Source organism: Dasypus novemcinctus, chromosome X (assembly GCF_030445035.2).
Source record: "Dasypus novemcinctus isolate mDasNov1 chromosome X, mDasNov1.1.hap2, whole genome shotgun sequence".
Classification (NCBI taxonomy): Eukaryota; Metazoa; Chordata; class Mammalia; order Cingulata; family Dasypodidae; genus Dasypus; species Dasypus novemcinctus.
This window is the reverse complement of record NC_080704.1, coordinates 42,171,521-42,243,609: the sequence shown is the minus strand read 5'-3', so window position 1 is coordinate 42,243,609 and position 72,089 is coordinate 42,171,521. Positions and strand designations below refer to the sequence as shown.

The window sequence follows — 72,089 nt, the reverse complement described above, 5'->3', positions numbered from 1 at the left end:
AACACAAATGAATTTATTCAGAGTTAATTTTAGGAATAATATAGCTTTGAAAAAGTTACAGTTTGATGTCTGTGGATGACTCCTGGGGAGCCGTGGATAAACCACTGGATTCAGACCTTGCCTTAAGTTGGAATTCCAGCTGCCATCAAATATAAGCCTTTAACTTCAGCTCCTACACTCTGATTTATTGGACTTACCCCACTCAGCTAACATGGAGTTGAAGAAGGTCAACCACCATACCATGGAGCCTGGAGTGCCTACAACAGAAAGCAGGAGGAGTGCATCCAGTATCCATGTGGAATCTAAGCCCCCTCTTGACATAGATGTGGAATGGACACAACCAAGCCAAGGTCCACAGGAAGGAGGAATACAGTAAGAACTAGAGTGGACTTAATGATATTCTATTCATGAACTATTGTGGTTAATAATTGAGAAAATGTGGCATTGGTGTGGAAAAAGTGGCCATGGTGGCTGCTGGATGCGGGGAATGGGAGGAAGAGATGAGATGTGGAGGCATTTTCGGGACTTGGAGTTGTCCTGGGTGGTGCTGCAGGGACAATTACCGGACATTGTATGTCCTCCCATGGCCCACTGGATGGAACGTGGGAGAGTGTGGGCTATGGTGTGGATCACTGGCCATGGGGTGCAGCGATGCCCAGAGATGTACGTCCCAGATGCAGTGGATGTGTCATGATGATGGGGGAGAGTGTTACTGTGAGGGGAGTGGTGGGGTGGGGGCGGTGGGGGTGAATGGGGACCTTATATTTTTTGAATGTAATATTTTTTAAAAAAATGAATAAATAAAATAAAATTTAAAAAAAGAAATTAAGCTAAAGAAGAAAAATTGTAGATATGCTCTCTTAAAGAAATAAAGTAAATGTCTTTGGTTAAGAATTGTAAAAAAATATATATAAGCCTTTAGGTAAGTCTTTTAAACTGCATTACAAATAATAATAATAATAATAATAATAATAATAATAATAAAAACCACAGGGAACCGATGTGGCTCAGAGGTTGAGTACCGCCTTCCCAAACACGAGGTCCTGGGTTCAATCCCCAGCCCTGGTACCTCAAACAAACAAACAGAAAAAACAAAAATCAAAGGAAAAACTGCATTACTTTGAGAAACAATTTCTCAATGTAACATAAGGATAATAATATTTGATATTATGATTGTGAAGGCAAATTAAGCTTTGAAGCACCAATATTTTGTACAGCTGTTATGTAATAATATTAATAGTAATTGTCCCAATTCCTGCATACTGTGATTTCTGATATAAGTCAAAAGTAAAGGTATACTCCTCAGTAGATGACTTACTTCTTTTCAGCAAAGTAGCAGTTAATTCCTCAAATCTGAATCACTGCAGAGCCTGACTCAGTTATTAAAATGACTGATCTGAATCAAGGTGTCATCTTGCTAGTTATTGCTTTCATCTTAACAAGCAATTAAGACCATTTATGTTGCCATCTATCTGATTGTTTGACAACTGGGACTTTCTGTAACTAAAATAATAGCCTCAGCTGTGTTTTTGGTCAATTCTGTCATATTATGTAAACCCCAAAATAATTTTAATGATTTTTTTCTTCTGAAGGGAGTTAAAATGTACATGATTGAAATAATAACAACAAAAGGTAGGCAAAGGGCTTATACTGCATTCTACAATGTGGGTCCTGAGGGAATATAAAAGTGATTTTATATCCACAAGTATATTATAAAAGCATAAATTAATCATCGAATGATGCAGAGGTTGTTCAAAAGCAGGAACAATATACTATTTTAGTAAGCAATCAAGATCAAGCAAAGCCACAAACAAACCTAGGAGTTGATTATGGATATAAGCTAAAGTGAAGAATTGAAGGTGTTAATGAAGAGTCAGAATTCAAAATGAGATCTGTGAAACTGACATTAAATACAACTAATTTTTTTATATTGTGTGATATTCATAATAATTATTGTGTGCTGTAAAAGTTTGGTTTCAGCAAAATCTGTGGCACAAATGAAGGTCTTCTTCGGCCTCCACTACTTCTCTTTCATAAACCCTATATTCCTTTGTGCCATCTTCAAATCCCCTTCACAGGGAATTCTGGCTTCCCATGGTAGGTTAAGGCCTTAGGTTATGATCTATCACTCTCTGTCTTTCTAGTTTTGGGAACTACTTATTTATTTTACTTGTTTATTATGAAGAATTTTGAACATGCACAAATGTAGACAGACTAGCATAATACACATTCAAATATCTATCCCCCAATCTTAAGAACCATCACCCATGTCAAATCCTGCCCTGTCTATATCCCATCTACTTCTGTTCCCTTAGGTAAATGCTTCAGTTTACACATCTAAAAGATATACTTTAAAAAACCACAAAACTATTTTTGCGCCTAAAATAAGTTATTTGTTTATGTCATCAAATACCCAGTTGGTGTTCAAAATTACAATGGCCTCATACATCATCTTTTTTTCTTTTAACATTTTGTTTAATCAAGATCTAAATAATACTGGTATATTATAATGATTGAAATGCCTTTCATGCTCCTTTAATCTATATGCTTCCCCTTCATCTTTTTCTCCCATTCCTCCTACCATTTCATAATAATAGAGTACTGACTAAGTGCCAAGTCTTTGGGAAAGCACTACATGCATGGCTTCTAATCCTTACAAAATCACTGCAAGTTGGACATTGATAGCCTCATTTTCTCTTGCCCGGCATTGTGTTTTAAACAGAGGGGCATCTGACTACAAAGCCTTCTTTCTTTCTAAAGCAGACAAATGAAGAAGCTAATGCTTTTTTAAAAAGTAAACTAATCCCTGTCAAGGGCTTTAATGAGAACTTAGACGTGGGGTGATAGTCACCAAGCAACATTATGAATTAATAACATTCAAGTCAAACTCACCTCATTTCATTCTTTTGACAGGGCTTATCCTTTACTACACTGGTGGGTGAAGGGAAGAGCACAAAGAGATGGTGTAGGAGCCTCAGTAAGACATTTATGAAACCTCTCACAAATCCTTGTGGAAGAAATGGAAAATCAGGGATTATATGTTAGTCAAATTTTCTAGATTCAAAGAACAAGGATCAATTAAAACAAAAATATATGACAGGTGAATACTCAATATAAAGACAGTACTAAATATTCAGGCAGGTTTGAGAAGCTGAAAGAGAAAAAGACACTAGGGCTGTGTCAAAGTTTAAACAGAGAGGTTTTTTTTTTTCCTTTTTTTAAAAATTAAAGTTACTAGATCACAAGGAATGTTACATTAAAAATCATAAAAAAACGAAAAACATAAGAGGTTCCCATATAACCCTCTCCCCACCCCCTACCACATCATTTTTGTAAAATTTTTTGAAGATATATACATCACAAAAAAAATGTTACACTAAAAAATATAAGAGTTTCCTGTATACTCCCCAACTCCCACCCCACTCCTCCCACACCAACAACCTCCCTCATCATTGTGGCACCCTCATTGCACTTGGTGAACACATTTTGGGGCACTGCTGCACTACACAGATAATAGTTGACCCTGTAGTTCGCACTCTCCTCCAGTACATTCAGTGGATTATGGCAGGATATATAAAGTACAGCATCTGACCCTCCAATATCATTAAGCACAACTCAAAAGAGGTTTTGAATGATACAAGACCCAAACCAAAACCTCACATCCATTGTGGTGTGGCTGCTGACTTCTCCTCACATTCTCTACATGTACTGTTCTTAAGGCCTCCCTGACTGGTTGTACAGTGGATGAATTATTCACAGCTTCATTAGCTTGGTGGGGGAGACACTTTGAGGAAGAACTTTCTTTAAGTAGTAAGGGCCTGTCATTTTGTATATTACATGAGATAATAATTTGAAATACCAGCATATTATGTAATAGCATATTGAAATAATAACCTCTAGAGGTAGTACAGCAGCGTGGGTCAGGCAATACGATTATAGTCATGTTACCTAGGTACAAATCTCATCTCTGCTACTCATTAGCTGTGTGATCTTGGCCAAGATACGTCACCTCTCCATCACAGTGTACTAATCTGTGAAATGGGGAGGATAATACCAGTGCCTACCTCTTAGGGTTGTGGGGATGATCCAATGAGTTAATACAGGTAAAAGTGTTAATAACAATCCTAGCACATAGCAAACACAACATAAATGTAGGTGATTATTACTATTACCATCCAGGAGAAATGGAAAATGTGGATATTTCTGTTGGGAGACAATTCTCCATGGGTCTCTGAGGTTTCTATATATCTTGCAGTCAGAGGCACTGACTGCTTTAGTTTAGGAATATCATTTCAAGGATGTTTGCAAAGTGACATCCTTGGAAGATAGACATAATGTCTCTTGCCTGCCAAAGGGCCTGCAGTTTTATTGCCCATCATATTATTTTTCTATTTCTGTGTAACATGTTATCACAAATTCAGCAGCTTAATATAACACTTATTTATTAACTCAGAATTCTGTAGGTCCTAAATCCAGTATGGCATGGCTGGCTTACTGCTCAGAATATCTTAAGGCTGAAACTAAGTGTTGGCTATACTGGGTTCTGGTTTGGAAACTGGGGAAAAATCCACTTCCAAGTTCAATCAAGTTTTTGAGATCCATTCAAGTTGCTGAATCAATCCCACACCACATTTAGTGTGTGTCAATAGTTCATTCCTTTTTACTACTGAGTAGTAATCGATGGTCTGGATGTGTAACAGTTTAACTGGAGAATGCTGCCTAGTTTTCTGCCTTTGATTAGCCATGAGAAGTAACAATAATTTTTCTGTCTGAAAAACTGGGTTGGTGAGAGAAAAGAAATCATGGTGTACGAAAGTTTGTTGTTTTTTGGGGGGGTGAAGGGAAGGCACTCTTAATTAAGCTAGAGTACTTTGAGCATTAGAAGTACAAGGAACTATAATGTGCTGCTTTCTGATAAATTCCAAGTAGACAAATACTTTTTATTTCAAGCCTCAGAAGAAATGAATCCTACTGGAAAAAATAGGCATTTTTTTGTACGAGCAGTGATTTTTTTTAAAAAAATAAGATTTATACAGCATAATAAGATTATGGTAAACTAAGAGTAATTAATACCAGCTTTAAGTATAGTTAGGAATTTTAAAATTTATACTAGGTTTTAAAAATTTTTTATACATATTCATGATTTCCAAAGACATTAATTGAGGTTTATTTTTGGTGCTAACACTATGTTAAGCTCTGCTAATGAAATGGTAAACAGAAATAGATGTGGTCCTCATTACCTCAAAACTGAAGTTTTGAATATGATGGGGAAGATGAATACGTATTAGATAATCGTACAAATAAATATAAATTACTCATTTTAGAGAAGGTGTCTGGTAAGGCTTTTTGAAGGAGTCCCAAATGACTCGAGCCCCACAGGACTAAATGACTGTTAAATGCATCAACAGCAGAGGATATGTTACCTCTTTTTCAGGTAGAGAGAACAATACAAAAAATGCCCTTCAGTGAGAGGAGTGAGTGACCTTGGAAAAACTGAAAGAAAAAAAGAGAGGCTGAAACAAAAACAGTGAAGGAAAATATGGTGTCAGTTGAGGCTGACGAGGTGGGTGGGGTCAAAATCTCTGGATTTATTAGTCCATGGTGAGATATGGGCCTTTATTGTAATGTAAATAATGAACGGATTTAGGCAATGGGATAACATGACACAGTATGCATTTCAAAATTTTCACTGTGAAAAGATTTGCTGGAAGATGGGTAGATTAATGGAAGATGGAAGATTAATGAAAGGCCATGAGGTAGTCCAAGGGAGATTAATAATATGTATTCAATATGTCAAAAAATAGTTTAATTTCAGAGAAAAAAAGCATAACTGATTGAATTATGTTCCAGTCAATGCTCTTTGTCATGTGAATCTATGGAAATCTTAGTTTATTGGTCCATCAATCTGTAATCAGCGGCATAATTTCCAGTCAGCTCCTTAATCTTCTAAGTATGCCTGGAAGTAAAGAAACCACTTCTGAAGTGTGAACTGCACAAACTCAGGCCTACACATAGATGGCAAATGCACCCAGCGGTTTATTAAAGGTACAAAAGAGCCAAAGCAAATATCATTCAGAGAGGACAGAGAAATGCATGCTCTTTCTTTTGATTTTACAGAGAATTTAAGGAAGGATGGGGAAGCGGATTTGGCTCACCTGATAGAGCATCTGCCTACCACATGGGAGGTCCAGGGTTCAAACCCAGGGCCTCCTGACCCATGTGGTGAGCTGGCCCATGTGAAGTGCTGATGTGTGCAAGGAGTGCCATTCCACACAGGGGTGTCCCCCACATAGGGGAGCCCCACGCACGAGGAGTGCACCCCATAAGGAGATCCACCCAGCGCGAAAAAAGTACAGTCTGCCCAGGAGTGGCGTCGCACACACAGAGAGCTGACGCAGCAAGATGATGCAGCAAAAAAGACACAATTTCCCAGTGCCGCTGACAAGAATACAAGCGGACACAGAGGAACACACAGTGAATGAATACAGAGAGTAGACAACTGGTGGGGGTGGGGGGAAGGGGAGAGTCATAAATAAAATAAACCTTTAAAAATATATATATATATAAAGGAAGGACATTCTCTTGAAAATTCCCTTTAGTTTATTTTCCAGAAGATCTTAGATTAAATTAGCAAACACAGGAAGGAAATTATAGTCTTAGAAACTGCCACATTAAATAATTCCTTCTGAAAAGACTGGTGGTTCCTTTTGGATACAGTTAAGTGCCAAAGCTATAATTTTCCATTTACGGTCCTTTGTCAATGTATATGTAGTGTATTTACACCAATTTTATGCCATTTACCCTTTGTCAGAGGAAGTCTTCCTACAAAACCACAGTTCTCCTAAAACACATTATAGAAGTGTTCCTGTCACTCTTCTTTTGATACTGGCAATTTCCTCATACAGAGCTTAGCCATCAAATGATTAGAGGCCTGTGTAATTCAGCTTTAATGGAATGTATGAAGCAAGGCTATTTTAAACTGCTCTAGTTTAAAATACCTTTCCCCAAACAGCCCACATATGAGAAAGTAAGCACTTTTCAAATAGAAAAGAACAAGTTCCAATGTCATTGCTGCTGAATATTTATTGTGACAACTTTGGATTTATGTTTTTTGGGGGGTTGGGGAGAGGAAGTTTAATTTAAACATAGATATATAAAGTCACAGGTGAGCTGGAGTTCCAGGCTGTGAGCAACTGGATATTTGGGCAGGTCAGCAGCAGTTTAGGCTGTGTAGGTTTTTCTCAGACCAGTTCAGCTTTGACCTACTCTATATTAACTTATTTAAATACATTTTTTAAAAATGTAAACCTAATGCCTAAAGATTGTTCTATTTCCTGGAGAGAGATGGCTATACCTTCACTACAACACTATTTTGGAAGTAGCTTTTGTTTAATGCATAACTTATTGTAGTTGTTTCTTCTCAAAGGGCCTGATTATTTTATTCCAAATATTAACACACACATCTTGAATAAATAAGCAACAAAGCCCTTTACCATCATTTTGTTCTTTTTTCAAAATACTGATTAGTAGGAACCCAGCATGACCGTATGCCTTTCCTTTGCCATGTGAGTCTGCATGAAGCGGATGGTCTTATTAGAAAGGTGGTGTACAGGTGCTCTTGGCCCTTGGAGGTCTTCCTCAGCCTGTTAGCACAAGGTAGATGTGCCCACATGCTACTCACACCTGATGGCTATTTGAACTGTTCTACTGGCCTGAGTGGTGAGTCCTCTCTCCAGCACTGATCGGTGCTTAGAATCCCCAAAGCTGCATAAGGTAGGAAATTACTGGGAAGTAAGAGGTATGGAATTTGTGTTCTGAATGTGACCAACGTAATCAACACACTGTAGAGACTTTGCTCCCTTTTCATAGCTGTGGGAGGAGGGGCACCCGGCTTGCCTCAGTGGCAAACAGTGCGGCAAGAGGTGACACCGCCTCTGCCCACTGGGCCTAGACAAGGTGACCACGCCTGACTAGGCCTTTGCTGCTAACGGCTAGCCGGCACCGCCCTCCCCCTTCCTATCTCCCGCCTAGCCCAGCTCTCACTTCCCCTCCCCCCTCCCTTAAACCTAATCTCTTAGTATGCTGTTTGCCCAGCAACAGCTTACAACCACCTATCAGCTTAGTAACAGTGTCAGCCTATCAAGAGTTAGCACATACTCTACTGGCCAATCACTAGCCCAATGCCAGAACATTGCCTTATATGGAAACAGCATTTGCCCTAGCCAATCAGAACCCGCCACACCACTCCCCAATCCTATAAATCTGCATCCCCCTCCGCAATAGACTAGACTTGTGCCATCAGCCTGTCTCCGCGACTTCTTCCTGGGTCGTGCACCCTCCACGCCTTCGGAGCCCCCAAGGGAAGCCTCAGTGGCCGTACGAGGCTTTCTTCCCCACGCCAGGGACCCCTGTCGTCCCACAATGGGACCCCACTCGTCCCTTAACAGGGACCCCGCTCGTCCCACAACGGGACCCCACTCGTCCCACAACAGGGACCCCGCTCGTCCCTTAACAGGGACCCCGTTTCGTCCCTCAATAGCTATTTGTCAAATGGCTGGGCGTACTTCCTCCTCTCCAAATATCTCAATTCAAAGGAAAACGACAACATTTCACTCTCATTCGTATTTATTTCCCAAGTTCAATTAGAATTCCCTCTTTATATTTAGAAAGGAAAGCCAGTTGGAAATATGACCTATAATGGGGTAGGAATTGCATGAATTTAGGGAATTTGCAAAACTAGGATGCTTTTAGAATCAGAATAGCTTTTAGTATATTTATTTCTTATGAAAACATTTGACTGCTTCCAGCTAACAAGAAATAATTCACAGTAGAGCATCTTTTCTTGACAACCTATGGTCACTTGACCATAAGTCCCTTTGGGATGAGCACAGGGTAGGATTTATATTGGTGCTAGGCATATAAATATTCAAGAATTATTTACTAAATAGATGCAAGAGTATTAAAGTTGCCTGTCTAGCAGTGTAACAAAAGGCACTTTCACATGTTTTTAGGTAGAGGAAACACATTTGGCTCTTCAATGGAAATAGTGAGAGAGGACATAGCTGGATAGTGGCAGAAAGTCGTGATATAGTCATCATGGGAGACTTTGCTGGATGACATTTTCTGCTAAATCAGATGTGACCTGCAAATGAGAGTGAATTGTGATTGTATCTATTCCAGAGCTTCTCGTGAGGAGTGAGTTAAAATTTTACATCTCATTCTAAAAATGTCTGTGATCTTTCCAATATCATCCAATATGAAGAGGAAGTCACATATATCAGAACTTCATGGATTAACCTTGAAGAAGACATGTTGAGTGAAATAACCAGAAGCAAAAGGACAAATACTATATGATATCACTGATATGAAATAATTAGAATAAGCAAATTTATAAAGTCAGAAACTAGAACATACATTACCAGGAGCCAGGGTGGAGGTTGGGAATGGGGAGTTAATGCTTCAATTATACAGTTTCTATTTGAGTTGGTGGAAAACTTTTGGTAATGGGTGGTAGTAATGTTAGTGCAACATTGTGAATATAATTAATACCATTGAATTATATATCTGAATGTGGTTAAAGGGGAAATTTTAGGTGTTTATATGTTACTAAATAAAAATTTAAAAAGACAAAAAACATAGGACTGTACAAGAAAAACAGTGAACCCTAATGTAAACAATGGTCTATAGTTAATAGCACAATTATAAAAATGCTCTTTCATGAATTATAGTAAAGGTACCACACTGTTGAAAGACTAATTGGAGCTGAATTTGCAAACTACAGCATTTTTTTCGGGACACCAAAGTTTTGTTGTAGCAAAGGAAGCCAGATCACATTTTTAAAATATACTTTTTAATTTTTTAAAAAAGATACTTAGATTACATAAATGTTGCATAAAAAATGTAGGGAATTCTTATATGCCCCACTCCCTCTCCCTCCCACATGAATAGCCTTCATTAGTGAGATACATTCATTACAACTTATTAACACATTTTGGAGCATTGCTACTAAGCACAGATTTATAGTTTACATTGTAGTTTACATTCTATCCCTCAGAAAGGGAAGTAGCTTTTGGGTAGCAAATGATTTTTATTTCATGAAAAGGAAGTTAGCTTGACTCCTATTGATTGGGTGAGGGATTGTCTATCTTATAGGGGCAGGATTAGGGCCCTAGTTCATTGGGTCAAACATAATGAACTAGGGGCTTGATTGATTATGTGGGTTAGCAGCCTTGGTGGGGATTTCAAATTAGGAAAGATGTAGAGAGGGAGTTCAAAAAGAAGTAGAGCATGGGGATGTTGGCTTTTTCTATATAATCTTATCAACACTACTGTGAGGTGTTAATAATAGGATGGTATATGGAAACTGTTTTATGCATGGTTTTTCTGTAAAGCTACAACTTCTCTAATTAAAAAAAGAGGAAATCAGAGTAGACACAGCTTTTCACTCATTGTGGTTAAAAAAGCTTGCTCTTAGCAACACTCACACATACATGTGACCATGGAACAGTTACTAGGGCCCCTCCTAAGGCCTTGGAAGGGTCCAGCTAAGCAAGTGTCCCTGAGGCTAAGGCTTCATTAACTTCATGATAAATCTTCCTGTGAACCTCAGTGTGTGTGTTGGGGGATGACAGGAGAGGAGATATATTCCAGAAGGCTTATAGATTTCCTCCAAATTTTTGATATTTTAATATATAAATTTGTATGGTTTCAGTGTTACTCATAGGAGGAGTGATATAATACCTGTACTTAAAAGAGGTCTTTGTTCACATATCCAAGGCAAATAAAATAGTGTAAAATTGGACATTTATCTTTGAGATCAGATTGAATATTTTAAAAACCACCAAAAGCTTGACCCATGTTTGTCACTAGATACTAAGGCTTTTGTCCAGGGTTCATTAACATCCTGCCAAGTATTTTACTCTAAATATGTTTTCCCCAAACAGAAATGGTATCATAAACAGGAAGGATTCTTGCAGTATCCATTCACTCTGGTTAACGGTGATACAGAAGAGGTAGTTAGGAAAAGTTGTGATATCTGGAGAAAACGTGTACACTTGTGAATGCCAATGTGAAAAAGGAAACCGGGCAAACGCCAGAACATGCATCTGAAGACATGAAGAAAGCAGAGAATGGCAGCTGCTTAATTGACTGCTCTTCCCCAGTTCATATAGATACCACCCCCCAAACAACATTCCAGACATACATATATTTCACACGTGTGTTTTGGATACTACTGTGTTTTGGATACTTATTGGTTATAATCCAATAAGAAAGTTGACTATGGAAAAGGAACAAGTAGAGAAAAGAGGTACAGAGGGGCCCACATTGGGAACACTTAAAACATTTTTTACAGATGGCAAATGAAGGTCAAGAAAGCATCAGGAAAAAGGTTTCCTGGTGCTATTTGATCAAAATGCACTCACTCTACACATATTCATCCCACAGCAATTTGTTTATCCACTAGTGATTCTTTAAAGTCACCACTCCCAAGGAAACACATAAAATGGTCTATCCATCCAACCATCCATCCGTCTATCCATCCATCCACCCATCCATCCATCATCCACATATGTGTCTTCTCATTGGCAGTGTTAAATTTGAAAATGTAAGCAATAGGAGGTGTCAAATTAGTTAAGTGCTTACATGTGGTTCAACAAAATAATGTCAACATATAGTCAATTTCATGAATACTAATGAGTGGTCATTCAAATATTCATATTAAGAAATTATACAACTATTTCAATAATGATTTAATGATTTTTCATTTAATCTTGCTTCTTGTATCTCTGCTTTTAGGACTGCTTGCAGAGTCTTTCTGATCAGTTTGTGGCCATACTCTTAGGCAAAGAAAAAAAAAAGATAAAAACAAGAACAACAAACTGTAATTTTGGGCCTTCAGTCACTTTTTCACCAGGTATAACTCAAAATATCAAATTTTATTTCCAAATATAAAAGTCTCTCTCCCCCAACATTTTGATGGTATTTCATCATTCAGGAAAGTGTAATGAGGGAATGCAAGCACAAGAGCAAGTTTAAAAGAAGACTTCTTAACTGTTTTGAATACTGGCAAATGTTTATATGATAACTTGGATGGAAAATACTCATTTCCAAGTGAGATGTTAGATATGCTCATGGAAACTATGTATTCATACAGTTCACAGTAAAATACTGTCCACAAGCTGGGGAGGATACTTAAAATTTCTAGTGTTTTTTGAATGCTACTATATTTCACAATGAAAATGTGTTCTGCATGAATTGTTTTAAATATATATATATAACATTCACCATTTTAAACATTTTAAAGAGTACAACTAAGTAGAATTATTACATTAACAATATTTGTTCAACCACACCGCTATCCAGTTCAAGAACATTTTCATCACCCCCCAAAAGAAATCCCTCCCACATCTCAACCTTGTCCCATCCTACTTCCCCCTACTTCAGTCTGCTATAGCCATACTTCTTTCTGGAACATACCAAGTTATTCTCTCCTCAGGGCCTTGGCTTGTATGGCTTCTCTTCTTGGGATGCTCTTCCCTGAGTCATTCTCCTACTGAAACTTATTTAAATTACTGAGTTAATTCTCATAACGTAAAATATACCATTTTTAAAAGGACAATTTGGTGACAATAAGTTCATTCACAATGCTGTGCAACCACCACCTGAATCTAGTTTCAAAATATTTTCATCAATCCAGAAAGAAGCCCCTTACCCTTTAAGCAATCCTTCCCCATGCCTTGATGCTGTGGACTCCTAAGACTATGGCATGAAATGCTGTGTGAGGAGGGCCTGGGCCTAAGCCTAAGCAGAGCCTTCTAAAATATGGAGCCAGGATTAGAACCTTTTACGGCCAGGTCTAATGTCTGTATTGGCCGTATACCAGAAAAAGTGAAGGAGAAGAGGGGAGAAATATGAGAAAGGAGGTAGAGGGAGTACCTTTTACTGGTTTTGTTCATATTTTTTCACTCCATTCACTTTAGCGTGGTTTCATACCAGGTTTCCACAACTTACATTTTTGAAAAGAAGCTAAGTGAGTCTCATCACAGAAGTAGTCATGGTCCAGGTAGAAAACAAAGAACACAGAGGAAAAGACCATATTACCAGTTTTTCCAACCACCAGATATATATCTTATAATATGGCATGGTGTATGTCCATCTAGTTCTGTATTAGTCAGGCAAAGGGGTGCTAATGCAAAATACCAGAAATCTGTTGGCTTTTGTAAAGGATATTTATTTGGAGTAGAAGCTTACAGTCGTGAGGCCATAAAGAGTAAGTTACTTCCCTCACCAAAGTCTTTTGCCACGTGTTGGAGCAACATGACTGCCAGTCTCTGTAAGGGTTCAGCCTTCCTTTTCCTCCTAAGGCTCCGTGGTCCCAACCTCTTCCAATTTCAGCTGTCAGCTAGCATAAGGCTCTTCTCTCTCCCCACAGCTTGTTTCTTTCTGTGCTTTCTTGGCTGTTCAGGGCTCTGGTCTCTTCAGCTGCAGACTATCAGGTGAACATCTCAGGTCTTTCCCCAGGGCTCCAGCATCCAAAACTTAACTTTCTGTGTTCTCTTTCTCTGTGTATTTATGTCCCTGTCTTTGATTGAACATCCTTTCATATAGCCCACAAGGGGGGGGGGGGGCTGGGCAGAGCTCAAACCAAGTCACCTTAATGACATGGTCAAATAAAAGCCCTAATTTTATCTAAACAAGTAAAAGTGAAACCTCTGAATCTAACACAATCTAATACGCCCAGAGGAACAGACCAATTTACAAACACAAACCAATATCTATTTTTGGAATTCATAAACAATACCAAACTGCCACAATTTCTCTCCAAATATGTCTACAAACACATTCACACACACACACACAAACTCTCATATCTGTTTACAAACACAGTCACAATCATTTCCTAAAATGAGATTATTCACTAATATTTATTTCACTTGTTTACCATTTTCCCATGTCAATCATTAACAATGACTCATCTCTAGCTACCATTCTCCCAGACATCTCAGAAGACCTTATATGCAAAATGTAACATCTTTCCTCCTCTAGAAATTGAGATCTGCTCTCAGGCTCCTGATTCCTACTGTTCCCTCCTTCATTATTCTGTCTTCTTCTCAGTCTTTCCTATTCCCATCTGGGTATTTAACCAACTGAGTTGAAAACATATGTCCATACAAAAACCTGTGGATGAATGGTTGTGGGGCTTGAGAGGGCTTTCAAGAGAGATGACTAGGTGGAGTACGGGATATTTTTAAGGAAGTGAAATTATTCTAAACGTGACAGCAATGGTGGATATGTGATATTATGCATTTGCCAAAACCCATAGAACTGTGCAATACTGAATGGCTAATGTAAATGCCTATTCTCCCTCTTCCTCCTTCCTGTTAATTAGACCTGAGGGAAGGATCAGGCTGAACTACAGCATCCTGGTACTTGAAGATAAGAGCAAGGATGTGGTGAGAATGTTTTGAGAATCGCATGTACAAGCATATTTTTGTAGCACTTCTGTAGCTGTTCCAGGCACTGTCCCTTTCCCTCTCTGCTATAATGCCTTTATAAACCCCTACCCTCCGATGAGTGGCACGGTATCTCCCAACCAGCTGCCATCGGGTCTTGTAAGTATTAAAGGCATGTGGACTTCCTGTGTTAAAAGTGGCATAGTTGGAATAATATTCCAGAGACTTCTAACAGTAGCAGTGCCACAGACAACATAACATGTCCACTACAGGGAATTCTGTGGGGGAAATCTCGAATTCTGTAGGGGGAGTCCAGGGTGGCCCTGTTCCTCTATGTGGTATGAGCTGGCTTGGCTTGTGGATGAATGGGGCCCCATTTGAGAATTGGGGGATGTCCCATATGTGCTCATGGGACTTGTTCAGCTGGAAAAGAACATTAATGTTCTCTATTTTGTTCCCAACTTAATTCTAAATGGGCCTGGATAATCACATTGATAAAATTAGTGCTGTTAAAGCTTAGTAACTACTGAACCAGATAAATATAGAAGAGAAAAAGGAAAAAAAAATAGAAAAAACGGTATCAGCTTTGTAAGCCTGCCATTAAATCATAGCATAGTTCTGATAGCAACAAGAATCCCCTGCCAACTTGCCTCCAAAAAACTTTCTTGTGTTGAATGCTACTAGGTATTTGAAATAAAGAAAAGTTATGTTTGCATATAATCAAATTGAATCATTATTCTGTCAAGTTTTTTTTAGTGTTAATGATAATTGTATGTTGTAAGAAGTTTGCTTGGAGACAGTTTTCAAAATCACTTTCGTAACTTATGTATGAAAGGTATATAGAATGCACTTTTATTATTAAGGGAAAGGACAGTAATTTTGTCCTAAGATAAAATGACTATTAAAAAAGAGGAAAATGTGGGACAAAAGCTGAATGGATACAGAACATGCAGAAGGTTTATGGAAAAGGAAGATTTGTGGTTAAAGTTGAGTGAGATTTAATGGATCTACCTATAAAGTTTTAAAAGCCTTCATATCAAATAGTATAATGATGCAAAACTAACATTTTGTTCTTTCTCTGTTAATGTGACACAGTTTCTTAAGTCAGTCTATTTTAATAGAAGTTTATAAGGAGTTTTTTTCCTTAAAATCAGTATACAAAGGAAAAAGTTTGTTTTATCAAAATAACTTCTTGTACTTTAACCTTATCATGTCCTTGGTGGTTTAAAAAGACTCTTCTCACTTTTAAAAGAACATAATTTTCAAACCGAACAACCGACAACTTTTACCATTATGCTTTCTCAAAGTCAGATCCTGAAAAGTATCTTTTTATTTCAAGGTGTTGCAAAAAAATTGTTATTTCATTTTGAAAAAAACGAAGTACTAAAATAGTTAAATTCATTTAATATGTTATAAGTTGCATAAGAAAATGTTCATATAAAGATCATATAAAATTCCTAGAAATTTAACAATGTTTTCTGCATAACAGTAAATGAAAGTATCATGTTGTTAATCATAGTTTTAATTATTGTGAAGATATTATATTATTGTGGCAGAGAGAAGTCAGGTGAACACGGTATTGAAGGCCAGGATGCGAGAATCTGAGAAGGAAGATTTAGTAATAGCTGGCTGGGCTCGGCACACTTCTGTCTTAATAAAAACCGAGGCCCGGGTGGGATTTTTGGGTTGCTTTTATACAGAGGATGTAGGAGTGGGGAATCAAACAATGCTTTTATGCAAAAGGACTTTCTTTGTTAGTTTCTTAGAGTTTTAAGTGTTTTATCTGAGTACCAGATAGGTCTTGAATTGATACATATCCCCCACATTCCAGGTAAGCTTGAATTAACACATTTAGTCTGCATCCTCCCTGAATATTCAAAGCCTGTAGAGCCTATATCACTTAATTGGCTTTCTGGAAACTAGGCATACTTGGATATAGAATAAGTTTGAATTTATGCACAGGCCATATTAATATGTCACAGAAACAACCTCTCAGCCTGGGAATTGAGAAGTGGATGTTTTGGCTTCTATTATCTGGTTTGTGCCACCTCTGCTGAACAAGTAGCTCTATGGCTACATAAAGAGAGTAGTCATTGAGGGCTGCCAGGGGTGGCACATAACAGTAGATTATCTTAAATTAGAATAACACCACTACTGTATGCAGCATTCCCAAATATTGCTAGTTTACTTATGTCACTATCACTTTGTTTTAGATCTTGGCTAACTGCTTTCTTTAGTATCTCCTTAGGCAAGTGAAGCCATCTTGCATTCACCTTCATGTTGAAAAACCAACAATGGACTTTTACAGTGCTTCCCCAAGGCTATATGTATTGCCCAACTGTTCGGCCTGGCCTGGTGGCAAAGGATCTGGCTGCATGGCAAAAACTTGTGGCTGTAACCCTATTTCATTGTATTGATAGTATTATGTTAACCAGTAATTCTCTTTCAAAATTAAAAGAAGCATCATAGGCAATGGTATGTTATCTTGAAAGCCTAGGATAGGCAATCAATTGGGACAATTATCAAATTTTTAAGTGTTGTTTGGTCAGGTAAGACAAAAACTATGTCCTCTGCTATAATTGATAAAGTACCATGTTTTCCCACACCACAAACTCCAAAACAATTAATGGCCTTTCTGGGGTTGTTGGGGAAGTGGAGATCCTTCATCCCTCATTTAGCTGAGATATTAAAACCATTGCATGTGTTAATCAGAAAAGATCATGCATGGGAATGGGAGGACCCCCAGCAGGTTGCTTTTAAGGAATCAAAAGGGCAATAGCACAGGCTCAAACAATAAGGCTGGTGGACTCTAACTTGCCCTGTGAATTGAAAACATGGCCACTACCAATATTGGCTTTGGGTGGGGTTTGTGGCAAAGGCAACATTCTAAACAAATACCCCTTAGGTTTTGGTCACAATTGTGGAAGGGGGTCAAATTAAGTTATAGTCTATTAAAAAGGGGCAACTATGTACAGTATACCATGACCTGTTAGAAGGAACAGGCTTAACCCAGTAGTGTCTGGTAACTCTGAAAACTGCCATTCCTATCCAGGGGTTGGTAACAAATACTAGACACAAGACAAGAACAATGAACTGTTGTGGGCCACCCTCCATGGTGGAGGAGATCTGTGGGACACCTGCCAGCATCAATACGTAACTGTATCACGTCCCATCCACTTCTCTAAAAACCCTCTCTGGAAGGTTGAGATGAATGCCTTTGTGAAGATCCAGAGCCGTACCACTGAGACCTGAGAAGCGGCAGTGTGGCTCCACAGAAAAAAATGGACAGTGTGGCTACCAGACTCTAGCGCTTAGTCCAGAAGTTCCAGCTGCCTGTCACTCACCAGCAAGCAGCTTGTGGACATCACACATGAGGTCCATCAGACTCACTGCAATGACCGTGACAATTACCTCACCAGATGGGACATATTGGCAGTGCCAAACTCTAGTTGCACAATGATGATTGATTACATAGACCTCCTCCTGTTCTTGAAAGGGGCTAACCATGCTTTCACTGCCCACCGACACTGCCATGGGACTCTTGCAATCAGCTGGCTACTACTCACTGCCCAGAAAATGTAAGTGCCCTATATAGGGTGCCAGGTCAAATTGATAGTGACCAAAAAATTCTATTTACCAGTCACCTCATGTAGTCTTGGGCTATGGACCAGAATATTGTTTGGACTTCTTATGGAAAGGATGAGTAGCCTTTTAAAATAACAAAAGGTGATAAGTGATCTTTACAACAAAGAACTAAGAGGGATTATCCAGCCTTAACCCTTTTAATTCATCTGTGGCCCCTGCTCCAGTTAAAATGCTAATAGCAGGACCAAAACAGGCAGTGAGATTACGAGTTAAAGGGCCAGCCACCCTGCAGTCCAAAAGGGCAAATACCAAGAATCTGTTGTTGCCTGTGCCTCAAACCATACAAACTGGGGAAAATAAGGGCAGTTGGCTATGGTGCTGGCTTATGCAGCCTCACTGGTTGAGAATCTTAAGCCTATTGGAAATTGGAGTGACCCAAAACATAATTGACCACAGCTTACAAAAATGCCAGTAAAAAAACTTTATTAATAATCCAAGGTCTCCAATTCCTTCTGTGGCTCTATGTGTGTCTATGTGGACTCTTTTTATGTCTAGACTAGTTTTTAACGTCACTAAAGAAATCTCAGAGAATTTAGAAGGGGAAAAAATGTATTTCCTCATAAAACCCCCCTACCTGGTACTTTATATACTAATGAAAGTGTTACTTATGTACTGTAAACTAGCATAATCTGCCCCTTATTGTTCCCCATAAAAATCTTTCTTTTCGCCCATAGCATCCTAGCCAATACCTTCCTACAGTGGGCTTCAGCTCTAACTCATGCCCACAACTGGACCCAATGTTGGGTTCACACAAACTTGCCATCCTCGGGTTCTACCGGCCTTCCTTGAACTGTCATTCCTGCAAATTGGACGTTGTGAAACACCTTGCTGACATGGTAAAACACAACCCATCAACAAGTATGAAACAAAGACTTTTCTTTAAAGACCAAAATCCAGCTGCCGTCTTTTACCCTAAATCATAATTACCTCTGTCTGTATAAAACAAGAGGAAGTCTGTAATAGGGGATAGTTACCCTCCCCCGAGTTATATAATTTCACTGTTACGCATTAATGTTCAATGTTGTATATGTTACTATTATGTTCTTTTATATTGTCATGAAATATAGATGCAAAGTTCCAATGCCCTAACTGCTCAAGTGATATGGACAATCTACGTGTAGAATGGACAGTGGAAAGGGCATTGGGGTGGAGCAAAGGGTTCATGTAAATGTCCATTCCCTTTCCTCCTTCTTCCAGTTGATTAGAACTGAGGGAAGGAACAGGCTGAACTTGCCAGCATACCAGACCTTGAAGATAAGGGCTAGGATGTGGTGAGAATGCTGAGAGTCACATGCACAAGCATATTTCTGTGGCACTTCTGTAGCTGTTCCAGGCACTCTGTCCATTTCCCCCCGACCCCGCGGTCCCCTCCCACCCCTCCCCCCACTGTAATTGTAATACTTTTATAAATTCCTACCCCCCAAGGGGTGGTGTGGTACCTCCTGACTGGCTGCCATCGGGTCATATCTACTCCTGTTGGCCTTCCATGCAGTTTCTTTGGTATATTTAAACATTTGGTCAACATCCTTGGGCTTGCCCTCCTGTATTGCAAACACAGTGATCTCTATTTTATGGATTTTAGTTATCATTATTGGTTCATCATTTGTAACAAACACACCACAGTAAAACGGTATGTCAATAAAAGAGTGTGTTTGTGCATGGGAGAAGGGGTATACGGAAACTACTTTCCCCACAAATTTTCTGTCAACCTAAACTTGCTCTAAAAAATAGTCAATTTAAAGAAATGTAGCCAACATTTTAATTTTATTTATTAAACAATTCATTGTATAAGAGTCAACTTGGAGAGAGAGCAAGCCAGCAAGCAGATCGAGCCTCAGAAACAGCACACTCTCTTGCCCACCACCACCCTGAAGATTTAGGTCTCAACCAGGCTTGGATCTATCACCACATAAGCTCCCTATTAAATGCTCTTTTGCTTGCAAAAAAAAAAAAGGCAACTTGGAACTTGGAAAATGTGGAAAAGAGAAAGCTCAGGTCAGGGTCATAGGAAAGGAAGCCCTTTGGAGGGAGAAGGGGGTCTAGAATCAAGAAGCAACACCAGGTAAGTAATGGGTTATAAAGTGGCGGACAGAGAGTGTGATTTTGGTTAGTGTTAGCAGAGCTTCTGGAATCCTCCTAGGTAAGCACAGAGCAGGCAGCCCATTCTGCCCAATGGATGTATGTGGATTCCTCGGGGTCAGAGCACAGGGGTTGTTGGGCAGAGCATGTTCCATATTTGGGCCTGCTCTCCTGGAGAGTCAGGGCTCAGGGCATTAAACTCAGGCAGCAAGGCACGCCTAACTCTTGCAGACTTAGGTGTGGAGGTGCAGCCCAGGTCAAAATGCCCATGGGAGGAGGAAGAGGAGCTCAGGGTAGAAAACCCAGGAGAGGAGGGGGAGCTCAGGTCAGTTAACCTAGGTAAGGAGGAGGTCTCACTACGTTGCCCAGAGAAAAGAAAGGACAATGTGTCAGGAGATGAGGAGGATGAGGAGGCACTTGTGAAACTGGCATCAACAGGCTGGGAGGCAAAGCACAAAACCTCAGGATCCGGAGTGTTTGAGGGGCTCCGGAAGACAAGCCTGCGTAAGGCAAACCCAGGGGGAGAAAAAGGACTCGGGCCAGGCCGCCCAGGGGGAGAAAAAGGACTCAGGCCAGGCCGCCCAGGGGGAGAAGGGCAGCTGAGCAGGGCCGATCTTCCCTGTCTGGTGTGGCTGCGGAGCACAGGACCTGGTGTATGGGCATGGCTACGCAGGACAGGGCCCGAACGGGTGGCCAGGATTCCCAGAGCCGGGCTTGGCCGGGTGGCCAAGCTGCGAAGAGACTGACCCGGCGGGGTGGCCAGGCTGAGAAAGGCAGGGCCCGACTGGGTGGTGAGGCTGCGGAGGGCTGGACCTGAGCGGGATGGGCGGCTGCGCAGGGCCGGGCCTGGGCGGGTTGGCTGGCCGCGGAGAGACCGGTCTGGCGCGGAAGTGAGGCTGCGGAGAGCGGGACCCCGGCGGGATGGGCGGGATGCGCGGCGGTGGAGAGCTGGGCGTGGCCTGGTGGCGCGGCTTCGAAGAGCTGGGCCTGGGCAGGATGGACGGCTACGGAGAGACCGATCTGGCAGGGAGGTGCAGCTGCGGCGAGCGGGGGCCCGGGCGGGCCGGGCGGCTGCGGCGAGCGGGGCCCGGGAGGGCCGGGCGGCTGCGCAGGGCCGGGCCTGGCCGGATCGCGTGGCTTCGGAGAGCCGGGCCCGGCGGGTGGGCGCGGCTTCGGAGGGCCGGGCCTAGCCCAGGAGCGCGACTCCCGGCAGAGGCCTGAGAACGGCTGCTGCTGGGCGGAGGCCTTGGCGAAGATGGCGGCGAAGACGGCGGCGAAGGCGGAGGCAGCCGGGGCCTGGGAGGTCCAGGAGCCAGCCAAGGCTTCCGGGGCTGGCGCGCCTGGGCAGGCTCTTCGCTTCGTTGCCTCTTGACGCGGCGTTTGGCTAGGCCCTCGGTCTGGGTGGCTCGCCCCCTAGCCCGGCCTCTTGCCATCACAGGCCGCCCGGTGCTCGCCTCGCTGCGCTCCATCCGGGCCCGGATACCCTGGCCCGTCTCGGCCGTCGCACTCGAAAGGTCTGCGCGGGAAGCCCGGGAGCCTCGGAGGTCAGAAGGGCTTTCGGCCTGTGCGCAGCTCCCGGACGGCAGCCGCCGGCCCTCGGCAATGCTGGAAACGGAGGCTGCGGAGTTGGCCCCGTCCGTGCTGCTGGGCAGGGAGCCTGATGGCGACGGGCGGCTGGAGCCTGGGGACACGTGGATGACAGGGTCTGGGGCGCCGGCCCCGCTGGTGTCACGGGCGCCCCTCTTCTGAGGCCCTCGGGGCACCCCGCACTGCTGCTGCTGCTGCTGCTCCTCCCAGGAAGGCTGCGCGGCCATGGGGCCAGCTCAGACAGAGAAGCGCAGTGCAAACGAGGGCCGAGGGGGTGGGCGGGCCCTGGTGAATCTCGCGTCTGATTGGCTCGTGGCTATCACGTGAGCCTCCTCGTTTCCTCGGAGTGGCGCAGCGCAGGTCCACCTGGTGCCCAGCTCGAGGGTGTGTGCCACCTGGGCGCTGGCTTCGCCCTGGTCCTGTCAATAACGTCAGTCCCCCCATCCTCAAACAGGACCCCTAAAAGTGTGTGCGAGTGTGTGCGTAAGGACAGGGGATGGGGAGGGGCTGCCTATAGAATCAGCGTGTTGGCACCATTCTGGAGGCTCAGTCTCGACCAGCAGTGGACAGTTCCATCACGCTATCAGGACGAGCTATGCCCTGGCCAGGCCTCCCTTCTGGAATCCAGTCAGGACCCAGAGGGGGCGGTCCCTGAACTCCCGCGGGCATCTGGATGACTGCGCAAGGCGGTGCCGTGGGTTGTAGTTTTGGACTGAGCCTGAAGGGGAGAAATGTGACGGGGCCCACACTGTCTGTGCTTGGGATTTTCCACACTGCTTCCTTCTGCAGGTCCCAAGGCCCAGAGGGGAATTTAGATATTGTCCTGCAAGAAGCTTCCACCTGCCTGCTTGGAGGCACAAGCTTGGCTTGCCTATGATGAAGGGTGGTAGTCGCCTTATATAGACCAACATTTGCGTGGGCTGCATAGTAATCCATTGGTGAATATACCTTAATTTATTTGACCTGGTCTCCATGCTTGGCCACAGATGTCTATTTTCTGTTAATTTGAATACACTGTGATGCACAGACTTGGAGTTTAATATGTCATTCTTTTATACTCATTATTACAAAACGGTTGCATGTTCAGTACAAAAAAACACAAAAAACAAGGAAGGGAAGCATAAGAAAACTAGGACCTGAATTCCCACATTTAATTATATGTTGGTAGAATGGAAATGTTTAATTAAGTATTCGTAGAATGGAGATTCATAGCCCTTTCATATTTTTTCATTTGGTTTGGTTTTATGAAAATGGAATTATTTATGTGTACAATATAATTTTGTAACTTGCTTTTTGGGTCCATATAACATGCTTTCCATGTCAAGAAATACATTTCTGCAAGGTCATTTTTTTCTTAAATCAGTTGTATTCAAACATATTATTACAGCATAAATCCATCCAAAGTGTACAATCAATGTTATTTGGTATAATCACATATTTACTCATTACAAGGAAACAATCAAAACTCATCACCTCTCAATCTCTCTGTGCTTCCCCTAGTATAAGTAGCTGCCATTCTTTTTCCTTCTCTCTAGTATATTTGCATTTATATTTCATAAAAACTGTCATATATGCAATATCACCCATATTCGTGTTTTACATGAGGTTTTACTATCTTATAGATACAGTTTTTAGCTTTCCTTCCAGTAATATACATGACCTTAGACTTTTGCTTTCAACCACTGTCACAGCCATGTGATAGTACTGCTAGTTACAAACACCACGATATGCTGTAACAATTTTTATTCATTTCCAAAACTTACAAACAGCCTTTCTACCAATTCTTCACAGATTAGCCCTTATTTTCCCATTCTCTACCCTCCTATTTTCTGGTGACCTATATTCTAATTATTAACTCAACAAGTTTATACAATATATATAAAAATATAAATATATACATTTATAATAGTTCATAATAGTACAGTCATACAGTATTTTTACTTTTGTGTCTGGCTTGCTTCACTCAACATAATGTCCTCCAGGTTCATCCATGTTGTCATATGCTTCACGATTTCATTTCTTCATACCACTGCATAATATCCCATCATGTGTATATACCACGATTTGTTTATCCTTTCATCAGTTGATGGACACCTGGGTTGTTCCCAACTTTTGGCACTTGTGAATAATACTGCTATGAACATCGGCATGCAGATGTGTTGATGTCGGTGCTCTCAGTTCTGCTGGGTATATACCTAATAACGGTTTCTGGGTCACATGGAATGTCTACATTCAACTTCGTTGGGAACTGCCAAACAGTCCTCCACAGTAGCTGTAGCACTCTACATTCCCACCAACAGTGAATAAGCATTTCTTATCCACATCCTTTCCAATATTTCTAGTTTTCTGACTTTTTAATAGCAGCCATTCTAATAGGTGTGAAATGGTATCTCATTGTAGTTTTGATTCGCATTTATCTAATCGCTGGTGATGTTGAATATTTTTCATGTGTTTATTCTAAGCAAGGTCATTTTGAAACTACAAAATATTCTTTTTTCTCTCTCTTCATTTTTTAAAAATGTTACATTAAAAAAATATAAGCGGTCCCCATATAATCCTCACCCCACTCCTCCCACATAAACAACCTCTTTCATTATTGTGGGACATTCATTGCATTCGATGAATACATTTCGGAGCACTGCAGCACCACATGGATAGTGGTTTACATTGTAGTTTATGCTCCCCCTCAGTCCACCCAGTGGGTCATGGCAGGACATACAATGACTAGCATCTGTCCTGCAGTACCACCCAGGATGACTCCAAGTCCTGAAAATGCCCCCACATCATATCTCTTCTTCCTCTCCCTACCCTCAGTAGCTACCGTGGCCACTTTCTCCACATCAGCATTACAATTTCTTCCATTATTAATCACAATAGTTCCATAGTAGAATATCAGTAAGTCCACTCTAATTGATACTCTATTCCTCCATCCTGTGGACCCTGGGATGTTTATGTCCACTCCACCTCTATATCAGGAGGGGGCTTAGATTCCCCATGGATGATGGATGCAATTCTTCTGATGGCAGTTGAAGGCACTCTTGACTCCCTGGTGTGGTGGTTGACCTTCTTCACCTCCCTGTTAGCTGGCTGGGGTAAGTCCAATAAACCAGAGGGTAGGAGTTGCAAGTCTGCTGAGGCTCAGGGCCTGGCTGTCACATTGACAGTCCAGAAATTCAGGTCTCCTGAGTATACACTAACCCCACCGCCAACCACAGGTCCAGTAAAAGTGACAGAAGAGCCATGTGTAGAAAGGTCACATCTGAGTCCAACTCTATCATAGGAACACAAAATTACAAAGTAGGGCCAACTGACATGATCATACTTGTGGGTCCCTGTAGCCCTCAGGAGAACCAGTCCATGGGTTTGTAGCTACTTTGGCTGTCTCTGGGACCCTGCTGAGCTGTGTGTAAGCATGACCCCTCTGATGAAATCCTGACTCTGTTTTAGAGACTCATAGCCATATAAACTCAGAGGAAGCTTTACTATTCTAAGCATTAGTATATTGACCACTTTGTACCTCCTTTACAACTTTTCACCCTCTAATACATCACTGTGAGACACATCTTTCTTGTTAAATTCATTCATATATTCAGTGTGTCCCTGTTTTGAATAAATTCTTAGAAGTGGATCTTGTTGGAAATAGGTCATGCACGTTTGTTAATTTGTCAGCAAAAATATTGGTGAGCTGTCTTCTGGAAAGTCACTATTCCAGCAATATTGACAGAATGGAATATGATGTTTAGTGGTTGGATAAGGCACTGGATTGAAACACAACACAAACTAGAATGGAATGGTATTTGGAACGTTAAATGATATGGAGTGGAAACTGAATTTCAAATGGAATGCAGAATGGGATGACATGGAATCTGGATTACAGGGGAATTGAATGAAATGTGGAAATTGAATAGGATGGAATGAGTAGGATGGAAATTGAAGAGAATATAATAGGGAAATATCTAATGGCCTATGGAGTAAAACAATATTAAGTTATATGAGTGAAGAAATGGAAGAGGATGCAGAGCAAAATAAAATATTAAAGAAATTAGAAGAAAATCCAATTAAATAGGAAGGAATATAGAGTGGAACAAAACACTCAATGGCATGAAATAAATGGACTATGAAATTTGCACTATAGATTAAAAAATACTGGATGGAATAGAAAAGAATGGAATGAAATTTAGAAGGAATTACAGAATACAAGTATTCATTTTGGGTTTTGAAACAGCTGAAGAACTGGCAAATAACTTATAAGAAGCATATACTCTTCAATTCTTCATATGTAAATTACTCTTCCTAATTATGCAGGGTATTATTTTATTGGGCAAAGACTCCCCTATATATAAAACTCAAAATGCCTAAGAACAAAATCCCATAATAAGGACCATTCAAATGCTAAGAATATACATATTTGAAGTCTCTTTTTTTTTCATTTTTTATTGTGCATGTTTACTTGGATTAAAATCACTAAGTACGTATGGAATTTTTCCAGAGATAATATAATTTCTATGAATTGATAGGAAAACAAATTTTGTTTGTTTTTCTAAATAACCAGTTGATGTATCTACTGACATATTTCTCTGAATGCCACTGTAACAAGACTTTTAACACAGGACTTTGGGCCGCTTTTGAGAAAAATGCAAATTTAAAAATTCTACGACCTACAATAGAAGATAATAATAAACATCCAATTTTTTTCCTTTAGTAATAAATGAAGTAGGGGACTCATTCATTTGTTTCATATAATTATTTATTATCATAACAGTTTTTATTCCCCATTCTCCCACTAAAACCTGTTGCATGACCTTAGGTTGGTAAAAATAGCTACCATTAATGAGTTTTTAATATATGTCAGACATTTTGTTAACTATTTTACATATCTATTTTTCCTGTTAAGCTTCTCAAAACTTAGTGCACTTACTGCCTAAACCCCATTTTACAGATAACTATCTCAGAGCTTAGAAAGGTTATGTGACTTGCCAAAGTCACACCTGTAGGGAATGGTGCAGCAGAACCTTGCTCTCGTCTACTGAATTATGTGCTAACCTTCAGTTCAGTTAACTTTTATGGGTCTCGGTTTCCTCAATTTTAAAATAAAACTATTGAACGAGATTGCTTTTTTATTCTAAATTGTCGTTCAATAATTTTCAGAGGCCCTACAAAGTCATGCAAATCAAACTACATAAAATATTTTTACTTACATGAAACTGGGATGTTATAGATAAAACAGACTTTCATCATTATTTGCAATACCTTTTCTGTGTTTTTTAAATTTCTTTTTTATCTGAGAAGTTGTGAGTTACCAATCATGCATCCCTCCCTTACAGGCTTCCCACACACTGCCCCACCACCAACAGCTTACATTGTTTTGACACATTTGTTACAAAGGTTGAAAGAACACCATCATAATATTGCTTCTCTCTATAATCTATAGCTTATACTTGGTGTATTTCTCCCACAAACCATCCTCTCATTAACACTGTGTATTAGTACTATATATTTGTTATAGTTCATGAGAGAATGTCCTCATATGTGTACTGTTAACCACACTCCATCATTCCCCATGGGGTTCACTGTGTTATATAGTCCCCCGCCATGTATAATCCATCCAAACTGTACATTCAATGACACTCACTTTCATCAGAGTAGAACTGTCATGCAATGCCTTTCATTCAAAGCATCTCAAAGTCCTTGATTAACAATTTCTTTAATTCCCTTTAAAGATTCTGATAAAGGATTTACAGTTTCATGCTTTTTTCCTTCTATTTTTGACTTTGCTAAACTCATTTGTTACTTTCATTTATAATTTTTAATTTAAAAAAGATAGATTACAAAATGTTACCTAAAAAATATAGGGGATTCCATATGCCTTGATTCCCACACTGCCCACATTTACCCCCCCATTAACAACATCCCTCATTAGTGTGGTACATTCATTGATATTGATGAACACATTTTGGAGCATTGCCACTCAGCATGGATTATAGTTTACATTGTAGTTTACACTCCCACACAATTCTGTAGGTTATGGCAAGATATATAATGGTCTATATCTGTCATTGCAATGTCATTCAAGACAATTCCCAAGTCCTGAAAATGCCTGTGTACTATACCTGTTTTCCCTCTTCCTGACCTCATAACCTCCAGTGGTCAATGCCTCCACATCAATTATGTAAGTTCTCCTATTGCTAGAATCACAATAAGTCCGTAGTAGAATACCAGTAAGACCACTTTAATCCATTGTACATTCGTGAAAAATCCTGAGGATGCTGGGATGGTGATGCCCACTGCACCTCTAATTGAGAGGAGGCTTCAGTCCCATATGGCCAATGGATGGGCTTTCTTGCTTGCAGTTGTAGACGCTCTCAGTTCCTTAGTATGGTGGTTGTCCATCATTACCTCCTTGTTAGTTGTCCTGGGTGAGTCCAATGAATTGGAGACTAGGCATTGCAACTCTGCTGAGGCTTAGAGCCCAGCTGGCACATGGATGGTCCAGCGATTCAAGTCTCTTGGATGTACACCTACCAACTCTAGCACCAACTATAGGTTCAAAGAGAAGGGACAAATGAGTCCAATTCTATTACACTGGGGAGACCCTAAAGTAGCACCCACTGGCAAGGCACTAAACTCATGAGCTGTCTGGAGTGACCATAGTGCCTGAATGTCTCCAGAGCCCTCAGGAGCCCTACTATTTGGGGTAGTGTCTAATTTGGCAGCCAATGAGATCCTGCTGAGACGTGCATAAGCATAACCTCTGGAATGAACTCCCAACTCACTGTGAAATCTCTTTGCCATATAAACTCATTTGTCTTTACCTTTTACCCCTTTTGGTCAAGGTCTTTTTCCAGTTGAATTGCTAGTTGGTGCTTAGAACCTCATCCTTGGGTTTCATGTCCCACGCCTGGGGGGAAATTATTGCATTTATATGCTGAGTTTGGAAGTTATTGCATTTATATTCTGAGTTCTTCCATTTGAGGAACAAGGAGGCTCTCAGGAGGTAATGTTTAGGCACCCTATAATACAACGTTGAGTTTCAATTTCAGGAGTAAAGGTTTATAAGCATAGTCATCAATATCAAGGGCCCATCAATGGACCATCTCCTTCACTAGCCATTACCTCTGTACTTTGGGGATTCTTGCTGTTCCAACAGAGAATGTGGCAGAGTTCTCAGGATGGGAATTCAATATTGTTTTGGTTATTGCGTGACTCTCCACCCACTGTGACAATGCCCCATGAACATTTCAACACATTTATATGCATTATATGTATGCCCAGGTGAACCTCATGTATCCCATCACTGACACCCCACAAAAATGGTCCTCCCCTGCCACAATTTGTAACCCATCTGTGATCCAAAACTTCTTCAAAAATAAACCAATAAATAGCTAAATACAATTAATAAGAAAATTAAATAATAATGATAGTTTAAAAATAGAAAATAAAATACAAAAATAAAAAAATTAAATATAAAATTGGGGATAAAAATAATGAAAAAAATAAATAATTTTTTGGCATTTTGCCTTTTATCATTGTAAGATCTGTTGTCCTGTATGTACAGTGACATTTTATTCCATTTATTCCAAAAATGTATTACTTTTTTCATTTTGTCTTCAAAGACATTTTAGGTCGCAGCAATGTCACATAGAGAATATAGGGGATTCCCATATATCCAATATCCTTCCCCTTTTTCCCCTTCCCCTATTAATAACATTATATATGTGGATGGTACATTTATTACAACAGATTTACAATATTGAAACAAAGCTACCAGCCACGGTCAGTGGTTTACATTCTGTTCCATTTATTCTAATCTTCCCTCCCCCTCCCCTCTGGAGCCACATGAACCAACAGTCTTCACTCTTTGTAGGAACAGATTCATAGTTAGATGCAACAACAGTGAGGGATTAACACACTGGTCTGTCCTCCCCTATTGAGCACTGCCCATGCTCTCGAGAGACTCCCAACCCTCTATTTAAGAACATAGCAGCCCTCCTCAGGATGGGAGTCCAACATCTTCCTTCTCATTATGTGTGTCTCCACCCACTGATATAATACAGTATGGCAAGATTAACACTCACACAATCTGTAGAATCCTGTGCCCTGTCCAGAATGCTGCCCACATCCAATGCCCTAAACGGGTAACTCTACCTTGATCTATAGCCAAAAGAGCATTCCCAACATTGTAGTTTCAAACATGTGTTCACCTGCTTCCTACCCCAACCCTCCCCCCAGTTCCATGGACAGTCCTAGCCACCCCCCCACACCCTACCCCCCTAACATATCTGTGCTGCCTAACCCAATAGTATACCTGCACCCATGTCCTGTCCCTCCACTGCATAATTATACACTTCCACCTTATCGTAGATTTTGCCCCTATGGGCATTGACTCAAAACCTGCTTCTCCCTTTCTATTTCCTATAAACGTAACTTTCAGACTCTAGCTCTGTGAGTCTGCTCAATTTGCTTAATTCATATCAGTGAGGTCATGTAATAAATGTCATTCAGCACTTTTTTTTGCTTTACTCAATTTAAGGTCCTCAAGATTCATCCATGTTATCCCATGTGTGAATGCTGTATTCCTTCTTACAGCTGAGTAAAATTCCATTGTATGTATGTACCACAATTTGTTTATCCATTCATCTGTTGAAGGACATCTGGGTTGATTCCAAGTTTTGGCAATAGTGAATAATGCTGCTCTGAACATTGGTGTGCACATATCTCTTCATGTCCCTGCTTTCAATTCTTCTGGGTATATACCCAGCAGTGGAATTGCTGGATCATATGGCAGTTCTGCAGTTAGTTTTCTGAGGCATCAGCATACTGTTTCCACAAAGGTTGAACCATTCTACATTCCCACCATGAGTGGATGAGGGTTCCCATTACTCCACAATCTCTCCAACACTTGTAGTCCTTTGATTCTTTAATAGCCACCAGTCTAATGGTTGGAAGAGTTCTCATTGTAGTTTCATTTACATTTCTCTAATAGCTAGTGGTGCTGGACATCTTTTCGTGTTTAGCTATTTTTCTTCTTTGGAGAAGTGTCTATGCAAGTCACTTCCCATTTTTTTAAATGGGTTGTTTGTCTTTTTATTTTTGAGCTGTAGGATTTCTTTATATATGCTGGATATTAGGCCCCTATCAGATATATGGTTACCAAATATTTTCTCCCATGGAGTTGGCTGCCTTTTCACATTCTTGACAAACTCCTTTGAAGTGCAAAAGCTTTTAATTTTGAGGAGGTCCCATTTATCTATTTTTACTTTTGCTGCTTGTGCTTTGGGTGTGAAGTTCATGAAACCATTTCCTATTATAAAATCCTATAGATCCTTCCATACATTATCTTCCAAGGTCTTTATGGTTTTGGCTCTTACATATATATATCTTTGATCCACCTTGAGTTAATTTTTGTATAAGGTGTGAGATGGTGTTCCTCTCTCATTCTTTTGTATATGGATATCAAGTTCGCCAAGCACCATTTGTTGAAGAGGCCATTCTCTCCCAGTTGAATGGGCTTGGTGGCCTTGTCAAATATCAGTAGATTTTATATGCAAGGATCTATACCAGAACTCTCAATTCAGTTCCATTGGTCAGTATGTCTATCCTTGTGTAAATTCCATGCAGTTTTGACCCCTGTAACTTTGTAGTTTGTTTTAAAGTTAGGTAATGTGATTCCCGTGATTTCATTTTTCTTTTTCAAAATGTCTTTGGCTATTTGTGGCCTCTCTCCATTCCAGATAAATTTCATAGTTAGGTTTTCCAATTCAGTAAAAAATGCTGTTGTGATTTTCATTGGGATTGTGTGAAATCTGCAGATGAGTTTGGGTAGGATAGACATCTTAATGATGTTTAGTATTCCTGTCCATGAACAGGGAATATTCTTTCATTTATTTAAGCCTTCGTTAATTTCAGTTAACAATGTTGTGTAGTTTTCTGCATATAATTCATTTACATCTCTTATTAAATTTATTCTTAGGTATTTTATTCTTTTAGTTGCTATTGTAAATGGGATTTTTTTTCTTGATTTCCTACTCAGAGTACTTATTCTTGGTGTACAGAAATGCTATTGATTTTTTCAAATTGATCTCATAACCTGCCACTCTACTGAACTCATTTAAAAGCTCTAGAAGTCTTTTTGTAGATTTCTCAGGGCTTTCTATGTATAGGATCATGTCGTCTGCAAAAAGTTAAATTTTTACTTCTTCCTTTCCAGTTTGGATACCTTTTATATCTTTTTCTTCTCTAAGTGCTGGAGCAAGTACTTCTAACACAATGTTAAAAAGGCATGATGAAAATGAGCATCCTTGTCTTGTTCCCCATCTTAGAGGGAAAACTTTGAGTTTTTTTCCATTAAATATGATGTTAGCTGTAGGTTTTTCATATATACAATTTATCTTGTTGAACAAGTTTCCTTCTGTTCCTAACTTTTGTAGTGTTTTTATCAGGAAAGTGTGTTCTATTTTGTTGAATGATTTTCCTGCATCTATGGAGATGATTATTTGATTGTTTTCTTTCGATCTATTTATGTGGTGTATTACATTTGATTGATTTTCTTGTGTTGAACCATCTTTGCATACCAGAGCTGAAACCCACTTGGTCATGGTGTATAATTTGCTTGATGTATTGTGGAATTTGAATAGCAAGTATTTTGTTGAGGATTTTAGCATCTAGGTTCATTAGAGAGAATGGAATATAATATACCTTCCTTCTGTCATCTTTGTTTGGCTTTGGTATTAGGGTAAAGTTGGCATCATAGAATAAGTTAGGCAATGTTTCCTCTGCCTCTTTTTTTTTTGGAAGAGTTTAAGAAGCAGGATTGGTGTTAGTTCTTTCCAGAATGTTTGGTAGAATTCCCCTGTGAAGCCATCTGATCCTGGGCTCATCTTAATGGGGAAGTTTTGAATGACTAATTCTATCTCATTACTTGTGATTTTTCTATTGAGTTCATCAAATTCTTCTTTTGTTACTGTAGGCTGCTTGTGTGTTTCTAGGAATTTTTTCATTTCCTCTAAATTATCCATCTTGTTGGCATATAATTTTTCAAAGTATCTTCTTATGATATTCTTTATTTCTGTGGGGTCAGTGGTGATATCTTCTTCCTTGTTTCTTATTTTATATATTTGCTTCTACTCTCTTTTTTTCCCTGTTATTCTAGCTAAGGCTTTGTCACTTTATTGATCTCCTCAAAGAACCAGCTCTTTGTTTCATTTTAGTCAGTGCTTTGTTATTTTCAGTTTCACCTAATTCTGCTCTAGTCTTTTTTATTTCCTTCTTTCTACTTCCTTTGGGGTTATTTCTCTACTTAGTTTTTCCAGTGTTTGCCTCATGTATTTGGGGGCAACCTGGTTAGGTGCATAAATGTTTATGATTGTTCTTTCTCTTGAAAGATTGTCCCTTTTATTAATACACTGTGTCCATTTTTGTCTCTTTGAATAGTTTTGCATTTAAAGTCTATTTTGTCTGATATTAGTATTGCTACTCCTGCCATTTTTAAATTATTGTTTGCTTTAGAATTGTTTGCCAACCATTCACTTTCAGCCTCATTGCATCCCTGGTTCTAAGGTGGGTTTCTTGTAGACAGCATATAGACAGGTCATATTTGCTTATCCATTCTGTCAATCTGCGTTTCCTGACTGGTGACTATAATCCATTAAGATTTAAAATATTACTGTCAAGGAATTACTTACATTAGCCATATTTTCCTTAGGTTTATGCATGCCATGTGTTTTTATAGCTCTTTTTATCTTTTTAGTTGTTCTTATACTATCCTCCAACTCTCTCTCTCCTGTTTTCTTCCTTTTGAGCTGCAGAACTCCCTTTATTATTTCTTGAAGGGTAGCTTTCTTATTGACATACTCCCTTAATTTCTGTTTATCTGTGAATATTTTGAACTCTCCTTAATTTTTGAATACCAGCTTTGCTGGAAAGAAATTTTTTGGCTGAAGTTTTTTTCTTTTAGCACCTTAACTATGTCATACCACTGCTCTCTTGCCTCCAGGGTTTCAGATGAGAAATCAGCACTTAATTTTACCAAGCTTCCTTTTTATGCGATGGGTCTTTTTCCTCTTGCTGCTTCCAGTATTCTCTCTTTGTTTTGAGCATTGAACAATTTGGCAAGTATATGTCTTCGAGAAGGCCTCTTAGGATTTTTGCTGTTTGGAGTCTGCTGTACTTCCTGGACATGTGTGTCCATGTCCCTCAATAGGGTTGGGAAGTTTTCAGCCATTATTTCCTCTAACACACTTTCTGTCCCCTTTCCCTTCTCTTCTACCTCTGGGATGCCCATTATACATATGTTTGTACATTTCCTGTTGTCATTCAAATCCCTAATTCCTGGCTGGATTTTTTGTATTTTTTTATATAACAGTTCTACTACCTGTCTAATTCCAGATGTACTGTGTTCCACACTACTGATTATTTCCTCTGCTCTTCAAATCTGCTGTTATGTGCTTCTAGTGTATTTTTGATTTCTTGAATTGTGCCATTCATCATCCTCATAACTTATCTTTTTACATATATTTACAATTTCTTCAGGATGTTCTCCCAGTGTCTCCTTAATATCCTTTATCTCTTCCTTCAATTCACTAAGTTGATCCATGATATTTGTTTGAACATCTCTGATAAGTTGTTTCATGTTCTGCATCTTCTGGTTATTAGTTTGTTGTTGGACAGGTCTCTGTCTGCCTGTTCCTTAGTATGGCTTGTAATTTTTGTTGGTGTCTAGGCATTGGTTTCTCTTGATGGGTTTGCTCAGTTGGCTAGCTTCTCTCTCTATCTAGGGTATTATTTTGTTGTTGTTTGTGTATGTGTGGTTAAGTTTTCACTTTGAGACTTCATTCTTCTTATTCTATTTTGTTCCTGTTGTCTGTGTTCCCTTGAGAAATATATTAGGACCAGAGAAAAGGAAAGAGATAAGAAGGAAAAAAGAATAATAGTAATAATAACAGTGAAAAGTAGAAGAGGAACCATACAAGACGTAAGAAAATGAATAATTAACATGAGTAAGAAGTACAGTGAAATAAAAATATAAAAGTGAAATAGAAACAATGAAACAATAAGCAGAATGGAGAAAAATATATAGAATGAATTAAAATGCTAGAATGATGGAAGAGAGTAAAAGAAAAAAGAAAAGAAAGAAAAAGTAACAAAAGAAAGAAATCAGAGAAGAAAGGAGAAAGAAAAACCAGAATTGAAGGCCAAACAAAAAGAGGTGTAATGAAAGAACAACAACAGAAAACAGAAGATTGAAAAATGAAGGAGAAAAAAAAACAGCATAGGTAGAAAATATCGGTAGACAAAAAAAGGAAAAAGCAGAACCAAACAGGGTTAAAAGGGAAGGGGAAACACAACAAACAAGAATCAAGACAGCAGCAACTAATTTTTAAAAGGGGGGAAAAAAGAACAAAAACCAAAAATAAACATGGAAAAACAGCCTTCCCTCTTAGACCCCTAAGGATCTTTTCAGGCTGCTGGTGTTCATCAACCAATCATCTTGCAGCCTGCCCTCTGCAGGTTTTGAACCGAGTTTTAGTGAATAAAATAAGGAAAATTTACAGAAGGAAACTTAAAAAAAAAAAAGTGAGAGATCCAAGGAAAGCCAGTACAAAAAGAATGTCTATATGTTCCCTGTCATAAAGTTTCAGCTGGATGCCAGATAACCCAGTGGATCACCACGGACCTTGCATATGTAAGGCAGGAATTCTTCCACTGAGCTAAAGTGCCTCCTTGGGTTATTTAGCCTTTCAGAAGGCAGGCCTCTTTCCCTCAGGCAGGTTAGTTTCCTTTCCATTTGCCAATGTCCTGCTGATTAGGCACCTGTCTGCCCCTGCTTCCTCTCTGATTTAATTCCTCTCTTTAGCCAGGCAGCTGGCCTTAAAAACCTGCCTGAGATCATGCTCCCCTCTCCCTGTTGAATCAGTGTCCCTTCTGCTATTCAAAGAGGTCTCAGCTGGCCAAGCTCTCTGCAAAGAAACCAGTCTGCACCCTCCCAGACCCCTTTCCCTCCCAGGGATTCAGCCTCACACTCCATTCAGAGTAGGGGGCCAGCAGCTCCACCTATGCTATTTGCCCTAAGGGCAGGGTATATGTGCCACTTCCAGCCACTGGGGCAAGCAACTCATGGGTTTCCTTTGGTTCTTTATCTTTCCAGTACCCTCCTAGATGACTCAGAGCACCTTCCTGCTCTCTATATATCCAAAGCAGCTGGCAGGGAGGAAGACATCTGCTCTCCTCTGAGTTAGATGGAATTCGCCAGGAGTTTTACTCTCACTTAATATCTCAGGGGTGGGGGAGGGGAGCCCTTCCTGGTTGCTGGGAGGTTTAATAACTCACTCTTTGTCATTTTGGCTTCTTTGTCTCTCTCTCACTCTCCTGGAGTTTGTGCAGCAGTGTCCTGGTCTGCTGTACCCCAGAGCAGATTCCCGAGGCAGCCCTTGGCTCTTTCTCTGTTGTTTTAGTGAGAGCTGAACCTTATCTGCCTAACCTGACAGCCATGCTCCCACAGTTCCTTTAGCTTTCTTTTTAGTAATTTACATGAACTTAGACTTTGTCTTTCAGCCACTATCATACCCATATAATAGCACTGCTAGTTACAAAAATTATGTTATGCTTTCGCATTTTCTATTCATTTTCCTAGATTAATGCATATCCATTTTACCAGTTCTGCTCAAGTTATACCTTTGATTTCCATTCTTTAACCTAATTCCATTTTCTGATGACACATATTCAAGTTATTAACTCCTGGAGATTACACAATAGACTTAGTTCATAATAACACAATCATACTGTAATTGACCTTTTGTGTCTGGCTTGCTGCTCTCACCATAATGTCCTCCAGGTTCATTCATGTTGTCACATGCTTCACGATTTCATTTTTTCTTACTGCTGTATAATATTCCATCGTGTGTATACACCACAATTTGTTTATTCATTGATGGACGTTTGGGTTATTTCCATCTTTTGGCAATCATGAATAACACTGCTATGAACATCGGTGTGCAGATGTCTGTTCATGTCATGCTCTCAGTTCTTCTGGGGATAAATCCAGTAGTGATATTGCCAGGTAACAGGGCAAATCTATATTCAAATTCTTTAGGAACTGCCAAGCAGTCCTCCTCAGTGGCTGTACCATTCTACATTCCCACCAACAGTGAATAAGTGTTTCTATATCTCCACATCCTCTCCAACACTTGTAGTTCTGTCTTTTTAACAGCGGCCATTCTAATATGTGTGAGGTGATATCTCATTGTAGCTTTGATTTGCATTTCCACAAGCGCAAGTGATGTTGAACATTTTTTCATGTGTTTTTTTGCCATTTCTATTTCTTCTTTGGACAAATGTCTGTTCAAGTGTTTTGCCCATTTTTCAGTTGTGTCATTTGTCTTTTTATTGTTGAGTTGTAACATTTCTTTCTATATCATGAGTATTAAACCTTTATTGGATATGTGATTGCCAAATATTTTCCCCCATTGAATGGGCTGCCTTTTCACCTTCTTAGCAGTCTTTTGCATCACAAAATTGTTTAAGTTTGAGGAGGTCCCATTTATCCATGTTTTCTTTCATGGCTCATGCCTTTGGTATACTGTCATAGACATCAGAATTTTCTACATATAGAATTATATCACCTGCGAATAGTGAAAGTTTTACTTCTTTTCCTATTTGGATATATATATTTTTTTCTTGTCTGATTTCTCTAGCTATAACTTCTAGCACAATGTTGAATGATAGTGGTGAGAGTGGGCATCTTCGTCTTTTCTCAAACTTAGAAAGAAAGATTTCAGTCTTTCCCCATTGAGTACAATTTTTGCTCTGGGTTTTTCATATATGCCCTTTATCATATTGAAGAATTTTCCTTCTATTCCTATCTTTCAACATGTTTTTTTTAACCAGTCAATTTTATTGATACATACTAAAGAAGCGTACAATTCATCCTAAGAGTACAATCAATGGTATTTGGTATAATCACATAGTTGTGCATTCATCACTTCAATCATTATTGGAGCATTTTCATTATTTCAATAATAATACACAAAAAAACCCAGACAAACAAAAGCAAAAAAATTCAACTTGTTTTTATCAAAAAAGGATATTGGATTTTGTCAAATGCTTTTTCTGCATCAATCAACATGTTCATGTGTTTTTATTTTCCCTTCAATTTGTTAACGTGGTGTATTCCATTAATTGATTTTCTTATGTTGAACCACTCTTGCATACCAGGAATAAATCCCATTTGGTTGTGGTGTACAATTCTTTGATATACTGTGTTGGATTCTATTTGCAAGTATTTTGTTGAGAATGTATGCATCTATGTTCATTACAAAGTTTGGTCTCTAATTTTCTTTTCTTCTAGTATCTTCAGGTGACTTTGGTATTAGGGTGATGTTGGCTTCATAAAATGTATTCAGTGGTTTTCCTCCGCTTCAATTTGTTGGAAGAGTTTAAGCAGGATGGGTGTTAATTCTTGAAATGCTTGGTAGAATTCACCTGTGAAACCATCTGGTCCAGGCTTTTCTTTTGAGAGATTTTTTTCTATACATATTTAGATTTTTATTTTTTGATCATTATTTTTTCATTTTCCATCATGGTTATATTTTATTTTATTTTAACACATTTTCAAAATTAAAATAATAGATCACACAGAATATTACATTAAAAAATGTAAGAAGTTCCCATATAACACCCCCCACCCCCCACCCCCATTAATTTTGTAAATTGTATTATTTTGAAGATATATACAGCAAAAAAAATCATAATAGGTTCTTGTATACCCCCACCCCCCACCCCACTCCTCCTACACCAACAAACTCCCTCATCATTGTGGCACTCATCGCACTCAGCGAACACATTTTGGAGCACTGCTGCACCACATGGGTAATAGTTTACCGTGTAGTTCACACTCTCCCCCAGTACATTCAGTGAGTTATGGCAGGATATATAATGTCCAGGATCTGACCCTGACCCTGCAATATCATGTAGGACAACTCCAAATCCCAAAAATGGCCCCACATCACATCTCTTCTTCCCTCTTCCTGCCCTCAGCAACTACTGTGGCCAGTTTCTACACATCAGTGCTACAGTTTCTTCTATTACTAGTTACAATAGTTTTATAGTAGAATATCAGTAAGTCCACTCTAATCCATATTTTATTCCTCCATTCTGTGGACCCTGGGATGGTTATATCCACTCCACCTCTATCTAAGCCCCCTCTTTTGGGAGATTTTTGATGACTGATTCACTCTCTTTAAATGTGATTGGTTTGTTAAGTTCTTGCATTTCTTGTAGCATCATTGTAGGTTGTTTGTGTGTTTCTAGGAATTTGTCCATTTCATCTGCATTGTCTAGTTTGTTGGCATAAAGTTATTCATAATATCCTCTTATGATCCTTTTTATTTCTGTGAGGTCAATTGTATCTACCTCCCTTTCATTTCTGATTTTATTTATTTGTATTTTCTCTCTTTTTTTCTTAGTCTTGCTAAGAGTTTGTCAATTTTATTGATCTTCTCAAAGAACCAGCTTTTGATTTTCTGTATTTTTTTGGTTCTCAGTTTCATTTAGTTCTTCCCTAATCTTTATTATTTCTTTCCTTCTGCTTGCTTTGGGAATTATTTGCTGGGATTTTTTCCCCCCAGTTTCTACAGTTGTTCAGTTAGATCTTTGATTTTAGCTGTTTCTTCTTCTTCTTTTTTTAAAGATTTATTTATTTATTTATTTATTCCTCTGCCCTTCTCCCCCCAACCCCAGTTGTCTCTTCTCTGTGTCTATTTGCTGCGTGTGTTCTTTGTCTGCTTCTGTTGTCAGTGGCACGGGAATCTGTGTTTCTTTCTGTTGCGTCATCTTGTTGTGTCAGCTCTCCGTGTGTGTGGCGCCATTCCGGGGCAGGCTGCACTTTCTTTCGTGCTGGGCGGCTCTAATTATGGGGTGCACTCCTTGCGCGTGGGGCTTCCCTATGCGGGGGACACCCCTGCGTGGCAGGGCACTCCTTGCGCACATCAGCACTGCACGTGGGCCAGCTCCACACGGGTCAAGGAGGCCTGGGGTTTGAACCACGGACCTCCCATGTGCTAGATGGACGCCCTAACCACTGGGCCAAGTCCACCGCCCACTTCTTCTCCATTTATGGGTATAAATTTCCCTCTCAGAACTACCTTCACTGTATCCCATAAATTTTGACAAGTTGTGTTCTTATTTTCATTTATCTCAATATATTTACTAATTTCACTTAAAATTTCTTCTTTGACACACTGTTTATAAGTGTTGTTCAGGCTGCACATATTTGCAAATTTTCCCCTTTCCCATCTATTATTGATTTCCAGTTTCATTCCATTATGATCTGAGCAAGCACTTTATATAATTTCAATCCTTTTATATTTATTGAGACTGCTTTGTGACCCAACATGTGGTCCATCCTGGAGAAAGATCCGTGAGCACTTGAGAAAAATGTATAAACCACTGATTTGGGATGCAACATTCTGTATATGTTTGTTAGATCCAGCTCATTTATTATATTTTCAAGTTCTCTTTTGCTTTGCTGATCTTCTGTCTAGTTGTTTTATCTAATGATGTGAGTGGTGTGTTGAATTCTCCAATGATTATTGTAGAGATGTCTATTCAGTTTTGCCAGAGTTTGTCTCATGTATTTGGCACCCTGGTTAGGTGCATAGATATTTATGGCTTATTTCTTCTTGTTGGGTTGTCCCTTTTATTACTATTTAATGGTCTTCTGTATCTATCACATTTTTGCATTTAAAGTCTGTTCTGTTCAATATTAGTATAGCTACCCCTGCTCTTTTTTGGTTACTGTTTTGCATGGGGTATCATTTCCCAACCTTTCTCTTTCAGCCAGTTTTTATCCTTGGGTCTCAGTGAGTCTCTTTTAGGCAGCATATGGATGGCTCATGCTTTTATTTTTTATCAATTCTGTCAGCCATATCTTTTGATTGGGAGTTTAACCCATTCACATTCAATGATATTATTGCAAATGCATTATTTACTTCTACCATTTTATTCTTTGGTTTTTATATGTCACATCTTATTTTCATCTGTCTTTTTACTCTTTTGGTTATCCTTCTGGTAATCCTTTTTCGATAGTCTCCTCCAAGTCTCTCTCCTGTCTTTCTTTCAACTCTAACTCTTCCTTTAATATTTCCTGCAAAGATGGATTCTTTTATATGAACTCTCTTAGTTTCTGTTTGTTTGTGAATATTTTATATTCACCTTCATATTTGAAGGACAATTTTGCTGGATAAAGAATTCTCGGCTGACAGTTTTTCTCTTTCAGTATCCTAAATGTATCATACCATTGTCTTCTTGCCTCCATGGTTTCTGATGAGAAATCCTCACTAATTCTTACTGGGCATCCCTTGGATGTGATAGTTTGTTTCTACCTTGCTGCTCTCAGAATTTTCTCATTATCTTTGGTGTTTGACATTCTGAGTAGTATGTATCTTGGAGTTGGTCTATTCAGATTTATTCTGTTTGGAGAACGCTGAGCTTCTTGGACATGTAAGTTCATTTCTTTCATGAGAGTTGGGAAATTTTTGGCTGTTATTTCCTCAAATACTCTTTCTGCTCCTTTTCCCTTCTCTTCTCATTCTGTAACTCCAATGATGTATATCTTGTTGAGTTTTGTGCTGTTCATCAACTCGTTGAGCTCCTGCTTAATTTTTTCCATTCTTTTCTCTCTCCAATTTCAGCTGTTCTATGATATTACTGATTCTTCTTCTATCATTTTGAGTCTGCTGTTATATGCCTCTAAAGTGTTTTAGATTTCACATATCATGTCTGTCATTCCCATTAGCTCTGTTATTTTTCTATTCAGATTTTCAATTATTTTTTGTGCTTGCTCAGTGTCTTCTTGATGTCCTTTATCTCTTTAGCCATGTTTTCTTTCAATTCATTAATTTGTCTTTGAAAATTTATATGAATCTCATTGATTAGTTGTCCCAAATCTGGTGTCTCTTCTGGGGCTTTGATATATTCTTTTTCTTGAGCCATTTCTTCCATTTACTTAGTATGGCTTATAATTTTTTGCTAATGTCTAGGCATCTGAATATGATGGTGCATTTACTCTGTTGCTCAATTTCTCTCTCTTTTGTAGGGATTTAGTTGTGGGGGTCTGTGTTATTGCCATTCTTTGATTCTTGGTTCAACCTGTTCTGGGTCTTTAGCATTATTCCTCTTAGTGGCTGAAATCTGGGCCCTGGGCCTAATAATGGGCTGCAAACCCACTTCCAAGGGCCTTGGGGAGGGAGGCTGTAAAGGCCAGAATAAGCCTCTCTTACTTATTTACTTTTAATTCCCTGAAATGCATTGCAAGCTTCTCAGTTCAAAGCCTGGTGGGAGTGTGCTTGCTGCAACAAGGACGGGATCAGTAAGTAGTATGATGGAGGATCCTGCTTGGAGACTAAGAGTCTTGCAAATTAAACTTTCCCAGAGACCATTCTCTACCCTTTGCTGGAAGCACCCCCCCTTTGTCCTGGGTAGGAAATAATTCCTTTACCCTCTATATCCTCAACAATCAGTCCCAGTCAGTAGAGAGGGAGATCGATAGGGTTGGAACTCTTTAGTCCTGTGCCAGATCCCAGGGTAATGGCACAGTATCACCCAGCCTGAAAGGTCTCCTGGGACACAGCAGACCAAATTTGTGGATCAAAGGCTGAATCAGACTTAGGCTGTATCTCTCTCTCTCCTCTTTCCAGGGGAGGTGGATCCCTGTAGCCCCCTTTGCCCACAGCCTCAGGCCCAAGGCCAGAGAATTGAAACTTCTCAGGGCCTTAATGTCAAGGTTCTTTTCCTGTGCCCTTCTCTCTTCTGGACAGTGTCCAGCCTTCTCCTGGTATCCTACACCCTAGGCCTTTGATTCCCAGGCCATTTCTACCTGTCCTCTGGCTTTGTTTCTGGGAGAAGAGAGAGTTCTGCATTTTTGTAATCTGTTACCTTCTTTTGTAATATCTTTAACTGCTTTTGATATTAGGGTAATGGTGGCCTCAAATTTCTATTTGTTGAATTTACTCTTTTTTCTTCTTTTCCTTCTCATTTTCTTCCTACTCTGGCTTTAATTTTAGTGGTTGCCTTAGACATTACAATATACATTTTAAGCTAATCTAAGTCCATCTTTAAATAATAGTATACTGCTTCACACATAGCTCAGATATTTTATATCAGAACATTCTTCATTCTTCCCTCCCTTCCTTGGTGACTTTACTGTCATCCATTTCAGTTATCAATAGGCTATAATCATCCAAAACATTGCTATTTTAAACAAGCAGTTATTTTTTAGGTTAATTAAAAATAAGAAAAATAAAATATTTTATTTTATATTCATTTATTCCTTCTCTGAAATTTTTTCTTAATGAAAATCAAAATTTCTGACTTAAATTAATTTTCTCCACCTGAAGCTCTTCCTTTAACTTTTCTTGTAGGGCAGGAGTACTGGGAATGAATCTCACAGTTTTTGTCTTTCTGAGAAAGTCTTTATTTCTTCTTCACTTTTCAAAGGTAATTTCACTGCATCTAGAATTCTGAGTTGGTATGTGTTTGCTTTTTCTTTCAAAGCTTTTAAGATTTCACTCCCCTCTCTTCTGGCTTATGTGGTTTCTGACAAGAAGTTCACTGTAATTTTTATCCTTGTTTCTCTATAATTAAGGTATTTCTTTCCCCTTTGTCTACCTTCAAGGTTTTCTCTTAATCTTTTTTTTATGTAGAGTTTGAATATGATATGCATAGGTATGGCTGTTTTGGTATTTATCTTTTAGGATTCTCTAAGATTCTAGGAGCTGTAATTTGCTATTTGTCGTTAAGTTTGGAAAGTTCTCAGCCATTTTTATATTGAATATTTCTTTTGTTCCTTTTCTTCTTTCTTCTTCTGGTATTCCAATTACATGCAAGTTACTCCTTTTGATATTGTCTCATAGTACATTGATGTTCTGGATTTTTTCTTCATTCTTTACTCTGTTTGTATTTCACTTTCCAAAGTTCCTGTTGACTTCTCTTCATGTTTACCTATTCTTTCTTTCTTCATGTTGAGTCTACTAGTGATCAAGAAAAAAGCATTCTGCATATCTGTTTCTATGGTTTTGACTTCTCCATTTTCTTTTTTATGCTTTCTTAGAGTTTCTATCTCTCTACTTACTTTATAAGTTCTTGTATGTTTACTTATTCCATTAGACCCTTTAACATATAGTTATATTAAATATATTGTATATATTTTCTGATAATTCCATCATCCATGTCTTATCTGAGTACGGTTCTAATGACTGCTTTGCTCTTTGTATTGTGTTTTTTCTTGATTTTTGGCATATTTTGCAATATTTTTTGTTCGAAGATTCATCTTGTACCCCATAAGAGGAACTGGAGTCCATAGACCTTTAGTCTGAGGATTTATGCTAATCTAGCAGGAGGCGGCAGTGATTAATGTTTGTTGTAATTATGGCTGCAGAAGCTTCAAATTCTTTTAATGTTCTTACTTTATTTCTTCTCTTAGCTTTAGGCTATGTATTGCTCATCAGAGGTAGTCTGTCTTGTGGCTTTTTAGCTCTAAACCATTGTTTTTATATTGGAGACTTGCTGGTTTGGTGGTAGGTTGTGGAACATTCCATAGTCTTTTTATTAACTTTCAGTTTTTTGTGGGTCTGTGTCTTGGTGCAGTGACGTTTACAAATGTTTCTTTCCATGTTCCAGTGATATATCATTTGCTTTTCCCCTTGTCTCCTACTCCTTTCCTTGACTACAGCATTCCCTATCCATTTGCCAGCCCTGTGTTGACTGTGTTCCCTTCCCCTTAGGTGAGTCAGGTAGGCTGGAGGAGGGTGGAGTGGGAAGGAACTTCCTTCACTCAGCTAGAATAATATTTCAGAATTATGCTTTTGTTATTCCTTTACTCTGGAGAATAGACTTTTATTCTGGAGAAGGCTCTGGGAGTGTTTAACAATGGTTATTTTCCTCATTCTCTGACAGAGCCAGAAGAGGAGCTTTCTTGGCTCTCGCCCTGAGAGCTTAGTGGGGTTGGTTCATAGAGGGAAAGTCCATGATTGTTTAAGGGCTCCCCTAAGCCTTTGCACCCATGAATTTCTCACCATCATTCTAGTCCACCTCAGCCTCCAACAATTCGTCAAAATTAACCTTGAGGCATTCTTACCAGTTTATAGCTCCATCCTCCTTTTCTCCAGGGAAGCAGATCTTGGCTGCTGTATCTCTCTAGGTATGGCTGTTTCTCTAGATTAGAGTGTGGCAGTATGAAAAGTTAAAACCAGGACTCGCACTCAGGAAACCTGAAGGCAAAAACGTTTCTTCAGCAGCCAAACGAAAACAAAAAAAATGGTTCAAAATTCTACATCAGAGCTCAAGGTTCTCTTTGGCAAGCGCAGTCTACTTTAAAGACTGGAAAGATGAAAACATTGAAAAGGCCCTGCTTCCCAAATTAATATCACCCGTATCCTTCAGCCAGGCAAGTGAGATAACTTATTCTCTCTAAATTTCTCAAGGCTCCTACTGACTTATTTTTTATTCCTAACCTCTGCAGATTCAACTCTTGATCTCTGAGGGGTTTGCATGGTGAAAAGAAGGAAAGCCCTACTTGCACTCCTTAGGCACAAAAGAAGAGTTAACTTAATCTGAATGAACTGAGTTTCTTATAGCAAAGTTAAAGGCTTCCAGGAAAGCTTTTGTTTACTTTTAAAAAGACAGTTTTGATAACTTTCGTTTAGTATACCAATCCTTTTTCTGTCAAGATAGAGCAAATACAAATTCCTTTTCTGTAAAGATAGAGCAACTGGCATAACCAAATTATGTCATTTTCACTAAAAAAAATTTTAAAACCATTCACTGCCTGTATGTGAACACATAGTGATTGAAGAGAAATTCAATGAATTAGTAAGAGAAGCATTATGAAGTAAAGTAAGGGCAAAACAGCTGCCAAGAGAGGTTGAAGGTTTCATGGGAGAAGAACACATCCAAAATCCTCAAATTAGACCTGGATATCTGCAGACTGAATTAGAGTTTAATCTAGCTTAGAACTGGTGTGAGGGAAAGGCTTGCCCATCATGGAGGAATTCTCTGTTTCATACAAAATGTTAGGATTACACTAGAAGGAATGTAAATTCTGCCAAAAAAGAAAAAGAAAAAAAACCAGATAAACAGCCTTTCATACTGGAGCTGTTAATGCAAGTCAAGTGTGAAAGGTTTTTCTATTAAGTAGTAATTGTTGTGATCCTGGGGTGGGGTAGGTTTGGAGTAAAACACCACCTGCAATGGCAGTTGAGAGAATGAAACGGTGAAACCGTGTGGGCCTGATGCTTTCTGTTTTGGAAGGTTATTATTTGTTCATTCAATTTCTCCAGTAGTTTAAGGCCTCTTCAGATTATCTGTTTCACTTTGTGTGAGTTTGGTACTTTGTGTCTTTCAAGGAATTAATCCAGTCCATCTAAGATCACATTGGTGAGCACAGAGTTGTTAATAATATTTCTTTATTATCCTTTTAATGTTTATATGATCTATTAGTAATGGTCGTCCCTCTTTCATTTGTGATGTTAGTCATTTGTGTCTTCTCTCTTTTTTTTCTTGGTTAGCCTAGCTAGAGGTTTATCAGTTTTATTGATCATTTCAAAGAAGAAGCATTTGGTTATGTCGATTTTCTCTATTGTCTTCCTGTTTTCCATTCCATTCACTCTTTTGTATTTCTGACCTTCATTTTTCATTTAAATAGAGTGATATTTTTAAAGGAAAAAACACAGCAAAATAAACTTTGCCTAGCAAATATTTCACAATATGTAAACACACATGTCTACTTCATAGTTAAGCAAAGTAAACTTTCAGGCTTACGATTTTAAAAATCATTAAGGAACAAAACAACAATTCCAAGGCAGAAATAACAGGAGAAACAAATAAAGGCATATTTCATAATGCTTCCATTGGTCTTGTCTTCCAGCCTACTGACTAAGGACTGAGTTGCAAAAATCCCACCTTCTTCACCAAATGGAAACAATCAATTTGGCTGTACCTAATGTAGATCCATATAACAGACTATCTCTTTCAAAATAATATAACAAATACATCACACATTTAAAGACATCCTACTGAACCAGCCTCTCAAACAGAAAAGTAAGAACTTTGGAATTTTCAAGTTTTCCTGCCACCAAAGCACATGCACATTAATGCCACACAGGGAAAAAGATTCTGTTACCATAAAATAATGGGTGAATGAGTGGCCTCATTATAAATCCCTAATTTATTTGTTTTTCATTTCCCCAAATCACACCTTTACTGTGGCTTGCCATGGCCTTGGACACTTTGGACTTAAATCTTCACACTGCACCTTAAACCCCGCAGTATGGTAGGCATTGCATATTGCAAATAAACAGCAATTTTAACAATTCAGTTAGATTTCAAAATCGTGACTATCAGCACAGATAGTTTTCATCCATCTCTAAGTTCCTGGAATGTTTTCTCTGTCTGTGCCTAACTCCTGGACTCAACTGGTTAGTGTCTGTCTCTTCCCCTACCAGACACCAAGCATCTGAATATCTATTCCTATGGACACCTGAGGGAACAGAGGTGAGAACGATAGTCCCAGCTTTAAGAGGTTCACACCAACCAGAGTTCAAGTAAGAGGAAGGTCAGTACATACACAGGACACTCCGTATGGATTGAAAGGAACAGAGGAAGAGCTCCTGAAGATTGCGCCTATGTAGCCTCAGGATTAGAGTTTGGAAGGGGACAAGAGCAGGGCCTTATAGGCTGAGGAAGCAGACAGAAAGAAGGCACAGAGGCTGCGAGTACAAAAGGTTCCATTTGGTGGGCACAAGGGTACTTATGAGAAGTAGTCTGTGAGGCTAAATTATAGATTTCCAGGAAGAAAAGATTCCTTTTTCTGGTGGGTAAATCTGGTGTTAGGGAGGCGTAAAGGAAAAGAGAACCACTACAGGATTCATGCAGAGACCAAAACTGAAGCCATGTAGGATTAACTGTGCAGTCAAGTAGGATGGCTGAAAAAGGAGAGGGTCTGAAGCTCAGAGAGCTGGACTCCCCAAACCCAGAGCCACACACAGGCACTTCCTATAAAAAAAAAATCTTGAACTGACATGCCAAAATCCAAAGTTTCATTTAAATAAATCAAGACTTTTGAAGAAAAAAGAAAAAAAGAAAGAGAAGCTTAAATGGATATTTTTAGTTCAAGTTCCTGGAACCTGTCCTGCTTAAGCAAGTTAAGAGCAGTGAAACAATTCCCATATTCAGTAGCAGTTCAAGTCTCCCAATCATAACGTTTACCTTCCCTAAGCTATTGTCATCACCAAGGAGTTGTAAATCAATTATTAATTCAATATATAAAAATTCCTTCATGCCATTAAATACACTGAAACCTCTTGATGGGCTAAGCATCCAACACAGGGCATTGGGGTGTACCTATCACCTATGTTTGGGTAGAATGCCATGGGTGTGCTTATGAACAACAGGTCCCCACATCCTGCCCACATACCCAGCACACCAGGGTCCCTATGTGGATGAAACAGAGTTAACTCTCTATGGCCCAATTCTATCCAAAGCCCTCAGCATGTATTATCTATTTCTTTTCTGTGTCTAGAATGTTTCCCTCCATTAATTGAGCAGGGAAGGGCCATGTGAGAGGGGCACCTGTGGGGAAAATTGTTTTCGTTTTTTTTTTAAGACTCATGGCTGAACAGGCCATCCCTTTTATTTTAACATCATGATACCCATTGAACCAAAGATGATGGAAATTTCTCAGGGCACAGTCATCCAAGCTACACAATTGGGCTACTCTGTACTAATTATGGGATGAGTTATCACACACTCACACAGTATGGAACATTTACTAGTGATCAGTTTCCTGAAACAACAGATTCATTTGGAAACTGCACATGCAGAAGGCAATCTTGTAATCTTGTGACATTCTTCTGGTTGTATATAAAACCAAAGGTCAATCTGGAAGTCATGTACAATCAGTGGTACAAAAGCATGAACTGAAACACCTCATCAGATAATGTGCTTATTTCATACTGCAGTACTCCTATCTAGATTCTCGTTTTTGGAAACTTACCTGCTGGTTCACTTATTTTTTTTTAATTGATTTTGTAATAATATTACATTAAAAATATATATGTGAGGTCCCATTCAACCCCACCCCCCACCTCCCCTCTCCCCCCCACCAACAACACTCGTTCCCATCATCATGACACATCCATTGGATTTGGTAAGTACATCTTTGGGCACCTCTGCACATCATAGACAATGGTCCACATCATGGCCCATACTCTCCTCCATTCCATCCAGTGGGCCCTGTGAGGATTTACAATGTCCAGTGATTACCTCTGAAGCACCATCCAGGGCAGCTCCATGTCCTAAAGACGCCTCCACCTCTCATCTCTTCCTGCCTTTCCCCATACCCATCGTCCACCATGTCCACTTTTCCCAATCCAATGCCACCTCTTCTATGTGGACATTGGATTGGTTGTGTCCATTGCACCTCTATGTCAAGAGGAGGCTCAGATTCCACATGGATGCTGGATGCAATCCTCCCATTTTCAGTTGTAATCACTCTAGGCTCCATGGTGTGGTGGTTGTCCTTCTTCAACTCCATCTTAGCTGAGTGTGGTAAGTCCAATAGATCAGATTGTAGGTGCTGGAGTCTGTTGAGGCTCAGGACCTGGCTATCACATTGTCAGTCCAGAGATTCAAATCCCCTAAATATATCTTAAACCCCAACATTAACTGCAACTCCAGCACATTAGCATGAAAGTCTTAAGAAGGGAGATCCCATCTGAGTCCAGATTCATCACACATAAACACCATTTCCAAAGAGGGGCCATCTGCCCTGGTAGTTAACCCCATCGGCCATGACCATAACTCCCATGGGTCTCTTTAGCCCTCAAAGGAACCAATATCTGGGGGTTGTATCTGCTTTATCTGTCAAACAGCATTTTAAAGTCATGTTATTTTATGTAGACATGGATATTCTGCTGATCCGCATTGAACCTTCCGTATAAGGTCATTTTCCAGTTGCATCATCAGTTGGTAGTTGATAGTGGTCCCTCGTTGCCAGGGAGGCTCATCCCCGGGTGTCATGTCCCACGCTGGGGGGAAGGCATTGCATTTACATGCTGAGTTTGGCTTCGAGACTGGCCACATTTGAGTAACATGAAGGCTGACAGGAGGAAATTCCCAGGCACAATGTTGCTCTAGGCCTTGTTCTTATTTTAGGTTTATCAGCTCACAAGCATAGTCATTAGCATCAGGGGCTCACTGTTGAACCCTTACTCCCTCCCGGTCCCCGCCGCTGTACCTGGGAGACTGTCGCTGCTCCCCTACGGACCACGACAGAGCACCACTGGCCAGGAACCCAGTACCCCCCCTGCTGTGGTTTTTAATTGTTGCCACTATGAGTATATCCAAACATTACCATGCACCCTGGACATATGTTCTGTACAGCTCCCTGTCAGCCATATATCACCTGTCATTGGTATCCCATACCAGTATCCCTCCATTGCCATTGTTGAAACACTCTGTGATCCAGAACTCCCCGAAATTTGAAGCCCAATATAATGTCATGGTCCCTTACTAGGGAATGGCATATAGCGATGGGTTTAAAGGATAGATAAAGAACTTGGATAAAGTTAGATAAAGAACTTAGATAAAGAATGTTGACTTGAAAAAATTCTACATCCTATCTTTTTTTTTTTTTTTCCCTCCTAATTATTCAGCTTTTCTTCACAGGAGTCCTAGACCACAGCAATGCATATATATAATATACAGCACTCCCACACATCCACCAGAAAACCTTTTCCCTTCCACAGTGATACTCTTATGCCCTATTCATATCATATTTACTTAAAGTGATGTACAGAGTCTGAGACATTAGCTTTCTAACAAGGTGACATCTATGCTTACATTATGGTGCATACTTTAGGATACACAGTTCTTTACATTTTTAGTTATCCTATGTTTTACATTATGGTTTACATTATCGGTCTGTCATCTCCTATATGTTATGGTGTAATATTACATGTTTTATATCCATCCTTGTGTACTCTCAAGAAACTCCTCTCTTACCCCCCATTTACTTTGGTTCCACACATTTAACGTCCATTTTCCGTTCCACCTTGGTGCCCACAGTGACAGCCAACCTCCGTTTCCTGAGGAGCCACTTCCAGAGATAGATGGAATAGTGTTCAGGGCCTATCTTGCTCAACTGCCCCAATGCCCTGGGAGCCACCCTTTCTCTCGAGGGATACAGTTCCCTCTATTTGATGGCATTAGTCCTCCCCAGGATGTGGGTCCACCCCCACTCTCACTACTTGGGTTTCTACCCCATGGTGTCACCCACTCTGGCAGAATGAGCATTTAGACATTCCCCAGGAGCCCGTCCTGCATCAGACCCTCCCCTCCGAGCATTCTAAACAGGTAACCCTCTTTATTATATTTTGATATGATTTTCTCGGCATTTTACTCTCCACCAACACCTGACCCTCTCCTGTGCTCGTATGCTACCCCTCCCTCCCCCCACTTTTGGGCAATGTTACCCATCCGTCCCTCCCCAGCCACCCTCAAACCCGCAAAGCCCCAACCAAAGGCAACCCCTTGCCCCCCTTTTATCTCTTCTTTGTGTTCATACTTACCACCATCTCGTCTTAAATTCCACCCCTGCAGACATCGGCTCATATCCTTCCTCCACCCTCCGATTTCCTGTAAGCCTATCGTTAAGTCTCTTGCTATCTAGGGCAGCTTGTTTATTTCATATCATTGAGGTCATGTAGTATTTGTCCTTCAATGTCTGGGTTGCTTCACTCAACATAAGGTTCTCAAGATTCATCCATGTTATCACATGTGTTTGTAGTGTGTTTGTTCTTACAGCCGAGTAGTATTCCATTGTGTGTATATACCACATTTTATTGATCCACTCATCTGTTGATGGGCATTTGGGTTGATTCCAACTTTTGGCAATAGTGAACAATGCTGCTATGAACATTGGTGTACATATATCGGTTTGTGTCCTTGTTTTCAGTTCTGCTGGGTATATACCCAGCAGTGGTATTGCTGGGTCATATGGCAAATCTATGGCTAGTTTTTTGAGAAACCGCCATACTGTCCTCCAGAATGGTTGGATCCTTCTGCATTCCCACCAGCAGTGGATGAGTGTTCCCCTTCCTTCACATCCTCTCCAGCACTTGTATTCTTCTGTTTTTTTTCATAGCTGCCAATCTTATGGGTGTAAGATGGTATCTCATTGTAGTTTTGATTTGCATTTCCCTGATAGCTAGAGATTTGGAACATTTTTTCATGTGCTTTCTTGCCATTTGTATTTCTTCTTTGGAGAAGTGTCTGTTTAAGTCTTTTTCCCATTTTTTAAATGGGTTGTTTATCTTTTTATTTTCAAGATATAGGAGTTCTTTATATATGCAAGTTATTAGTTTCTTATCAGATATATGATTGCCAAATATTTTCTCCCACTGTGTGGGCTCCCTTTTTACTTTCTTGACAAACTCCTTTGAGGTGCAGAAGGCTTTAATTTTGAGGAAGTCCCATTTATCTATTAGTTCTTTTGCTGCTCGTGCTTTTGGTGAGATATTCATAAATCCATTTCCTATTACAAGGTCCTGTAGATGTTTCCCTACACTGCTTTCTAAGGTTTTTATGGTCTTGGCTCTTATATTTAGGTCTTTGATCCATCTTGAGTTGATCTTTGTATAAGGTGTGAGATGGTAATCCTCTTTCATTCTTCTACATATGGCTATCCAGTTCTCCAGACACCATTTGTTGAATAGGCCACTCTCTCCCAGTTGAGAGGGTTTGGTGGCTTTATCGAATATTATGTGGCTGTATATGTGAGGTTCTATATCAGAGCTTTCAATTCGATTCCATTGGTCTATGTGTCTCTCCTTATGCCAATACCATGCTGTTTTCACCACTGTAGCTTTATAGTATGTTTTGAAGTCAGGTAGTGTGATTCCTCCAATTTCGTTTTTCTTTTTCAGTATGTCTTTGGCTATTCGGGGTCTCTTTCCTTTCCAAATAAATTTCATAGTAAGTTTTTCTAGTTCCTTAAAGAAGGCTGCGTTGATTTTTATTGGGATTGCATTAAATGTGTAGATCAGTTTTGGTAGGATAGACATCTTAATAATGTTCAGTCTTCCTATCCATGAACAAGGAATAGTCTTCCATTTATTTAGGTCTTCTTTGATTTCCTTGAACAATCTTGTATAGTTCTCGTTGTATAAATTCTTTACCTCTTTAGTTAAATTTATGCCTAAGTATTTGATTTTTTAATTTACTATTGTGAATGGTATTTGTTTCTTGATTTCCTCCTGATCTTGCTCATTATTGGTGTACAGAAATGCTACTGATTTTTGCGCATTGATCTTATAACCTGCGACTTTACTAAACTCATTTATGAGTTTTAGAATCTTTGTTGTAGATCTCTCAGGGTTTTCTATGTATAGGATCATGTCATCTGCAAATAATGAAATTTTGACTTCTTCCTTTCCAATTTGAATGCCTTTTATTTCTGGTTCTTGCCTCAGTGCTCGAGCAAGTACTTCTAAGACAATGTTAAATAGGAGCGGAGACAGTGGGCATCCTTGTCTTGTTCCTGAGTTTAGAGGGAAGGAGTCTAGGATTTCTCCATTGTAAACAATATTGGCTTTAGGTTTTTCATATATACTCTTTATCATGTTCAAAAAATTCCCTTGTATTCCAATCTTTTGGAGTGTTTTTATCAAGAAAGGGTGCTGTATTTTGTCAAATGCTTTTTCTGCATCAATAGATATAATCATGTGATTTTTTTCCTTCAATCTGTTTATATGGTGTATTACGTTGATTGATTTTCTTATGTTGAACCATCCTTGCATACCTGGGATGAATCCCACTTGGTCGTGGTGTATAATACGTTTAATGTGTTGTTGAATACGATTAGCAAGTATTTTGTTAAGTATTTTTGCGTCTAGGTTCATTAGAGAAATTGGTCTGTAATTTTCCTTTCTTGTGGTGTCTTTGTTTGGCTTTGGTACTAGGGTAATGTTGGCATCATAGAAGGAGTTGGGTAATGTTCTTTCTGTTTCGATGTTTTGGAATAGTTTCAGCAGGATTGGTGTCAGTTCTTTCCGGAATGTTTTGTAGAATTCAGCTGTGAAGCCATCTGGCCCTGGGCTTTTCTTAGTTGGGAGATTTTTAATAACTGATTCTATCTCTCTGCTTGTGATTGGTTTGTTAAGATCATCTATTTCTTCTTTTGTCAATATGGGCTGCTTATGTGTTTCTAGGAATTTGTCCATTTCCTCTAGATTGTCATTTTTGTTGGAATATAGTTTTTCAAAATATCCTCTTATGATAGTCTTTATTTCTGTGGGGTCAGTGGTGATATCGCCTTTCTCATTTCTTATTTTGTGTATTTGCATCTTCTCTCTTTTTTTCTTTGTTAGTGTTGCTAAAGGTTTGTCAATTTTGTTAATCTTCTCAAAAAACCAGCTCTTGGTCTTGTTTATCTGTTCAAGTGCTTTCTTATTTTCTATTTCATTTAGTTCTGCTCTTATCTTTGTTATTTCCTTCCTTCTTCTTCCTGTTGGGTTACTTTGTTGTTGTTTTTCTAATTCCTTCAAATGTGCAGTTAGTTCTTCGATTTTTGCTCTTTCTTCTTTTTTGATATATGAATTTATGGCTATAAACTTCCCTCTCAGTACTGCTTTTGCTGCATCCCATAAATTTTGGTATGTTGTGTTATCATTATCATTTGTTTCAAGGTAGTCATTGATTTCTTTTGAGATTTCCTCTTTGACCCACTGTTTTTCTAAGAGTGTGCTGTTTAATTTCCAAATCGTGGTGTGAAATCTGGGCTTCTGTCCCTTGCAAATCTCCACCTTGACTCCACTGTGGTCAGAGATAATGTTTTGTATGATTTCAATCTTTCTGAATTCGTTCAGCCTTTCTTTGTGGCCTAGCATATGATCTATCTTGGAGAATGATCCATGTGCGCTTGAGAAAAATGTATATCCTGCTGTGTTTGGGTGTAGCGATCTATATATGTCTATTAGATCCAGCTCCTCTAATATACTATTCAGATGTTTTGTTTCTTTGGTGATTCTCTTTTGAGATGTTCTGTCCAGAGTTGATAGTGGTGTATTAAAATCCCCCACTATAATTGTAGATGTATCTATTCTTTCACTTAGTTTTTCCAGCGTTTGCCTGACGTATTTAGAGGCACCCTTGTTAGGGGCATAGATATTTATGATTGTTCGATCTTCTTGACAGATTTTCCCTTTCACTAAAATGTAGTATCCTTCTTTGTCTCTCACAATTGTTTCACATTTAAAGTCTATTTTGTCTGATATTAATATAGCTACTCCTGCCTTTTTTTGGTTATTGTTAGCTTGTATGATTGTTTTCCAGCCATTCACTTTCAATCTCCATGCGTCTCTGGGTCTAAGATGTGTCTCTTGTAGACAGCATATGGATGGGTCATATTTCCTTATCCAATGTCCCAGTCTGAATCTTTTGATAGGTGAGTTTAATCCGTTGACATTCAGTGTTATTATTATCAAGGAATTATTTGTGTTAGCCATATTTTGATTGGATTTGTGTTTGTCATATTTTGTTTGTATATTTTTTTTTGTCTTTTTTGTTGTTGTTGTTGGTCTTATACTCTCCTCCAACTTTGCCTTTCCTGTTTTTTCCTTTCTTCCTGCAGAACTCCCTTTAGAATTTCTTGAAGGGGAGGTGTCTTGTTGGTATACTCTTTCAGTTTCTGTTTGTCTGCGAATATTTTGAACTCTCCATCATGTTTGAATGCTAGTTTAGCTGGATAGAGTATTCTTGGTTGGAAATTTTTTTCCTTTAGTACCTTGACTATATCGTACCACTGTCTTCTTGCCTCCATGGTTTCAGAAGAGAAATCAGCACTTAATCTAATTGAGCTTCCCTTGTATGTGATGGTTTTCTTTTCTCTTGCTGCTTTTAGGATTTTCTCTTTGTCTTGAGCATTGGGTAATTTGACAAGTATATGTCTTGGGGTGGGCCTGTTGGGGTTTATGACTTGTGGAGTGCGCTGTGCTTCTTGGATATGTACATCTGTCTCTTTCAGTAGATTTGGGAAGTTTTCAGCCATTATTTCCTGCAACACTCCTTCTGACCCCTTTCCCTTCTCTTCACCTTCTGGAATGCCTATAATATATGTTTGAGCGTTTTGCATTGTCATTCAGGTCCCTAAATCCTAATTGGATTTTTTCTATCTTCTTATTGACCCCTTCTACTATCTGTTTGATTTCTGATGTACTGTCTTCCACATCACTAATTCTCTGCTCTGTCTCTTCTAGTCTGCTGATATTTGCTGCAAGTGTATTTTTGATTTCTTGACCTGTGGTGTTCATTCCCATCATATCTGTTATGTTTTTGCGTATGTCTGCAATTTCCCCTCCAATGATGTCTTCATGTTGTTAACCTCTTTCATTACTGCATCAAATTTGTCGGTGATAAATGTTCTGAGATCTTTCATTGCTTGTGCCAAGTTTTGCTCCCCTTCGTGATTATTGGTTTGTTGATTGGATTCAGCCATGTTTTCCTGCTTATTGGTTTGGTTTGTAGATTTTTGTTGCTTTCTGGTCATCTCTTTATTTTGACGAATTTAATCAGTTCCTTAGCTTCTTTGTCTGCTCTTGGAGGTTAATTAGTTGTTATTTTTGCATAGGTGTTATATCTTCTCTTTGTCACTTTTTTCTTCTTATTCTAGTTACTTGTTGTTGGTTAAGTTCACTTTAGAGGAAAGTATTAGTGTTGGGGAAAGGCAATTGTGTAAGCAAGGGAAAAGTGTAAAGTAGTATTGGTGATGTATGTTAACAAAGCAAGAATATGAGATCTGGGAGGATGGAGGTTAGATTCATGTAGATTGTATAGAGTTATAGCTGTAGGTAGAGTACCTTTTATGAAGTAGATGACTGAATATGGGAGGAATATGGTATGAACTACAAAGCTATTGTTTTCATGAGAGAGGGAAAAAGAAAAGAAAGGTAATAGTTTCAAGAGTGGATAACAGACAGAAAACAGACCAAAGGTATTAGAAATTAAGAGTCAGACACTTTGTGGATCAAAGAACGGGAGGTGGGGGGTGGAATATAGGAGAGACAGTAGATGATAGTGGATATCAAGATGCAGGGGAAGGGGGATAGTGTAGGTAGCCTAAATCAGTTCACACAGAAATGAGGCAGTGGAGGATGGGAAAACCCAGCAGATGTGAGGTGTTCCCTGTAGCACCTATTGTATACTTGAATTAAAATAAAATAAGTGGAAGATGAGGGACAAGAGGGAAAGAGAAAACCGAAAAAAAAAAAAAGTAATTATAATAAAGAAAAAAAGAAAGACAAGAAGAAAGGAAGAAAGAAAAAGAGGATGGGCAAATGGTGGGGAACCGATAGGGGGAGGAGAGATACAGGTATACACGTGTCACAATTGCAACACTATCTAAAACAACAACCAAAAAACCCCTAAATAACTGTATTAAAAAAAAGGACTTTGGGGGACACGCAAGGAGAAAAGACTAGGGGATAATGCAATATTAGCAATCAGGGCGTCAAAAAGAGTAAAAAAATAAGATAAAGTGAAAATAAAAACAAAACAATATGAACCAATAAAGATAAAATGCAAACGTTAAGGTCCAGGGCACTCAAGGACCCCAGGTAGACCCCAGGGCGTGATGGATTCAGGGGTGGAAAGTCTGAGACACTGAAGACTCAAGAGGTGTGAGTCTGGGGTGTGGACCGCCAGAGTCCAGGGGACCCAGACCTGGCAACCTCAAATCTGGTCCACAGAAAGCTTAGGAGCCCCGCAGTGCAACACAGCCCTCAGGGATCCCCGTAGCTGGGTGCCAGCCCCATGGGGGAAGCCAGGTCCGCGAACTCTATCTTGAATGTCTGATCCCTGCAATTCACCTACTCCTCAGGGTTTCAGTCTTTGGACAGCTCCCTCCCTGTGCTCCCACAAAACGGCCACTTGAGGGCGCCTCTACACCACAGCCAGTTCAATGACCCAGATCCCGAGCCCCGCTGGGTGGGGTGGGCTTCAGCTGGAAACGCCGAAAACAGACTCTAAGATCCGAAATCCCAAACTTCGCAAAATATTCCCCAATCGGCTTCCAGACGTGTCCTCCTCCCTCACTGTACCCTACAACAGTCTCCCAATTGTGTCCCCTTATTGCCCAAAATCCAATTCCATTGCAGATCGGCAGCCGGACCTGTGGGGATGGGACTCCAGGCGGAAGCGCTACCCCCCCTGTCCGGCGCCCAAAACGTCCCCCACTTCACAACAAAACACCATCTGTCTCCCCAAATCGATCTGCAAAGGAGTCTTGTCCCAACAACCCCTCACCAGCCAGCCCAGTATCCGCAAATTTCTCAGCACCGCAAAGCCTCCAGAAAAAGGAAAAAAAAAACAAAAACCCTGGCCGCCGCGGCTCTGGAGCTGCAGGAGCGCCCGCTACCGCAGCTCCGCCCACCCAAGGAGGGAACTTCCCGCGCCCAGCTGGGACCTCCGTTTATATATTATAGATGTATCCTCTCTGTTACCTTCCCACCGAATTGACGTCCAGACACCTTCCAACCGGCAAAAATCCCCGAAACAGCGTGGTCCCAAAGAGCCTTCAACGCTGCCTAGCCGCCCCCTGCAGAGACATTACCAGGAAAGCTCACTCAGCCACCATCTTGCCTCCCAAAACCTCTGGTTCACTTATTGATAGAGGTTTTTTCGTTACAACTTTTCCACTCCCCCACCACCCACCCTGAAAGCCCATGAAAGAAGAACACTTAGAATAGATCTACATGGAACTAAAATCCCCAACATAATCGAGTCACATGTGTCAGCAGAGAGGTTGCTAGTTTAATCTGCCTTCCCAACCTCATCACTTCAGGGACTGTCTGGATCTGAATTTGAACTGGAAGCACCAAACACTTTTGTATTTGGAATGCAGTAAAAACTCCAAGGTATATTTAAAGTCCCCTGTATAAGAAACAAGATTCAAAGAAGAGTGCAGTGGGTGCAGCCTGAACTGGAGACAAGAGGCCTGCCACAAACCAGCTGTGTGCTTCACTTTGCCTGTGTGTGAGGAGGTTGAACTAGTAAGTGGCTAGGGACCCACCCAGCTGGCACTTGAGGATTCTGCCTTGAAGCTCAGTTCTATACAGGCTTGTCAGGCTGGGTCAAACAAAACTTTCTTACTGCTTTGTATCAACAATTTAAAGTGGTTTTAACATTCTTCTATGCTGTAGTTTGAGGTTTTCCTTCCTCTTCTACCCCTCAAAGATGGTTTCATTTCACTTGTACAGACCACTTGGTCAAATTGAAGTTTAAAACTAAATCAATAACTTGGTGAAGACATGGTCTTTGAGAAACCTAGACGAGTGCACATTTGTCTGTTTTCATTAACAATGTTAACCAGAGAAGACTGTAATTCTGTTAGGTCTGCTATAGATCTGCTTAAACTTTAAAATATGAGATTGTTAAAAAAAACACACACACATGAGAAAATCACCCATCACCTCTAAGTTAGATTTGAATATCTGAGAGCTCCAGAGACTCAAACTCCTACTACCCTCCCTGATCCACATTTTTCTCTTGCAGATGCTAAAGAAGCCCAGTCTTGCAGCATATTTATGCACTGAGAAGTGCATAGATTTAGAAAGATCCAGCTCTAGTCATCACTGGCACTGCCAGACTCACTCAACTTCAAGTCATTTCTGAGGGTGTTCATAAGCTGGTTGCTTCCTTGTGGTCAGCTGGTTTCGTTGGTGTAGGGGGCCTAGTGGTGTGAAGGCTGCAGAGGAGAGGTCAGGGGTCAGGGCCTCGCCGTCACTTCTGCTGCTGGAGCTGTTGTTATAGCTGCCAAAGGAACTCTCGGATTCTGAGGAGCTGCTCCCACTGCTGCTGTTCATATACTCGATAATGTCCACATTGGCCTTCAGCTCTCTTTTGATGTCATCCAGCTGAGGTTCAGGTGAATGGGTATCTTTCAAGGGAGAAGTTTTGGGTCCAACTGGCGGCTTTGCTGAGCTCTGAATGGCATAGGTGGTAGAGACAGTGATGGCTGAAATGGCTGTGCGGGATGAGTGGACTGCTGTTGCATTCGGATCTGCATTTTACTGCTCACCTCAGCTCTTGTTTTATTGACCTGAATGCTGCAACGAGTTTTTCTAGCCTGTATTCACCAGTGTCATGATTAATAATAAGCACAGTCTTTCTGATAAGGTCGTTTGTTCCCCTTGAACACAATCATTACTGGTGTTGATCCACGGACATGTGGCAGCATAAGACTTCATCTCCTTTACCAACCTGAAGCTCTCCTTCCCAGGAAGTGTCTATAGATTCTGACTTACTATCCTTGTGAATGAAGTGGAAGGAGGCAAGCAGTTGCTTCTTTTTTTTTTTTAAAGGGTAGAATTAATATTTTATTGTCATTTATAATCAGATGGCAGTTGGGTATATAGTCTTCATATGTGATCTTTTTTGTAAATAAAAAAACTACGAGCTAAGTTTTAAACAGCTGATAGCTGGTTATATGTTCAGGAAACATGATTAGCTTAATTCATTAATGGTGGCTTCAAGGTTTTCCTTATAAGCGCCAGAAAATTCACCCATCTTTTGTTCCTTTTTTTAAAACTGAAATGTTGGCATGCATTTGGCTTCACAGTCTGCAGCAACATCCTGACAGTCATCCACATCTACTTCAAGGAACACCACTGCACTATACTTTACAGAGAGGGAAGGAAAGAAAGGCTTGATCATTTTACAAGGCCCACACCATGTGGCTGAGAAAGCAACTACTACAAGTTTATCACCACCACTGTTCACGGCTGCCTGAAAATCGTCCCTGCTCTCCATGTGCTTCACCATTTTGGCTGCCAGGGACGGTCTGACGAGCGACTGTGGAGAGCGATGAGAAAGACATGAAATGCGGGACCGTGGTGGGGAAGCTTGAAGCTCCGTCTGAGCCACAGGCAATGCTCCTCATGGTCCAGCAGTGGGTTCACAGTCCTATTCATGACCCCGTGTGGGCATTGCACCTCAGTTTCATAGATTTTTGCTTTAATCTTCATTTATTTGTTTCTGCTTACTTTGGATTTAAATTGCTCTTTTTTTTCTAGTTCCTAAGGTGGAATCTTAGATGATTGATTTTGGATCTTTCACCTTTTCTGATATATGATTTCAATGCTATAAATTTCCCTATAGGCACTGATTTGGCTGTATCTCACATATTTTGATAAGTTGTATGTTTGTTTCCATTTAGTGCAAATATTGTTTTTAATTTCTCTTGAGATTTCTTCTTTGTTCTATGTCTTATTTAGAATTATGTTGTTTATACACTTGAGCATTCCCCCCCAAGAAAATAAAAGCTTATGTTTACACAAAAGCCTGTACACAAATGCTCAGAACAGCTTCAATTGCAATAGTCAAAAACTGGAGTCAGCCCAGATGTCCTTAACAGGTAAGTGGTTAAACTTTCCATAGAAAACTACTTAACAATAAAAAGAAGCAATCTGTTGATACATGCAATAACTTGGATGAATTCCCAGGAAATTATACTGAACAATAAAAAGGTCAATTTCCAAATGTTAAGTATTGTACACTTCCATTTATTTAACATTTTTGAAATGGAAAAAAAGGAAATTGAGGACAGATTTGTGGTTTCCAGGGCTTAGAGAGGAAGATGGAGAGGAGTAGAATTGTGGTTATAAAATGTCAACAGGAGTGATCCTTGTGGTGATGGAACTTTTCAGTAAATTCTGTGTGGTGCTGGATACAGAAATTTATGTAGGTGATAAAATAGAGAATTTAATTCACATATACTAAAGTACAATTAATACTGAGGAAATCTGAAAAGGATTAGTAGATTATATCAATGTTTATATCCTGGTTGTGTTATTATACTGTAATTTTTCTTAAAATATTACTATTGGGGGAAAATGGGCAAAATGTACAAGAGAATTCTTGGTATTAATTCATAAAACTACATGCAAATGTGGGAAAATGGTGGAGTAGGAAGCCCCATGAATCAGTCCCATCCCCAAAATAACTATTGAACTGGCAGGAACTGTCTGAATCAACTAACTTAAAACTCTGGAGTCTAGGGGAATACTGTGAAGCATCCAGGGAGGAGTGGGAGGAAAAAACTGATAAAGTGGAAAATAGCAGTGAGTTCCACTCTTCTTGCAGAGGCTATGATTTCCCCATTCTCCAACCTCCTATGAGCAGCAGTGGGGACTGCAGCTCAGTCTCCTGGCACACCTTACTGGTGCCAGGGTGAAAGCTAAAGACATAGCCCTCCAAATCCCGGTGGGTTGTTGTCTGACTGCTGATCACTACTTTTGATTACTGTTTTTGTTTGCTAAAAGCTACCAAGGCAATCTACCAGAAATGGGTTGGCTTTTACAAGGGGGAATTATTAGTTTAAAAGTTCACGTTTTTTAGGCCAAGAAAAAAGTCCAAATCAAGGCTGCATCAGAAGATGCTCTCTCCTGGAGCTGCAGGATCAGGCACATGGCAAGGCAAAATGGCTGTGTTTGCTGGTCTCTCTCTTTTCCTCCAGGCTCCATATTCTCATCTTCTGGATGCCTCTGGGTTTTGTTCTGCTCCTGTGGCTTTCTTTCTCCTAGGTTCTGTTGATTTCAGCTTCTGGCTTCCAGAGCTTCCTCTCTCAGCTCCAAGAAGATTTTCTCTGTCTGTGGCCTTTTCCCACTATATAACCACCCAGTTTATAAGGGACTCCAGAAAGAGGATTAAATCCCACCCCCACCTACGCCTTACTGTAGTAATCTAATCAAATGACTCTGAACTGAATCTAATATAATCAAAGATTCACAATATGTTCACAGATTATAATTTTCCTGGGTCCACAAAAGACTCAAACTACAACATCACCTACTTCAGATCACTGAAGGCCAGCTATGTGCAGCCATCATTCCAACTGTCCTCAGGCAAAGGGGCAGAAGAATCTTAAGAGCTGTGAAATTCCTCAAAACTATAGAGAACAGTTAAAGAACTGTATCAACTGCAAGTGCCAAATCTAGAAAATGCAGCATCGAAATCCATATAAGAAGCTCCTGGTACCCTTGTTAGCATCTCACTACCTACCTCCACAGTGGGGGCGGGGGTGTGTGTGATGGCAGCTTGTGCAACCATTGTATGTTACTGGCCCTGTTCCTGAGTGAGCAGTGTGGCCCCTGTGCATGTATCGTGGTGCCATGTATGTCAGTGCTAATTATTTACCAGGTAGAATTTGGAGGAACTGAACCAAGGAACTTATTTAAAGTTCATCCTCCCAGAATTTGTCCTGAGGGGAGAGAAATGGCTGGTAGGTAGCTGGTGACAGTGTGAGAAACAAGTCAAAGTGGTCTTGAGCAAAGAACTACCTATATTAAGTCACACAAGGAAGCACCTAGGAGGGGGTGAAAGTTTATTTCAAAGGAAGTAGAGGGGTTTTCACTTGAACTCTGGTAAACTCTAAATGGGGGATTCCTAAGTCCACTAGCAAACACAAGCCCAGAGAAAGAAGCAGGCTCCAGGGATCCAAATAGGCTAAGATAAGGCAGAGAGTAATTTCATGTCATATTTGTCTCATTCTGATTTTCTTAATAGGAGAGCTCCGCTCTGAAGGTGACCTTCAGCCAAAGCAGCGCCAATTTGCAAAGACTATGAAAGGTGCTTTCGCTTTGGTTTGTTTGCTTTAATTAACTCCTGGATTTGAAGAAACACTGTGTCATATCATTAGCTGAATACATACTTGAAGAACAGACAGCTCAGGGACTAAACCCTAGAGTTAACACTAAAATATTAAAATGTCCAGTGTACAACAAAAGATAACAAGACAAACAAAGCAAGAGGAAATGATGTCCCATCCAAAGGAACAAGACAAATGTCCAGAAACCATCAGTGAAGAAGACCAAACTTTGGACTTACCAAAGACTTTAAAGAAATGATCCTCAGTATACTCAAGGAGAAAAGGAAAACATGGATAAAGAACAAAGGATATGAGGAAAACAAGAATGAAAATTATGGGAATCACTTTGAGATTCTCAATAGGAGCCAAATAGAAATATTGTTGTTGAAGGACACAATAAATGAAATGAAAAATTCCTTTGAGAGTTTCAACATCAGATTGGAAGTGGCAGAAGCAAAACTCAGGGATCTCAAAGAGAGAACATTGAAATGATTCATACTGAGGAGCAGAAAGAAACAAGAATATAAAAGAATGAACAGATGAGACACCATCAAGCATACTGATATATGAATAGTGGGATTCCCAGAGAGAGGAGAGAAAGGGGAAGAAGGAATATTCAAAGAAATAATGCCAGATACCATCTCATATTAAATGAAAGACATAGATATACATATTCAAGAAGTTCAACAATCCCCAAACAGGATAAGCTCAAAGAGAATGATAGCCAGGCACAAAATAATCAAACTGTTGACTATCAAGGACAAGGAGAAAGTTCTGAAAGCTGTAAGGAGAAAATAACACGTTATGTGCAAGGGAATCACAATAAGATCTAAGTACCAGTTTCTCATCAGAAAACATGGAAGCATGAAAGCAATGGTAGGAAATATTTAAAATATGAAAAGAAAACAATTGCCAACCAAGAATTTTATATCCAGCAAGACTTTCTTTCAAAAAATGAGAGAGGGATTAAGGCATTCCCAGATAAGCAAAAAACGATGGAGTTCATTAGCACCAGACCTACCTTACAAACAATGTGAAGGAAACTAAAAGGAAAGGAAATTAGACAGTAGCTCAAAGCAGCATAAAAAAAGAAGGACTTACGATAACCATACAGCTCATTGTAAGTGCCAATAGTTTGTATTTTTTGGTATGCAAATGCACATCTTATTCTTACAGGTACTAAAATGCAAATGGCTAAAATGTATTGATAAGCCTATAGTGTTAGACATATCGTGTACAAAGATATAATTTGTAACAAGTACAAAAATAAACATAGGGGAAGAAGGGTTATAGGAACAGTGAATTCAAATGCTACTGAAGTAAAGTTTATATAAAATCAAATATATTGTTAGAGTATTTTAAACTTTAATGCCATGTTAACCACAAAAGAAATACACAAAAAAACATACTCAAAAAGATATAAAAAAGGACTTAAAAATCATACAGTATAAAAATTCCAGTAAATATGAGAGTAGGCATTAACAGAGTAATTGAGGGTCAGAAATGTATAAGACCAATGCAAGGTATTAATAATAGGGTGGTATATGGGAATCCTATATTTTATGCATGAATATTCTGTAAAATACAACTTCTCTAATAAAAAATAGTATAAGCAGAGTGAAGAAGATCAGATACAGGGTCCTACATACTGTATGATTCCATTTATATAAAATGTAAATATAGGTCATGTTTTTATAAAAATGAAATTAGATTAGTGGTTATGTAGTTCTGCGGAAGAAACGTTAAGTTTTGTGGAGTCTTTCTTTTTGGAGTAATGAAATGGTTCTAAAATTTTTGAGACCATGTTATATACTGTTATAGTAAAAGCCATTGATTATACACTTTGTATAGATCGTATGGTATGTGAATATATCTCAATAAAACTGCTTAATAAACAGATAAATAATTGTGCAAAATTTGCCAGAAACAACAGCTATGTACAGCAGGGGAAAGAGAGAGAGAATGAGAGTTGAGGAATTTTCTTGTTTATTTATTTGTCTGTTTTTTCTTTATTATGATTAGTATTGAAATAATGAAAATACTCTAATAAAGACTGAAGTGTTGAACACACAACTATGTGACTATAACAAATACTATTGATTGTACACTTTGGATGAATTATATATTTTATTAATATATATCAATAAAATAGATTTGTTTTTAAAAAATGGTATAAGGCTTAAAATGACAAAATAGCAAAATGGCCAAAGACAGTCCTGCCTTACTAGTATTTACTTTAAATTTAAATGGATTTAATTCTCTAGTTAATAGGCAGAGACTGGCTAAATGGAGAGAAAAGCATGACCCAACTATGTTGTGTGTTTTTTGGTTTGTTTATTTGCTTTAATTTAATTTAATTTTTTAATTATCTTTTTTAAAGTTAATAGATCATGCAAAACATTACATTAAAAAACATTAAGAGGTTCCCATATACCCCACCGCCCACCCCCACCATTTTTTAATTGTATTTTTTGAAGATACATAGATTTTAAAAATGTTACATTAAAAAATATGAGAGGTTCTCATATACCACACACACCCCCACACCACTCTTCCCTCATCAACAACCCTTTTCATCATTGTGGCACATTCATTGCATTTGGTGAATACATTTTGGAACACTGCTGCACCACATCGGCAATAGTTTACGTTGTAGTTTACACACTCCCCAGTACATTCACGGGGTTATGGCAGGATATATAATGTCCAGCATCTGTCCCTGCAGTGTTATTTAGGACAACTCCAAGTACTGAAAATGGCCCCACATCACATCTCTTCTTCCCATTCCCTGCCCTTAGCAACTGTCATGGACAATTTCTCCACATCAATGCTACAATTTCTTCCATTACTAGTCACAATAATTCTATAGTAGAATATCAGTAAGTCTACTCTAATCCATATTTTATTCCTCCATCCTGTGGACCCTGGGATATTGATGTTCACTCACCTCTAGATTGAGAGGGGACTTAAATCCCACAAGGATGATGGATGCAATTCTCCTGCTTGCAGTTGTAGGCACTCTCAATTCCCTGGTGTGGTGGTTGAGCATCTTCACTTCCCTGTTAGCTGACCTGGGTAAGTCCAATGAACCAGAGAGTAGCAGTTGCAATTCTGCTGAGGCTCAGCACCTAGCTGGCACATGGAAAGTCTAGAGTTTCAAGTCTCCTGAGTACACACCAACCCTAGCACCAACAACAGGTTCAGTAAAAGTGACAGAAGAGTCATGTGTAGAAAGGTCACATCTGAGTCCAACTCCATCACACTCAGGAACACAAATTCCAAAGTAGGGCTGACTGACATGGTAATGAACTCCAGAGACATCTGCCAATACCATAGAATATGTGTGTCTCTGTAGCCCTCAGGAGCACCAGACCTGGGGTTGTATTTACTTTGTCTGTCTCTGGGATCCTGCTGAGGCGTGTGTAAGAGCAACCCATCTGATGACCTCCTGATTTTTTTGAAGCCTCTTAGCCATATAAACTCATTTGTCTTTGCCATTTCCCCCTTTTATTCAAGGTCAGAAAGCAGTTTTTAAGACATGATACTACTTGTAGGCTGAGATATTCTGCTGGTCTGAGTTGACTTTTTATTCAAGGTCTCTTTCCAGTTGTATCATCAGTTGGTGATTGGGAGTAATCCCTTGGAACCAGCCTTTACATGCTGAGTTTGGCTTAGAGATTGGCCACATTTGAGCAACATGGAGGTTCTCAGGAGGTAAATCCTAGGCACCCTACAGCTCTAGGCCTAGTTCATATTTCAGGCACACAGGCTCATAAGCATAGTCATCAGTATCAAGGGCTCATCATTGGAATATCCTTCTTCATTGGTCTTTGCCATTGCACTTGGGGGATTGTTGCTATTCCATTGGGGAATGTGACAGAGCTTCCCTAGTTAGGAACTCTGCATTCCCTCAGTTGTCATTTGTAACTGTAAATACTATGAAAATACCCAACATATATTCAAACACTTATATTACCCTATATACATGCCCTGGAGAACTCCCTCTCAACAATGTGTCCCCCATCAATAGCACCCCACACCAGCATTCCTCCCTTGCCATAGTTGAACCTCTCTGTTGTCCAAACCTCCTTCAAAAATTGAGCTTAATGTATTGCCAAATTCAATAAATAGGAAAATGAAATAGTAGTGATATATTTAAAGATTCACAGATACTTGCAGCAATGGTGAGGGCTTGACATACTAGACTGCCCTAACCCACTGGGAGTCACCAATTCTCTTGAGAGACACAATGCCTCTGTTTGAGAGCATCAGTTCTCCCCAGGATGTGGGTACACCTTGACACTCATTGTATGGGTCTCCACCCAGTGATATAACACACTATGACAAAATGAGCACTCACACACTCCCTAGAAGCCTGCCTTTGTGCCAGATTCCCCCCTTAAGCAACTTAAACAGGTAATCCCTCTTTAAATTTTCTAAAAATTTTCTCAACATTATAGTTTCAACCACATACCAGACAATCTCCCATGTTCAAGTGTTCCCCTAGCCCTTCCCCCAATTCCTTGGGCCAGCTGACCCATCCTCCCAACCCTAGCCCCTCTTAAGCCTGCAATGCCCCCCCCAAATATATCCCTATGCCCCCATCTTAGCCCTTCCCTATACAAATACTTACCTCCAGCTTATCAGAGATTTCACCCATGTAGTTGTCAGCCCGCCACGTTCCTCCCCACCCCCCAACTTCCTTGAAGCCTATCATCCAGTCTCTAGTTCTCTGAGACAGCTTGGTTTGAAGTCTTCATATCAGAGAGGTCATGTAGTATTTGTCCTTCAATGCCTGGCTTGCTTCACTCAACATAAGGTCCTCAAGATTCATCCATGTTATCCCATGTTTTTGTACTGTATTCCTTCTTATAGCTGAGCAATAGTCCATTGTATGTATATACAACATTTTATTTTTCATTCATCTCTTGATGGGCATTTGGGTTGATTCCAACTCTTGGCAATAGTGAATAATGCTGCTATGAGCATTGATGTGCATATATTGGTTTGGTCTTTGTTTTCATTTCTTCTGGGTATATACCCAGCAGTGGAATTGCTGGGTCATATGGCAAAGATATAGCTAGTTTTCTGAGAATCTGCCAAACTGTCCTCCAGAATGGCGGCATCCTTCTGCAGTCCCACCTGCAGAGGATGTGTGTTCCCACTCCTCCACATCCTCTCCAACACTTGTGGTCTTCTGGGTTTTTTTTTGAAAGTTGCCAGTCTTACGGGAGTAAGATGGTACCTCATTGTAGTTTGATTTGCATTTCCCTAATAGCTAGTGATTTTGAGCATTTTTTTTTCATGTGCAATTTAGCCATTTGTATTTCTTCTTTTGAGAAGAGTCTGTTCAAATCTCTTGCCCTTTATTTAAATGGGTTGTCTTTCTGTTTTTGAGGTATAGCAGTTCTTTATATATGCAGGATATTAGTCTCTTATCAGATATATGACTACCAAATATTTTCTCCCATTTGGTAGGCGCTCTTTTCATTTTCTTGACAAACTCCTTTGAGGGGCAAAAGGCTTAATTTTGAGGAAGTCCCATTTATCTATTTGTTCTTTTGTTGCTTGTGCTTTGGGTATGAATTTCATGAAGCCATTTCCTGTTACAAGGTCATGTAGATGCTCCTGTACATTGTTTTCCAGTGTCTTTATGGTCCTGGCTCTTATATTTAGGTCTTTGATCCATCTTGAGTTGATTTTTGTGTAAGGTGTGAGACGGTAATCCTCTTTTGTTCTTTTGCATAAGGATATCCAATTCTACAGGCACCATTTGTTGAAGAAGCCATTCTCTCCTAGTTTACTGGGCTTGGTGACCTTGTGTAATATCAGATGAATGTACAGGTGAAGATCCATATCAGAACTCTCAATTTGGTTCCATTGGTCACTGTGTCTATCCTTGTACCAATACCATACCATTTTCACTACTGTAGCTTTGTAGTATGTTTTGAAGTCAGGTAGTGTGTGATTCCTCCAATTACATTTTTCTTTTTCAATATGTCTTTGGCTATTCAGGGCCTCTTTCCTTTCCAAATAAATGTCATAGTTAGTTTTTCTAGTTTATTGAAAAATGCTGTGTGGATTTTTATTGGGATTGCATTGAATCTGTACATTGGTTTGGTAAGATAGACATCTTAATAATATTTAATATTCCTATCCATGAACCGGGAATATTCTTCCATGTATTTAGGTCTTCTTAGATTTCCTTGAACACTGCTGTGTAGTTTTCTTTGTATAAGTCTTTTACATCTGTAATTAAATGTATTCCTAGGTATTTGATTTTTCTGGTCACTTTTTTTTTAGTTAGGCCAATAGTTTGTTAATGAAATGAGAGAAGAGAATAGAAATGGAAGAAAATAACAGATTATAGATCCCAGGTATACTTGCAGATTGGTTCAGGCAGAGAGAGAAAGAAGGAATGATTTAACTTCTGCCCTTGCCTTTTTTTTTAAAGATACTTAGATTACATAAAATGTTACATAAAGATATATAAGGGTTTCCCATATGCTCACTCCCCACACCTCCACCTTTCCACACATTAACGGTTTCTTTCATTAGTGTGGTATATTCATTGCAATTGATATTATTTTCTTGATTTTCTCCTCAGATTGCTCATTATGGGTGTAAAGAAATGCTGCTGAGTTTTGTGCATTGATCTTATAACCTGCAGCTTTACTGAACTGATGTCTAAGTCTAGAAGCTTTGTTGTAGACTTTTCAGGGCTTTCTATATATAGGATCATGTCATCTGCAAATAGTGAAAATTTGACTTCTTCCTTTCCTATTTGGATCCCTTTTATATCTGGTTCTTGCCTCAGTGCTCGAGCAAGTACTTCTAACACAGTGTTAAATAGAAGGGGTGATACTGGGCATCCCTGTCTTGTTCCTGATCTTAGAGGGAAAGATTTTAGGGTTTCACTATTGTAAATGATGTTAACTGTGGGTTTTTCATATATACCCTATATCATGTTCAGCAAGTTTCCTTGCATTCCTATCTTTTGCAGTGTTTTTACCAAGAAAGTGTGCTGTATTTTGTCAAATGCTTTTTCTGCAACTATAGATATGATCATGTGATTTTTTTCCTTCAATCTGTTTATGTAGTGTATTACATTAATTGATTTTCTTATGTTGAACCGTCCTTGCATAGCAGGAATGAAACCCACTTGGTCATGGTATATAATTCATTTAGTGTGTTGTTGAATACTATTAGCAAGTATTTTGTTGAGGATTTGTACATCTAGGTTCACTGGAGAGATTGGCCTCTAATTTTCCTTTCTTGTGGTTTCTTTGTTTAGCTTTGGTATTAGGGTAATGTTGGCATCCCAGAATGAGCTATGCAATGTTCCTTCTGTTTTGATTTTTTGGAAGATTTTAAGCAGAATTGGTGTTAGTTCTTTCCAGAATGTTTGGTAGAATTCACCTCTGAAGCCATTTGGCCCAGGGCTCTTCTCACTTGAGAGGTTTTTAATGAGTGATTCTATCTCTTAAGATTGGTTTGTTGAGATTGTCAATTTCTTCTTTCATGAATGTAGGTTGCTTACGTGTTTCTAGGAATTTGTCCATTTCCTCTAAATTGTCATTCTTGTTGAAATATAGTTTTTCAAATATCCCCTTAAGATAGATTTGTTTTCTGTGGGGTTAGTGTTGATATCCCCTTTCTCATTTCTTATCTGGTGTATTTGCACTTTCTCTCTTCTTTGTTAGTCTAACTAAGAGTTTGTCAGTTTTATTGGTCTTCTCAAACAACCAGCTCTTTGTTTTGTTTATTTTTTCAAGGACTTTCTTATTTTCTATTTCATTTATTTCTGCTCTGACCTTTGTTCTTTCTTTCTTAGGGGTTAGTCTTCCCTTGGGGTTAGTCTGTAGTTTTTTTTACTGATTCCTCCAAGTGTGCAGTTAGTTCTTCAATTTTAGCTCTCTTCTTTTTTGATGCATGAATTTATGGCTATGAATTTTCCTCTCAGTACAGCTTTTGCTGCATCCCATAAGTTTTGATATATTGTGTTATCATTTTCATTAGTTTTAAGGTAGTTATTGATTTATTTTGAGATTCTTCCTTGACCCACTGTTTTTCTAAGAGTGTGTTGTTTAACTTCCATATCTTGGTGCCAAATCTGGGTCTCTGGCCCTTGCAGATTTCCAGCTTTATTCCACTGTGGTCAGAAAAATTATTTTGTATAATAATCTTTCTGAATTCATTGAGACATTCTTTGTGGCCTAGCATGTGGTCTATCTTGGAGAATGATCCAATGTGCACTTGAGAAGAATGTATATCCTGCTGTATTTGGGTGTAAAGGTCTGTATATGTCTATTAGGTCCAGATCCTCTAATATATTGTTCAAAGTCTTTGTTTCTTTACTGATGCTCTTTTGAGATGGTCTGTCCAATGGTGATAGTGGTATATTAAATTCCCCCATTATAACTGTAGAGACGTCTTTTCCTTCACTTAGGTTTTCCAGTGTTTGCCTCATGTATTTGGACGTGCCCTTGTTAGGATCATAAATGTTTATGTCTCAGCTAGAGAATGGAAGATAGGCTTAAAGAAATTTGGGGGGGAGGAGAAGAAGGTTGTGAGCTGACGCCTACATGGGTGAAGTCTATGATAAGCTGGAGGTAAGTGTTTGCACAGGAAGGGGA

General features: G+C 39.4%; 1 pseudogene; it reads right to left on the bottom strand.

The window, feature by feature from the left end:
* Positions 1-59,430: 59,430 nt before the first annotated feature.
* On the bottom strand, positions 59,431-68,113 carry LOC101414658 (ELL-associated factor 1-like; annotated as a pseudogene).
* Positions 68,114-72,089: the final 3,976 nt, after the last annotated feature.